The sequence below is a fragment of the Carex rostrata genome, chromosome 8 (genome assembly GCF_964058835.1).
Source record: "Carex rostrata chromosome 8, lpCarRost1.2, whole genome shotgun sequence".
In the NCBI taxonomy this organism is placed as follows: Eukaryota; Viridiplantae; Streptophyta; class Magnoliopsida; order Poales; family Cyperaceae; genus Carex; species Carex rostrata.
In genome coordinates this window covers 2,361,521-2,433,609 of record NC_135925.1, presented here as the reverse complement: position 1 = coordinate 2,433,609, position 72,089 = coordinate 2,361,521, and the positions used below count along the sequence as shown (strand labels likewise).

Genomic DNA, 72,089 nt, shown 5'->3' with positions numbered 1-72,089 from the left:
TTAATTCAAACCAAACTCAAACCTAGTCTGGTTCGATCGAAATGGGTTCACGAACTTTTATGGTTCGAATCTCATAATAACATCAGCTGTTCATTTACCTGATGAAATTAAAACTCAAGATAGAAAGTCATAATTTAACTTAGCCGACGCTCCCTCGCTCTCAAATCTCAATAATCTAGTTCTCTCTCCGCCTCTTTCTAACTCACTCTCTCTCTCGTTCTAAAACCTAGTCGACGCTCTCGGCGATTGGCTGTCTCTCCGACCGTCACTCCTCTCTCCGGCCTAGACGGCTGTCTCTTCTCTCTCTTCGGCCGTCTCTCCTTTGCCTTCTCTACCTTTCAGATTCTCACTTTATTAGATGGTCCGATCAAGGGTTTGATCGAGTGAGCACTCGAGGTACGATTACTTATTTTACTGCATATTTCAGTTCTTGTACTTAATCCTTTTTTTACGATTATTTGTTGTGATGTATTTTTTCATGAATAATTTTTCAACTTAAAAACACTCATTTCATACCGGTAAAAGGAAGCCATGTGAATTTTGTCCCGCAAGAAAAAATTAATGTATAAACTACCGATATAACTAGGGCTGGTAAAAAATAGTTTAGTTCGTAATTCGATTCAGGTTCGATTCGAAAAATGTGTAGTTCGCAATTAATTCGATTCGAAATGAGTTTGATTTGAAACGAATCAAACCAGGTTCGGTTCGAATCTTATTCAAACTAAACTCAAACTTAGGGTAAGTTTGATTCGGTTCGATTCGTTGCCTAGCAGATGAACGGAGTCAAAATATCTGATAGATGAGACAAAATTTTAAAGTAAGATATAATTTTATTATTATTTTGAATTTTAAGTATATTCTTTTGTAATTTATTTCATAGGGGAGTCAATGTTAATTTTTTTTTAAAATATATGAGATGGAAATTATAATATAGTAAATAGTAAATTACAAGCACAACTATTTGAGATATAAATAAAGTCAATTAACAGTATTTGTGGATCACATCAAAAGTTGCAATAGTCAATTAAAAGGTTTAACACCTTTGTATGTATATTCATGGTGGGACAAAATGTTGCGATAGTCAAAGCAACACACTATTTGTCGATCAGATCAGAAGTTATCATTTTTTATATTTAGATGTAAACCATAGCTATCATATATATATATATATATATATATTTTGCTGTATACAAATTATTTTTAGGACTGGATTTTTTTTTGTAGCTTGAGATTGATTTGAAAAAAGTTTAAATTCATTTGATTCTAATTTTTTTTTTCTTTTTCTAAAAATAAAAATAAAATTAAAATTTCCGACTCGTGATATATGCGTAACTCATAACACTTGAACTGCATCACTATAAACAAATATTAATTTTTTTTTTACCTAATTAAAATGATGTGCTTAGAGATTATCATAACACTTCAATTTTTTACTTAATTATGACTGTACAAGTGCAATACAAATTTCAATACTTCCCAATCAAATCAAAGTATTGATCACTCCGAAAGAGAAAATCATCAAGGAAAAATATCTAGATCTTTAGGAAGAATTAGGACATAGACTTTTATTTGAACCAATCCAAAAACATTATCTACATCTCGTTCTCACCAAGCTTATTATATAGGCTACTTGCGCTTATTAAGTATATGTGGAAGATTGGTTTATCGACAATTAACTAGGCTGAATGTGACCGTGTTTTTGAAGCATGCAACAGAAATAGTGCCTTTAATTGCACATAGAATTAACAACACATGCTCATTTTTTTTTATTTACATGAACAGCCATTTAGTTCCCCGATTTGTACTATCTGTCGGTTAGAATTCAATTATTGAGTTTCAAATTTAAAAAAAAAAAAAATCTTTACATTAGAGATTTGAATTGATCTGATCTGAATTTTGATCAAAGTTCAGATTTAGGTTGTGCTTCAGACGGATGGACACGGAAGAAAGGAAAGAGAAAATTATTATGCGAAGAAGATGCTCATCCTAGACTGGCTTTGCTCGACGATTTCTACTGCTTCAAAAAAGAAGAACCGGAGAGGAGGCGAAACTGAAAGAGCACTGTTCGGAGGGAAGAAAAACTTTCCATAATGTTAACTTTTAAAATTACTGAGTTTGAAATCAATCCATTTGTTATATATTGACACAAATTAAAAAAAAAAAAATCTTTACATTACAGATTTGAATTGATTTGATCTAGATTCTGATCAAAGTCCAGATTTAAACTCCTGGCGGCTAAAGATCTAGGTGCTCCATCCGTACAGTACAAAATTATTTTTTATTTTTTTGTTTATTCATTTTGTACTAAAATAAAATAACCACAACAGCAATAATGAGAGCAGGTAGGGAATATAATTATTCTAGAACTAAACCAATATTATTATTTAGAGACAACTGTAATACATGTATTATATTTGACCATCACATTATTTTACAAGCATTTAATATCAAGCTTATTATGTAGGGCCTTCAAAATTGGACCTAAACCATTAATTTGATTGGTGCCAAAATTCATATGTAAAATTTTAATTCACGAATCTGTTAAGTATTAAATACTTCGCACGAATTTCAATACAAATCAAACGATTTCAGTCCTAGTTTAAATAAAATTTGTGCAAAGCTCTTAAAACAAAACCTATGAAAATATCAAGCTTGAATCTTATAAAAGTATAACATGCGGTGCTATATGATCCACCTAGTTGCAAAATAGAGCTCCATCTCTAGTCGATTCATGATGGGTGACGATATTAACCATGATCCAAATTAATTGGTCCAGCCGATTGGGAGTCAGCTGTCTGATAACGACTGGACCCAAGTTGGGTGCTGGGTTCGTAAATGCCAAATTGGCATCACTGCATCATTTGGTCGCGACACTTCTCGGTTCCATCCAGTGAACACAGTCCGCCTTCTTATCTCCTTTCCTGCCAATGACAAAGATCGCCTTTTTTTTCTCTCTCTTTTGACATTTAAGTAGGTTCATGGTTAACACGTTTATATCCGTCGAAAAGTTATCCATCCATCCATCCATATAGACACACCAGGAGAGTTCCAATACCTCATATTTTACATCATTATATCTCATATTTTATATTTTCATTTTTTAAGTTTAAACTGTTAATCCGATCCGCTCAACATGATATTTATACTGGAATATGTTTGAGGATGAAATTTTATAATTGTTTTACCATTTTTTAAGTACAAAATCATTGTTTTTGGACCATTAAAAAACAGTGATTTTCTACCCATCTTAAAAAATAGTAAAAAAATTTAAAAAAATATAAAATTTCATCTCCAACCATATTTTAATATGGATATCATGTTGAACGGTTCGGACTGACAATTTGAAGTTTGAAAATAAAGATATAAAATATGAGGTATAATAAAGTATGAAAGGCATGAGGCATTGAAACCCTCCTCATATATCCTCTATATGAGGAGGGATCAAGTTACAACAATTTTTGAGTTACAACAAGTTACAACAACTGTTTTCTACATTTTCAAAGTCCAAATTGTCGATCCAAACCATTAGATGTGATCTCCACAATAAAATGTGCTTGGAGACCAAATTTTACATTTTTTGAAATTTTTTTTACTATTTATTAAGATGGGTACAAAATTCAATGGTCTAAATTTTACTAGTTTTTGTACCCATCTTAATAAATAGGTAAAAAATTCCAAAAAATGTAAAATTTGGTCTCCAAGCATATTTTATTGTAGAGATCACATCTAATAACTTGATCCCCCCCTCTCTCTCTCTCTCTCTCTCTCTATATATATATATATATATATGTGGGTATAATACGAATATAAATAATTTATAGGTTCTTACAAAGAAAAATATATCTGAATTTCATATCCTAATTGTTAAACTAGTAGTGTATATCTTAAATTGATTTCATTTTATTTTATTTTTGAAGTGAAATACTCTCATATATCATATTTTATATACTTGTTATTCATTATAATTTATAAATGCCAATATAATGTATGTAGATTTGTTATCAATTTTGTTACTTTCAGTTAAGTTATACTTTGCTATTATAGAATATTCACTTGTTTGTTTTTTGAGTAAAGTTTGAAGGTCAAGCCACTTAATTATTTAATATACATTAGAAGCTTTTTATTTGGATTTTTCACACAAATTACATTGCCTCTATCACCTTTGTCACTAGATCAAAATATGTTTACTTGTTTGTTATATTTGTATGTGTTGAAATTATCTGTTAATTATTCGTTTTAAATTTATATCAGAATACTTATTCATTATAATTATATACTACCTATATTAATTCAGCATTTTTAAATTTCTTTTTTGAAATATATTGACAAACCTTGTGTTTGACAATCAAAGTAAAAAAAAAAATTAAAACTACATAGATGATAAATCACTTAGTATGTTTAATAGCAGTAAAATATATGCATACAAAATAGTATTGACTGAAAGAATCAAATTCTCCTGGTATATTCCCTGCATTTTAAATCAGCATAAAACACTTCAATCATTAATCTTTATTTGTATAAAGAATTAGCTTTTGATTTAGTGACTAAAATTATGCTTCAGACGGAAGGACGCCGAGGAAAGAAAAGAGAGAATCACTGTGCGGGGGGTGAGTCTCACCCCATACTGTTTCTGCCCGACGGTTTCACTTGCTTCAGAAGAGAAAAACTGGAGAGGGGACGGAGATAGACGAGCACCGTTTAGAGGGAAGAAATCTTAGCGTTGTATTGATTTTTGACCATAATCGTTACTCTCAAATTACGGTGTAAAATCACTGTGCGGAAGTGAGCTTCATCTTTGATCTCTCCTCTCCCTGCCATTTAATGAGGGATTCCCCCCTTTCGTTCTGGAGCATAACCTAAAACAATTAATTTCTTTACTGAAAACAAAAATATGTACTTGTATAAAACAAACAAATGAATGAGCTGTTCATCTGTAGTTAATGTGTCAATGAGATATTGAAAATGATTTATTATTGTATAAGCAAATATTTAATTAGGCCCTCGAGTTGCAGAGTTATATTTTTCTCTTTCCAATCGTTGAAACAATAAAGGGGCCGTGACGCAAAAGTCTTTCAGCTAACCTTCACCCCTGTTACAAATAGCCTCAGTCATTCCATCCCTAGCTATAAATACAGCACACAGAAGCCATTCCCAAATTCATCAAAAGTTGAAAACCAATTCAACTCTACACCCAAAAAAAGCAACAATTAAGAGTTTAAGACCTCACTCATGGCTTTCACAACCAACCATGACAACCCACTTGCATTAATCCGAGAACATCTCCTTGGAGAATCCTCCATCAACCTCCCAAAAGTATACGTCAAACCCGACCCGACTGAACCGGCTGTCAACATAATAGAATTCGGCTGTGAATTATCCCTTGAGCACACAAACCGCTCTACTGTTGTTCCGCTTCCACCGGTAAAGAAATTCGAGGGGTGCTCACCTGCACAGAGTCCGAACCCGACTGACAAGGAAAAGTACCGTGGTGTCAGGAAGAGACCGTGGGGGAAATACGCGGCTGAGATACGTGACCCGAAGAAGCGTGGGTCCCGTGTTTGGCTCGGGACATATGACACAGCAATTGAGGCAGCTAAGGCATATGACTGTGCTGCTTTTCGCATGCGTGGACGCAAAGCAATTTTGAATTTTCCTAATGAGATAGGGAGCAACGGTATAATTGAAAATGTGGCACGCGAAAATCTTTGCCATACCGATGAGGTAAAAACCGAGAGTTCAGACTCTGCGGGTTTCATTGAAACTTCAATGTTTGCTCCATCCGGTGCATCGAGCTGTGGTGAATTTACAGAAAAGAATATGGTTTGTAGTAAGAAGAGGGAGAGAGAGATTGACGAAGAACCAGCGACAGAGGTAAAGAAGGAGAGGTTGATTGAGACGGATGCAGATATAGCGTTTGATCTGCCGATGATCGACAGTTGTGATTGGGAAGGATTTATGCAATTGCTGTCGCCTATTTCTTCACATTCACCTCTGGGGCTTATTGTCAATTAAGATAAAAGCAATAGTATAACCAATGAGTTCTTGGAGCTTCTCTGTAAATGGTTGCTTTCATTGTGAAGACTTTTAGATTTTGCTTTATCTATTTTGTTCTTTCATTAGAAATTAAGTGCTCTAGAGCAAATTATATTTTGGTTACTTTGAAAAACTAGCTGAGTAAATCAAGGGTTTGGCAAAACTTCTATTATAGTTTGTTACTATATATAGGCTACTCGAAGTTTTGTTAAGTTTACTGCATACAAATTTCAATTTAGAAAGAACAAACAAAAAATTCTCATCAATGTTTTGTACACCAGGAATCTTTTATCCAGATTTCAAACTTACTATTTCTCATATGAAGAATATTATCTTTTGTCATTATATTAAAGACCAGTTCTCTGCTCATTAAAGTTAATCTTTTGATTTTGTTCAGAAAGAAAGAAACTAAATCATGTGCAACCTTTATATCAAATTAATTTTAAAAAATTAGATGTAAGGAAGAATTGAATGTATGTCTTTGTCTTGAAAAAGTACAAAGGCGTTTATGTGGGCATGGGGTAGATAGATAACATCAATAAAGTGTTACTTTCAGTTCCATTCTACAATTTCCTTTTTCTTTTTTTGAGAAAAAAATTCTTCCTTAATCTTATCCTGACAGCTGGAGAGCTTTCTTAGTTATTTAAAATTATTTTTTATGTAAACAATATTTCCTTTGCTTATTTGGAGTTTCTTTTATATTGTGCTTCATTTCATCAATTGTGTTTAATAACCTTTTCATTTTTCTAAATTAATTTACTGATTTCGTTTCACATCTTATTTCATAATTAAATTATCATGTTTTACCCAATTTAGATAAATACCCAGAACTTTTATCCTATTTGCATTAATGGATCTATGTGGAAAAAATGGAGATTAACTGAACCCTGTTTTCTTTTGTTTTATTTATTTTATTTTATTGTTGTGACCCCGGAATCAGGCAATAATTGTTACATGATTTGTACTTGGACCATTTTCTAAAACAGTACCCAAGTTTGACTATACAAAATATGAGATGTATTCCAATACTAGCAACCGTATAATTAGGGATTCAAATAATTCACCCTCATATTATATTATTTTAGTACTGTGATGAGTTTGTAGACTTTCTCATGATTTTTATTTGCAAAATCTCCACCTCCTAACTAGAGCATTTAATGAACTTTGGTCCACCCTATCATCCACTCTCTTTCTTGTAAAGATTGCTTTTTTTTTTTTTTGAATTACAAGATGTATTAATTTAGAAAAAAAAGAGGTAATATCTTTCAAGTCTAATTTATGGAAATTCTCCAAATCGGTCCCCATACACTTTCAACTGTCTTTAACAGCAGCGGTTTTCTCACGCGGTCCTCCAATACCAATTCCCAAATATTTCTCAAATCAACTATCACCACTTGAAAAATATTTTTAAACTTCAATACTCAATTATGTAAATTCATTCAATAAATTCTGCAAAAGCTGGTGACTTTTTATTATAGCGTGGTCTCTAATAAACCCTCTAGTTTAATTGTTTTGACTAGAACCACTGAGATCGTTCTCTCACGTTTTTTCAAAACTAAAAACTAACCTGAGACCACTTTAAACCCTGTAAACTGTTTCTTTGAATCCTGAAAATATAACAAACATTAAGTTTATAGAGTTATGTAATAAGATTTACATAATTAGAAAAAAAATGAAAGAAACATCTAGATGCAGAATTAAAAAAAATTGAAAACTAAAATAAAATTTTGAAAATAAATTAAAATTTGATTTTTTTTACCGGTTTATAGTATTGAATGAAACTATCTACATAGTTATGTGATAAGGTCCACATAATTAAAAATAATTGAAAATAACATCTAGATGTAGATTTGAAAAAAAAATAGAAATTTATTTTATTTTTTTAAAAATTGAAATTTATTTGACCTGTTTCTATTTACATAATATTAAAGTAATCTCGATTAGTTACTAGTTTTGAAAAGTTGTTAGAGGTATTCTAGATATTTGAAAAGTTGTTAGAGATATTCTAGATATGATCCTAGTGATTCTGGTTAAAAGTCTACAAGTGGTCATGTTAAAAACAATTGCAGTTGTTAAATTGAAAATTATACTATCGAGGATCATACGGTAATGAAAAATTATTATGTTTACAAAATTTGTTGAATTAATTTTGAAGTTTACATAATTTCTGGAAAAAGTTTACAGACGCTTTTTCAAATTGAATCCGAAGATAATTCGAGAATTAATGTCCATGTGCTATTAGAAGCTTCCATTAATTTAAAAAGTTTACAGACGCTTTTTCAAATTGAATCCGAAGATAATTCGAGAATTAATGTCCATGTGCTATTAGAAGCTTCCATTAATTTATATTTCCTGTCTCTAAGTACCGAGTCCAAAGCATAGTTTCTACTTCCTAACTAAACCATTAACTGAGTTTCAAATTTCAATCTATGAAATTTGATTACTATTCATTTATTTTAATTTGGTCGGTCAAATATTGACAAATAGATGTTACATTCTTCAATCATGTTCACTTAAAATTACGTGATTGCCCTAGCTAGTTAGCAAGCTACAAATCAAATATATTATATAAATATTGACCGAGCCAGTTTAATTTCATACAACACATCAGTCACATATATATATATATATAGATATATATATAGAGGTTGGCTACTCTACTTATATAAGCATATGAGAGTATATGCTTATAAGTCATTTTTTCGTTTTCAAAATCCAAAAAGTCGATATGAACCGTTAGATGTGATATCTATATTGAAATGTGCTTGGAGACCAAATTTTATATTTTTCTGATTTTTTTTACTATTTATTAAGTCACTTTGAAAATCGCTAATTCAATGGTGGCTTAACAAAACAGTAAAATCAGAAGTCACTGTTGGATCAACGATTTTTAAAGTGGCTTAATAAATAATAAAAAAAATTCAGAAAAATGTAACATTTGGTCTCCAAGCACATTTCAATATAAAAGTCACATTTAACAGTTCAGATCGACTTTTTGGATTTTGAAAACAAAAAATGACTTATAAGCATATACCCTCGTATGCTTATGGAAGTAGAGTAGCTAGCCAACCTCTCTCTCTCTCTCTATATATATATATATAAAGAGAGAGAGAGACTAATGTGCATTCGAATGTATATGGTCAGAAATACACACGGTTCAAATTTGACTTTTCAAAATCCAAACAGTCGATCTGAACCGTTCATCTTGTTCTCTATATTAATATGTGCTTGGAGACCAAATTTTACATTTTTCTGATTTGTTTTACTATTTATTAAGTATTTTACAAAATTGTTGATTCAACGGTGGCTGCTGATTTTACAGTTTTGTTAAGCCACCGTTGGATCAACAATTTTGTAAAATACTTAATAAATAGTAAAAAAAAAAATCAGAAAAATGTAAAATTTGGTCTCCAAGCACATATTAATATAGAGAACAAGATGAACGGTTTGGATCGACCGTTTGGTTTTTGAAAAGTCAAATTTGAACCGTATGTATTTCTGACCATATACATTCGAATGCACATTAGTCTCTCTCTCTCTATATATATAGAGTGAGTCTATGGTACTATGCATATCACGGGTTGTTACTGTGCTACGGCTCTATATTCGAATTTTCAAATCCTAACGGTTGATCCGAACCGTTCATCTTGTTCTCCATATTAATATGTGTTTGGAGACCAAATTTTACATTTTTTGAAAATTTTTTACTATTATTTTAGATATTTAGAAAATCACTTGATCTGAAAATTCTGGACCATCCAAAAACAGTGATTTTTAATAAATCTAAAAAAATAGTAAAAAAAATTCAAAAAATGTAAAATTTGGTCTCCGAAAACATATTAATATGGAAAACAAGATAAACGGTTCGGATCGACCGTTGGAATTTGAAAACTCGAATATAGAGCCGTAGCACGGTGCCAAATCGTAATATGCATAGTATCATAGACTCACTATATATATATATATATATATATATATATATATATATATATATATATATATATTATTTTGTCTCAACTGCATAAAGTTAAATCAGCTCTCTGAATATCTTTACCCAAATATATTCCATCTGATTTTATGTACACATTTATTAATTCAGTTATTCACCGACAGCATAATGTTGAATAAAAAATCAGACAATTCTAAATAATATTAGATCAAATTTAATCTGATGTTCATCTGACCGCTCTCGATTCTATTACAATAACTTTCTTCAATTATGATAAACTAAAATTTAGTGGACAAATTATTCAGTTATTCAGCGGCAGCATGCCGTATAAATTAAAAACTGTTGATTAATAAGTATGGCCTTGCTCTTGACTTTTTCCCTTGTTTGACTTGGCATTACTCCCGCCGCAAAGCCTGGTGTTGCGCTCACAAAGGCAAAATCTGTTATCATCTATATATTCTTTCAAAATAATAATAATAAAAAAAAAATACCATGGCAATCCTTTCTGGGCCCGTTTGATTTGCCAGAAAATATAGGAATCCTGTAAAACCCAAAATATATAAAAATATAGGAGAATGAGGATCAACTTTCTGGGCCAGTTTGATTTGCCAGAAAATATAGGAATCCTGGATTAATTTTACAGTATCTATTATATTTTAGTCTAAATTATACATAAAATCATATATAAATCCGAAATTTTTTTCCTTACCATCATAATAAATCAGAATTAAATGAATACTAGCCATTAATTTCGAATTCATATCCCACACTAAAAAAAAAACCATTAAAAATTAAAAAAAAAAAATTAAAAAAATCAATTTCGGTACGCATATCCAGTCCGCGCACCGATTGGGATCCGTGCACGGACTGAGTCCAAGTTCATGGTGGAATCTGAATTCGGAATTAATGGGTAATATCAAAGGTTTAAATAGCGTTTATCGCGTCATAGCAGACTGGTTAAAAAAACAGCGCTATGCCCAAATAGCGTCATAGCTTTTATGGTCCTAAAACGCTATAGTATCGCTATAGTGCGCTATTTAGAACCTTGGGTAATATTAATTTAATTCTGATTTATTAGAGTGGTAAGGACAAAAAAAAGGTATATAAATACAATTCTTTTTAAAAAAAGAGGTGAATTGACCCTCATGCCTCCCACCTGCATCCGTCCCTGTCGTACATGTCTCATTATTGCATTTGGTAGGGTAACCTGTTACATTCTGGTCATGTTCATTTACGATGGAACTCTGGATCTCTCTTATAAACAGACTAGGTGGCACGATGCGTACAAAGACATATAAACAATCACATCCAACTGTGGAAGTTTAGGCAAATCATAACTGAGATACGGGGTGTACGAACATGGAAAATAACATGGGCAGCAGGGCTATGGACAATCTGGAAAGAGAGGAACAATAGAATCTTCAACGAAAAATCGAAGTCCATCCACATACTTTGTAACGAGGCGGCTATGGATATTCAACAGTGGGCGAGTCACTGCTGATTATATATACAATAGTGTGCATTTTCTATTAACTTATTTCTTAAATTCTGCACAGTAGAAGTATTAGAGAGATATGAAAATAATGTATATGTTCCTGTTACTATAAGTCCACTTAGACTTCTGTAAAAAACTTTCTTATTAATCAAAATGTAGGATGACAAGTTGCCACCCTACCCTAAAAAAAAACTTGTTACATCGACTCAAAAAAAAAAGTATCCTCTACAGTACCAGAATGCGTAGAATACTTCAGGCCGAGGCAAAATCACTTCCCATTTAACCGTGTATGATTACTAGCAAGATTTTTTTTTTCTTCCGAAAAATCTTGTGGAGCATTTATACATGATTGGTATAAAAAAATCATGTACAATTGTTGAAACTCATTTATTAGTTAATATTAGTACAGAAAACGCAACCATACACCACACATCATACACGGATGCAAAAAAATTCCACATTAAGGTCTTGTTTGGTTATCGAGTAAAGTTAATGATGACTAAATTGCTTACTCCACCTTACTCATATTTTACACCTCGTTTGGTAGTTTAACTCATGAATTAAATTAATCCACATGAAGAAGTAAGATGTTGGAAAATGAACCCATGTCTATGATAGTGGATTTTATTGAAGTATTGTCATAGGCATGGTGACAAATGAATTATTCGGGTTCGATTCGACAGGATCTAAAATTCGCATATAATTCAGTCCCACAAGGGAGCAAAAAAAAAAAAAAAATTTTTTTTTTTCCACGTTTTATTCGTGAATAATTTGGTAAAAATTCAATCAACCGAATAATTCACCGTTCGGTTTGGAAATTCAAAAAAAAAAATGTATTCGCAAATAAAATGCAAATATTGTAACTATGGTCACAAGTGATTTCAATTTATTAAAAAAAAATATAAAATTCCAATAAAGAACAAATATCGTATATAGTCTATGGCTGACAAAAAAAAGTCGTAGATCATAATTTGCTTAATATCGACTCAGAAAACACTAGTAATTAGCTCGTTCAGAATTGATTATTACTAGCACCCCTTTTGCTTGAATTTTCTGACTAGTTTAATTTACGATTCTTCCTTATGTAACGAGCTTGTAGTTGTGATTGATCTCGATCGGTTTTAAAGTTTAGAAGTCAAAACCTTTACAAATACCGATTGGCATGAATTTAAAAATGCATCGTACCAATGCCCTATTAATCTATTATCTATGTGATGCTGTTAATGTTGTTTTTGACATTGGTACTATAGACCTTCATGCTACTATATATTCTGACATTGGTACTACGTACTGGAAAAGACTTGTAAATATTTATCATATTTCCTTGTATTAGGGACTAAATTGTGAAATTGCTGGGCAGGGAACGAACTCTAAACAAGCTGCCACGGTACATAACTCAGAACTAAATTTGTTTCGTACTTCAACCGTACAAATTAAATTAAACTAGAAAAAAAATTGAACTGAATTGACAAATTAAACTGACCAATTCACATTTCTCAGATCTCATTCTACGCGTTCCGCTGCCGTATTGAACCTTAATTATGTTACATGAAGAATCGGTTCAAGTAAAGCTAGCTGATGGCTGTGCCAGAGATCAACAATTAAATCCCAACAGCATAATTGTACTTAATTACCATGTTAGTGAATGTGCGACTAATATTTATTTAATGAAGACCAATTCAAACATCAGTTCCAGTAAACTAAATTCTTAAAAAAATATAAATTAGGATTTGAGAAATTAAGAGGCATGCGCGCTGGAGCAGGGCCCCGGGCGAATTAAGGAGGTAGGAGACAATATATCTCTGCTGGAAATAGGAGACAATCTCAGCTGGTTACACAGTCGACAAGATTTAGAGGAAACATGAAGGGATATTTTCTGTTTTCTGGTGAAAAAGTTGAGAAAACAAAACGAAGGACACCTGCACGTACTAAAAAATGAATTCCGGAAAAGCTGACCATGAAATGTCACAGGAAATTTAGGAAACGCTATCCTCTGCGGAGTTTTTCTGTGCGGCGCTTTTAATCTGGTCTATTCATTTCGGATCGGACGGACTGGATTAAGGGTTCACCAAATTTTGAGTATTTTTAAAATTCGGGCAAGATCTGATCTGGTCCGTCCGATTCGAAACGAACGGATCAGATTAAAAGCGTCGCACAGCACCGCACGGAAAAACTCCGCAGAGGATACTTTTCCGAAAATTTAGGATGCGTTAAAATTTGACTTTTGATCAACATGTCATAGAGCCCAACCGTTGGATTGTTTTTCCCTTATTTTTGGAACCTCCTGCTGAACTACAATATTAATTTATTCCTTGTAGTTTGGTATCTAGAAAGAAATTTATGGTTTCTTAAAGAAACTGGTGGTAACAACTCACTTAATTTGTTTTTTTTTATAAAACAAATCTACTATTATTCGTCCTGACAATAAATCTATATATATAGGACCAATTTATTTTTTGTTTCCAATCAATACCTTTAATTTTTATATTTTGCTCAATTAATCATTCCTTCCATCAATTTAATCACCCTAATAATATCACTGTTAGAGAATCATAATTATAAAATCAGTCACTAGTCATCAATTTTGAATTTATTTATTTTGAGTAAAGGTAGGGGTTAAGCCACCAAACTATTTTTAAATATTCATTAGAAATTACTCATTCGGATTTCGAACCTGCAACTACTCAAACGGAGGAAGTTAATTAATTTTGTCACTAAATCAAATGCAAGTTCTTCAGTTTTGAGAATTAATTCAGTGGCCAACTGACTATGATGTCTATAAAAATAATTATATGCACTACTAATTCTTCTGTTTATTTGACTTACATGGCCATTACTGGAGTTGAGTCTACTGAATTGCATTTTCTGTTAAGCCATAATTTTTTTTTTAAAATTATAGTCTACTTGATTACATATTTAATTAATTGTTGTAATTTAAATAACCAAATGAGCTTAGTAGAGATAATGTAGTTCAAATCTCTTTTAATTTATTTTGCATCATGAAGTTCAGGGGTAAAAAAGTAGTTGTGAGATTTTTTTTTGTTTTGTTTTGTTTTCCAATTTCACTAGAAAACAGTAGTTCCAATTAAAATTCAATCATTTGAAAAAAAAATCAATTAAACTAAAGATACCACCATGTCAAAAAAAGATCAATTGAAGTTCATGGGTCCAATTAGGGATGGCAATGGGCCTAGCCCACGGGTATTTTGTCAAGCCCAGGCCTAGCCTGCCCGTAAAAAATTAATGGCCCGCCTGCCTGGCCCAGTCTGACGGGCTTGAAAATCTAGGCCCGGCCTGCCCAATGGGCTTTTCCTCCAGGCCCAGGCCTGCCCGTGCCTGCCTGCCTGTGTCCATGGGCTGCCTTACCCGGCCCGGCCCGGCCATGCCCAATTCAGTTTTTGAGGCCGAATTTCTCCAACTTTTTATTTTGTTTCCCAAAAACTATGGCCTGTTGCACTATACATTAATTCCAAATACAAGTATAAATGTCAAGACATTTTTTACGACGAGAAAATTAGAGACAACTAAGGCAGAAGCAATTACACAAAGAAATGCTGCTATCAAGTAAAAAAAAAGTCTAATTTAATAGCAAAATAACAACGAGATGTAATTTAACATAATAAAAAATATCATCCTCTTGATTAGTCGGTTCTTGCGGGGTTGCCATTTTGCCTACAATAAGAAGAGTATAGTATTAGACCAAATTGCATTCATTTAACACAAAAACTAGTAGTAAGATGGAAATATGAGCATATTTATTCCATCTATAAACTTTTTACTAAACAGAATAGTCTCTATTGCTACATTGAAAAAAAATTCAGCATAATTTCATCTATAAAATTCAGCACAATTCATCACTTAAAAAAAATTCAGCACAATTTCATTTCATCTACAAAATTCAGCACAATTCATCACTTTAAAAAAATTTCAGCACAATCAGCACAATTCAATTGATATTAGCCTATTTGAACAAGTACCTCCCTTTTTGTGCAAAAATCAGTAAATTTAACAAGTACTTAAATTTGAACAAGTACCTCCCTTTGTCTATTGCAAAAATCAGAAAATCAGTAAATTTGAACAAGTACCTCCCTTTGGATTTGGAAAATATAATTCTCAATGTTCTTTTGTCAGTAATTTAAATTGCCATGTTAATTGCTGAGAATTCTGATTTTAGATCAGAATGAAATCATTTCTCTTGTAATCATCATATATACTTTTCAATGAAAAAAAATTGTGAAGAATTAATCATACATACCTTGTTATGCCGCCTCCTTGCAATTTCAGCAAAATTCATTAACTTGAAAGTCCTGTTAACCCTATGCCATCTACAAAATATTCAAAGAAACAAAATGTTGAAATAGAATTGACAAATTGTTTATGACATTCAACAAAACCATGGAGTTAATTTTAGTACCATAAAATTCTGTTGATTTCTCTTCAAAAGCCTTTTGTCTCTCCCTTAGATGTCTAGTCAACTCATTCCCTGAAATATTTATACAGAAAAAATAAAAGATACAGAATTTTCAACAATATAATCCAAAGTTGGTTTTTCATGACAAGAAAAAAAAGCAAGTACCAGTTAGACTAGTGATTCGTTCTGGAATCCTTGAACTCCCTGATTCTACCTCAGACAAGAACACTAGATCAACTTTGGCTGGAATCTCAACTGAAATTAGCAAGGTTCTAAATAGCGTTTATCGCGTCATAGCGGGAAGCCGAAAAAAAAAGCTATAGCGAATAGCGTCGCTATAGCGAAAGCTATGCCACATAGTGTTTTTTTATTTTTATAAAAATTCTATCATATATTTGTACTAAATATCAACATTATCTAAGTCTCATAGAATAATAAATAACATCAAATTGATTAAAAAATTATAGTATTCATATTGAACCAATACAAAGTCCAAATTGCGACTCAAAATATCCATAGTATTACTAATATCATAAACTATCGATCTTTTTCTATTCAAAATATATTCAGCATCATGACATAATCTATCTTTTTTCTATTTAAATTTCAAAATAACCTAGACATCATGGCATAATTAATTATCTTAATCTATTCAAAATATTCAAACTATCATATAGTAAGTATCATTTTGTTACTTCAAGAAATTTCTTAATATATTTAATTTGAGCCTTTATTTAAAGCTCATATAAATTAAAAAAAGAAAAAAAAAAACAGCTCATGTTGCATAGCGCGCTGTAGCTTCCTTATTTGATCTCATTTAATAATTAATATTTTTTTTATCAAAATAATAATTAATAATTTAATATAAAGCTTAGTATGTCAATTATAAAAAAAAATCACGGTTAAAATCCAATCTGAGCCTTTATTTAAAGCCCATATAAATTGAAAAGAAAAAAAAAACAGCATGTTGCATAGCGAGCGCTATTTGCGCTACACGCTATGCGCTATAGCGGACCGCTATAGCGTCTGTAGCTCAAATAGCGTGTTTTAATTATATAGCTTAGCGTTTTGGGTCCAAAAACGCTATAGCGCCGCTATAGCGCGCTATTTAGAACACTGGAAATTAGATAATTTATAATAAATAAAATTGATCGATCACATCCAGAAGCAAATAACAGAAGAGAGAAAGAGAGAGATCAAGCTACATAATAATTAGCACTAGTAAGAAAGAAAGAAAAACCGAGTTAAAGAGATCAAACTACCGTGACTGGAGGAGTAGTGACACCGTGGCGGAGGAGTAGTGGCACCGGCGGCCTTGGCGGAGGACTGGTGGCGAAGAAGTGAAAGAGACGGAGAGAGAGCGATCGGGTGGCGGAGCAGTGAGATGGAGTGAAGGAGAGAGATCGCAACTATGGTGGCGGAGGCAGCGATCTGGTGGCGGAGTGAAGGAGAGAGATAGCGATAGAGAGAGGAGAGACCGAGAGAGACAGAGAGAGGCGAGAGCAAAAGAGAAATGAGACGCTGAGCGGCTGCTCTGGCTACAAAAGTAACAAAACCCTAGATTCAAATTGTTGTATTAAAATATAAGCCCAACGGGCTGCCTGTGGGCTTGGAGTTAAGCCCAGGCCTGCCCTGTCCCGTCCTTAGGCCCGGCCTTACCTGGCCCATCACAGCTCCGGGCCGACCGGGTAAAGGACGGGCCGGGCGGATATTAACGGCCCTCCGGGCCAATCGGGCTTTTTTGCCATCCCTAGGTCCAATTAATTCATGACCATACTACAATTCCTAGTTTCTTACTAAACATTGGGTGAAAAATTAAAGTAGCAGAAAAAAATATTTATACTATTGCAATTTGCAAGATGCGAAAATAATAAACCATATGATTGGATGATGGTCATGAATCATGATGGTGTCGTGTAAAAATGATTAGGCATTGTCAAACAATAAAAATTGATATTTCAACTGTTAGACCAATGATTGATGGGTCAAATCAGTTATATATATTGCAATTTAACGAAGCTTCGACCCTACCCTCATTTACATAGCGTTTATCTTGCATACATCCTTTTCAAAAGAGAAAAAAATTTATTCAACCCTATAAACGAAATTAATTCACGTAACTACGTACAGACCAGGCCAAGTCAAACTGGCTCATAATTAATTAAGTGGCCGTATTGACTATTGACTATTGACTATTAATAAGACCCTTTCTAATTTAAACAAAATATTATTTATTAATTGTTATTATTATTATTATTATTATTATTATTATTATTATTATTATTATTATTTTTGCAATTCGTATATGTTTTTCGCTTTATTTTCTGTTCAAAATATTTCAAGTTCGAGCTATACCAAGTTCATAATTCTACCTATTTTGTTGTCTGCTTAGTCAACATGCCAGGTAGCTTTCACAGGTTAAATTCTGATGTTCTTCCCTTATAAATACACCACATTTGCCCCCTCTATTTAACCAACATATACTTTTTTCTAAGAACAAAACTGTTTCTGTTGTTTGTTTCTCTAGTAATCTCCAACCTGTGAAGTTCATGGCTTCCAACGATGTCTATGGTAATTCACTCGACTTTATCAGATATCACCTCCTCGACGAAGCATATCTCGATATGGTGTTTAAATCTGAGCCAGCAGATCCAGCTGTGACTGTACTCCAATTTGGTGGTCAACCGTCTCCGATGCAAAACGAGCCATCGCTAACTGTATCTCTACCACAAGTAGAAACCTTTGATTGGACTGTGCAGCCAGTCCAAGAGGAGAAGATAAAATTCCGTGGCGTAAGGCGGAGACCGTGGGGCAAATATGCAGCTGAGATCCGAGACTCGAAAAAACGGGGCTCACGGATATGGCTTGGTACATATGACACAGCTATTGAGGCGGCTAGGGCATATGACCTGGCAGCTTTTCGAATGCGGGGGTCAAAGGCGATACTTAACTTCCCGAATGAGATTGGATGTAGCAGTGAACCAGTGATCTTGGCTGGAAAAAACACCAACTGTGTTGATAAATCTACTGATAATATCACAACCAAGAACACATCATCATCTGATGAATCACAGGATAGTTTTGACTGGGGTCAGAACTTGACAATCGATGATTATCAATTGGGTACATGGGCTGAATCAGTGTTTGACATTGATTCAGCACAAGTTCATGCCGAGCAACAAACCGAGCCATTAAAGAGGAAGAGACATGATGAAGCAGATTCAGAGGTGGAAATGGAAAAAAAGAAAGAGAGGTTGGTAGAGTTAGAGGTCGATAGAATGTATACACCGTCAAGCTGGACAGGTATCGATTGTTTCGACTGGGAGGAACTGCTTAACTTGCCACCATTGTCGCCTTTGTCTCCGTATCCATCGCTGGAATATCCTCAAGTTATAGGAAGCAGCTAACAGTTCCCGGCCCTCAGTCCTCCGAAAATCCCTGGACTTTTTACACTAATTCTATAAACATGTTCATTAGATCCTGTAATACTATGAAAACAATCCTATAAACAAGTTCAGATGTTCTGCAGATGAAACCGCGTGGTCCCAGATGAAAACGCGTGACAGCTGTTGGGACCACTTTCTGTGAAACATAGTATCCTGTGAACATACACATATTATCCTGTGAACATACACATATTATCCTGTGAACATATATATATTATTCTGTGAACATACATATTGTACTAGAAATTATGACAGTTGAAATTATGACAGTTGAAAGCGCGTCAGAATTAAGCTAAAAAGGGAATGTTTTTATATACGGGGATTTTCGGGAGACTGTAGTCCGGTGGACGTTACATTTTCTCCAAGTTATAGTCATCGGTTGAGAATATAGCAATTTGCATCAATCTATTATATTCGCTATATATAGAGTTTCCTTTGCATATTCTTTGATTATGTAATTTTATGACAAATTAGCACTCACTTTTTATTATGTGCATGAGTTTCCACTCTTTGTTGTGATTACTTCTTCAGATTTCTTTTCCATTTTCAAGACGAGATATTTGTCTTTCTTGGGATTAAGAACGACGTTTAATTAAATGCAATAAAAGACTAGAAAATGAATTTTTGATGATTTTTTCAGCATACCTCTTCTAATCCACGGCTTAAATTAAAAATAAATTTTTTATTTTACAGTCTTTTCACAACTTAAGTCTAATGGCATTGGGTTACAACAAAATCCTACATGATCTTTAAAATATTTCCGACTACGGTTGCGGTTCTTTTTATGTAATGAGCTTGCAGTTGTGATATCGATTGATCTCAGTTTTATGTTTAGAACTCAAAACCTTTACAAATACCGATTGGTATCAAAATCATACTATCAATTTAAAAATGCATCGTACTAATGACGTCCTATTATCTATATATGTCAAGTTGTAATTGTTGTTTTTGACATTGGTACAACAAACTTGCTATCTGACATTTGTACTAGTACTGGGAGGGCCTTGTAAATAATTAGCATATTTCTTGGTCTTAATAAGGACTAAATTGAAAATTAGCTGGGCTGAGAGCCAGGGAACGTACGAACTGTAAACAAGCTGGCACGGTACATAACTCAGTACTAAATTTGTTTCATATTTTTACCGTACAAATAGAACTCTATTGACATAACTCGGTACGATCTCTTCATTCGCACATTTGTCTCATTATTGCATTCCGAAGAGAAACCCACTACTAGCTTCCAAGCATCAGTTCAACTAGAACTGATACGGCTGTACCAGAGACTGATATTTAAGTCCCAGCATACCATGTTAGTGAATGTACAACCAATATTTATTCAATCTGCAAAACTACTAAATTAAGATTAACTAATTAATTAAGTACACTAAATTCTTAAAATGAGGAGATTTCAGCTGGAAGTACAGTCAACAAGAAAAATGAGGAAACATGATGAAGAGCACCAAGTGGAAGACAAGGAAACATGAAGGATATTTTCTGTTTTCAGATGGAGAAGCTGAGAAAATAATTAAAATGAAGAATAGGTGGGGGACACACGTACAGTCCACAAAAAAAATGAATTCCGAAATTAGCATTAAAAATAAATTTATCAAGCAACAGCCCAACTGTTGGTTTGTTTATTATTTAAAAATTAATTTATATGTATGACCGATTTTTTTATTAGCATTACAAATAATAATTCAAAGGTAGCAGCCAGTCTTTTTAAAATTTTCAAAACATAGCAGGTGATTGATCAGATCTATGCGCACCGCCACCTCATTTACTATATGCACAGACCAGATCTGCTTACTAAATTTGTTTTGAGATTTTTAAAAGAACCGGTTTTTTTTTTTAAATACTAATTAAAATATCGATATCTATGGAAGTTAGTTTGCAACTTCCTGATGAACAACTGTTAATTATTCGTCCAGATAATAAATCTATTTATGACCATTTCTTTTGTTGCCAATCTGTAACTTTAGTTTTTATAATTTTTGCTCAATTATTTATATTCCTTCAGTCAATTTAATCATCCTAATATATAGTAATAGCACTTTCAGATAATCATAATTATTAAATCATTCATTAGTCATTTGATTTGAGGACTAATTAAGTGTCTAACTGACTATGATGTTTGTAAAGTATATACTTATAGGCACTATTAATTCTTCTGTTTATTTGACTTAATTACATGACACAATACTGGAGTTGAATAAGTATACTGAATTGCATTTTCTGTTAAGCCAGAATTCCTTTTTTTTTTTTTTTAATATAGTCTACTAGTTCCAATTAAATTCAATCATTTGAAAAAAAAAAAAAAAAAACACCATTTTCCATGACCATACTACTTTTCCAAGTTCCTTGCTAAATACGGGGGTGACAAAGTATCACAAAAAATATTATATATATTATTGCAAGAAGAGAAAATGATAAAACATATATGATTGTATGATGGTTGTGATGGTGTCTCGTAAAAATGATTAAAAATTGTCAAACGGTCAATTTGATATTTCAACTTAGAATGAATGGATGGGTCAAATGAGCTATCGCAATTTAACGAAGCCTTGAACCAATCGTCTGTTTAAATGGCATTTAATTTCCATGCATCCTTACCAAAAGAGGGAACAAAAATTCAACACTACTATATTGTATAGGTCGTAATTGATTATGTCAAAACAGGTAAAAAATATTAACAAAACTGATTTTACTTCATACAGCACAACCCGCAACATAATCAATATGAAAACATATAACTGGTGTGTTGCATAAAGTCAAACTAGTTCTGTTAATATATTGACCCCTTCAAAACCTACCGTAATTAATAAGTTTGGATAAGTAGTTCCGGATAAGTCAATATCAGGATAAAAATATTGGTAGAGCTAATTTTACTTCATGCAGTGCATAGTTAAAGAGCAACTGAAACGACAAAAACAAAATATGACTGGTAGTCTAGTACTCTTCTATGTAAAGTCCAACCAGTTGTGTCAATATTTTTTCTTACCAGTTAATAACTGAATTAATATTGGCAATAATTGCAAATAACAAACTAGATTGAGACGTTGGGTTCATCCACACTTATACATGGAATTGACAAAACTATACAGACCAGGCCAGGTTAAACTGGGCTCATAATTAAGTCGTATTTACACGACCCTTTCTAATTTAAAAAAAATATATTATTAATTTTTTTTTTTTGCATTTTTTTTGTTTTTCGCTTTCTTTTTCTTTTCAAAATAGTTTTGTTGATCATTAATTGTCACGACTCTTATATTTTAACCCAGAACTATTTATTAATTTTTTTTCATTTTTTTTTTGCTTTGGATTCCTATTTTTATTTTTCGCTTATTTTCAGTTCAAATTTCTTTTGTTAATGACCATTAATACGACACTTTCTATTTTAAACAAAAAACCTATTTGTTTTCATTTGTTTTTCTTTTCAATATATTGAAATTAAAACAACCGATGAACACCTCTATTTGAGATTGCATAAAATCATTATGCATGTATTTGCCGAAATTTTTTAAATATATCATTAAAAAAATAAAAAATTAATAAAGCACGATTTATGTGGAATTTCAAAATCAGCATGGATGCAACGATAGGTAGTGACAAGGAATTGAGCAAGAAGCAAAGACAAGTTGTGGCCATTAAATAGTAGCCTCAACGGCAGGTTATGACCATGTATTTATCATAGGAGTATGGCTAATATAACATCAGTGTCATTTCAGTCTATATAACACAAACTCCAAAACCTATCAAATCGAGTTCAAATGGTGAATCCAAACCGTTCAAACCGATCTACTTCATTAGTTGTGCGTTTACATGTAAAATTTATAAGTTCTTGAGTTTATTTGATATCAAGTCAAGCGGTCAAATGCTTGAGTTTTTAAGTTAATTTTAATACATTCATTTTTCAATTTTTTTGCCGCTTGATTTGATACTAAAATAACTTGAAAATATAAAAAGTTTGCATGTAAATGCATCACTCATAAAGTAAATTGGGTTGAACGGTTTGGATTCACCATTTGAACTCGATTTGATAAGTTTTGGAGTTGGTGTTATATAGACTGAAATGACACTGATGTTATATTAGCCATACTCTTATCATAGTCTCAATGATAAGTTGCGGCCATGAGTTGTATATAAATAGAGATCACAAATTTCATTTTGCGCTAGATTTTTTGACTTCGGGTACAGGTTTAGGATTTACGGTAATAAGGTTTATTAGTACCAAAATTAATTATTATTAATTAGATTTATCAAAATTATATATTAATTCATTATATTTTGACCAAAATATTATCAAATTTTTTCCAAATGTTATAATTTTTATAATGGATACAATAATATATTTTATCATTTTCTCTTCTTGCAATAATATATATAATATTTTTTGTGATACTTTGTCATCCCGCTTCCCTACTAAATGCGGGGTGACAAAGTATCACAAAAAATATTATATATATTATTGCAAGAAGAGAAAATGATAAAATATATTTTTGTATGGTGGCTATGATGGTGCCTCGTAAAAATAATTAAAAATTGTCAAACGGTCAATTTAATATTTCAACTGTTAGAATGTAAGTTCGAAATTGAAGAATTTTTTATGAATATTAAATAATTAGGTATTTTAACTTCTATTTTTTTTACTAAATATTAGTCATAGGATGAGTCAATTCAGCTAGTATAGTTTTTCACTTTTTCTAGGGAAATTGTTTCATTCCTTCTCTCTTTCTTCTTCTTCTTCCTTTCTGAGTGGTGACTGTCATAATTCGGTTGATTCAGTTCTCGTTTCCGGTTTGATTCAGGCCCATCTCGGTTGACTGGTGACTGTTTTGATTCGGTTTGATTCAATGCCCTCTTCTTTCTCCTCTCTGAGTGGTGACTGTTCCGATCCGGTTTGATTCAGTGCCTCTTGGTTGTGAATCCCTCTAGGCAGCGTCGAATTCGAAAAGAAGAAGACGTTTCGGTCTCAAGGAAGGGTTCGATGCGGCGTAGTCCGCAAGTTATGCAACTCCAAAAAATTACTGTTGTGTTTACATTATCAGAGAAGAAAATCGAAAGGCCCATATACTTTTTATTCGGACGCGAATAGACCAATTCACATTATCTTACTTCATGTATCTTTTATTTTTAGACATAGCAAATTAGATGATTGTACAAATAACTCAATGTATAGATTTTAGTGCTTTTTAATTTAAACAAAATAATCATATGTAATAGCTTCTTTGTAAATCATCGGATCAATACATCGCCTACGGCCTTTCAACCAAAAAAAAAAAAAAAAAACCAAGCTATTGTAATTTAACGAAGCTTTGACCTTACCCTCCGTTTAAATGACATTTAATTTGCATATATCCTTGTCAAAAAAAGAAAAAAAGAAAAGAAAAAAAGAATTCAACACTACTACACTACTGTCGTAATTGATTATGTCAAAACAGGTAAAAAATATTAACAAAAATGATTTTACTTCATACAGCACACCAGTTCTGTTAATATATTGACCCCTTCAATACGTACCGTAAATCCGTCATTAATAAGCTAGGATAAGTCAATATCACGATAAAAATATTGATAGAGCTAATTTTACTTCATGCAGTGCATAATTATAGGGCAACTGAAACGACAAAAAAGAAATATGACTAGTACTCTTCTATGTTAAGTCCAACCAGTTCTGTTAATATTTTTTTCTAAGCATTTAATAACTGAATTAATATTGACAATAATTGGTAATAATAAACTAGAAAGAGACGTTGGGTTCATCCACTTATAAATGGAATTTACATAACTTTTTTCTCAAAAAAAAAAAATTACATAACTACAGACCAGGTCACGTCAAACTGGGCTCATAATTAAGTCGTAATGAGTAATGACCAATTGACAAGACCCTTTCTAATTTAAACAAAAAAATATTATTAATTATTTTCTGCATTTCCGTTTTTGTTTTTCGCTTTTTTTTTCTTTTCAAAATATTTTTGTTAATGACCATTGATACGACACTTTCTATTTTAAACAGAAACCTATTTGTTTTCATTTGTTTTTTCTTTTCAATATATTGAAATTAAAACAACCGATGAACACCTCTATTTGAGATCGCATAAAATCATTATGCATGTATTTGCCGAAATTTTTAAATATATCATTCAAAAAAATAAAACCAATAAAGCATGAATTATGTGGAATATCAAAATTAGCAGAAGCAATGATAAGTTGTGGCTATTATATGGTAGCCTTAACGATAGGTTACAGCCATGTATTATCATAGTCTCAACAATAATTTGCGGCTATGAGTTGTATATAAATCTGACGGAAGAGAGAGATCACAAATTTCATTTCGCGCTAGATCTTTCGACTTCGGGTACAGGTTTAGCATTTAGGTACATGTTTAGGATTTACGGTACAAGGTTTAATTGTACCAAAATTAATTATTATTAATTAGATTTTGATCAAAATATTATCAAAATTGTTCCAAATGGTATAAAATAGTATCAAATTAATACCAAATTTACGTTTAGGATTAGGATTTATGGTATAATATTTACTATCCAAATTAATTATTAATTAATTAAATTTACCAAAAATAATAATTAATTAATTAGATTTTGCTCAAAATATTACCAAAATTGTTCCAAATGGCACTAAAATAGTACCAAATTAATACAAAATATAACAAGAATTTCTACCCTATTTGACCATTGTTTTTAAACTGTTCTAGTGATAGAGAGAGAGAGAGAGATCAGTCGTCATTTCGCGTCCCATCCGATAGCTTTCGGGTAATGTTTTTTGTTCTTTTCTTATTTCAATTTTTATTTTAGAAGTAGTTTTAGATTGGTTTAGGATTAGGATTTATTGTTTAAGGTTTATTAGTATCAAAATATAAGATTAATTAGTTAAATTTTGACCATTTGAGGTACGTGACCGCAATCTATCATTGAGGTCACTATTTAATGGCCGTAACTTGTTGTTGGGTCTGCTCAATTTTTTGCTGTCATCTGTCGTTGTATCCGTACTAATTTTAAAATTCTATTGGGTTATCTTTTTTTTTTTTAAATGGTATATTTAAAAATTTCGGATGTATTATGCTTCATTTTTGCCGAAATCAAATTCGTTTCTATGTCATCATCATTGAGTGTCAAAAAAATATTAATGATATCATAAAATATAAATTGAGATAGAAGAATAACTATATAACTAATGAAAAAAAAAAATTAAAACTACGTACATCATTATTTTCTTTTAACATGACATGACAGTCAAAGTATTCAACTTAACTCTTCTATTGAATGAATTTTAAACATACAACATTGTACAAAGAACAACATCATTTGCAAAAGTTCATAAAATAAAAAAAAATTAACTTAATAAATAGTTTCTTATTAAATGCATGTACACAAGTTTTTAAGATCCACATCAGTAAATATTTTCTAAGTTGGAGCTATACTAAGTTCATAATGTTTCAAGTATCATGTACCTCAAATATCACCACTTAATTAACTATTTGAGCATTTGCCATTACCTAATAAGTAAAATTAATACAAGGGTGCATTTATTATTAATTAATTTGTGGTACTAGAAGTTGGAACTGAACAACATTGTCATTATCAACTTACTACTACTATATATTTTTTTATTGTGCTCTGCTTAATCAGTCAGCATTGCTCAGATTTCAAAGGTCAAATTATGACGTTCCTCCCTTATAAGTACACCGCATATGCCCCCTCTATATTACCAACAAAATCATTTTCTAAGAACAAAGCTAACTAACAGAGAACAAAACTGTTTGTGCTGTTTGCTAATCATGGCTTACATCCGTGAATATGGTAATTCACTTGACTTCATCAGAAACCATCTCCTCGACGAAGCATATCTCAATCTGATTGTTAAATCTGAACCAACTGATCCGTCTGTGACCATCCTGAGATTCGGCAGTCAACCTTCGCTAACTGTATCTCCAGTCAAAGAGGAAGGGATAAAATACCGTGGCATAAGGCGGAGACCATGGGGGAAGTATGCAGCTGAGATCCGAGACTCGAAAAAACGGGGTTCACGGATTTGGCTAGGTACATATGACACAGTTATTGAGGCGGCTAGGGCATATGACCTGGCAGCTTTTCGAATGCGGGGGACAAAGGCGATACTTAACTTCCCGAATGAGATCGGTTGTAGCAGTGAATCAGTGATCTTGGCTGTAAAAAATACCAACTGTGTTGGTAAATCTAGTGATAATATAACAACCAAGAACACATCATCATCTGATGAATCACAGGATAGTTTTGACTGGGGTCAGAACTTGACAATCGAAGATGATCAGTTGGGTACACAGGCTGAATCATTGTTTGACAATATTGATTCAGCACAATTTCACGCTGAGCAGCAAACCGAGCCTTTGAAGAGGAAGAGACATGATGAGGCAGATTCCAAGGTGGCAAGGGAACAAAAGAAAGAGAGGTTGGCAGAGCTAGAGGTCGATAGAATGTATACACCGTTGAGTTGGACCGGTATTGATTGTTTCGACTGGGAGGAACTGCTTAACTTGCCATTATTGTCGCCTTTGTCTCCACATCCATCACTGGAATATCCTCAAGTTAGAGTCATTGGTTGAGACTATAGAAATTTGCATCAAGCTAGCTATTATATATTCGCTATAGTTTCCTTTGCATGTTGTTTGTTTATGTAATTGCATCACGCATTAGCAATCAGTTTTTACTATGTGAAGAGTTTCTACGAGAGGAGAGGTTATATCAACACTTTTGTATTTTTATTAGTATTTTTAAAAAATGTTCAAGCTAAAAATTTAAATAATGTACACTGTCTTCCATCAAACATTTTTAAAGTCTTTAACAATTGAATTTGAATGACTTGTTAATGGAGGACTAATCAAATTTTAAATTTATATAAATGTTATTCACGTCTTATATATATATCTGATGAAGATTACATATTTATAGTTATTATATCTAACGCTGTTTGAGGATTATTCAATGATACAAAATGTCATAAACTCACTTTTTAATTTATATGTCAGCATTTAAAACTCAAATTTAGAATACCAATAGTGTTTTTTTTTTTTTTTGAGGAAAATGACTGGCAGAGACTGCTAGTTTGTTTGATTGAAATAAAGTTACCCCGATAGGGTTACATCACGGCCTTTGAGGCCCATAAAGTAAACATGCGTGAATTAAACATAATTACAATATCAGCCCATTGCATGGTACTGTATGCTTCTATCAACAATTAGCTAACCACATGCGAACTTCATCCATTATCTGTTGCACCAAACGAGCACATTCTATCCAAGTGGACCATGTTCTCTTGTTGATGATCCCCAGCTCTCTTGCCTGATCCCATGCACTATCCCAAAATTCTGAAACCGTTTCACCCCTGATGAGAGAGGGACGAATAGGTGGATCGCGGTCTCAGTGTCACCTGTGTTGCACACCTCGCATGGTAGTTCACACCATATGCCTCTTCTTTCTAATACCTCTCGAGTTAGTATCCTGTCTTTGAGCAACATAAATGTAAAGATTTTAACCGTTGCCGGCGACCTGCATTAATTGCTGAGTTAGAATACCAATAGTTGAACTTGGTTTTTTTTATTTTTTTTTATTTTATGAAAGACGCATTAATATAAAATTTTATAAGTTTAGAGTTGATCTTTTATATTAGATCAGAATGTCATTAAATAAAACAATGATAATTAGTTGCATGGATTCGTTCATTTATTGGACTACATACTTAATTTATACTATCAATGAGAGTAAAAAGTGACTATTGTTAACAAAAATTATTATTTCTGAGGGTACGTATCGTTATTACCAACGAGAGTATCGGTGATGATACCGATAGTAAAAACTATTTTTAACCTCGTGGATAATGACAGATTTTTATAGTTAATTAATTATATAAAAATAAATAAATTTCAACTGTTTGGATTGAATATAACATTTGGATTCAAATTTTACAATAATATTAAAAAGTGAGTTTGTGCTAATTAAAATGTGGCTTTAGAAGAAAAACCGTAGTAATTAATTGAAATAAATAGTGACAAGACAAGAGCCTTAATTCATATTGCTGTTTGAGTTTGAATCCGGCCCGCTCATTAAATATTGGCACAAATCTCAATGCACCTTGTGAAGTTCCAAATAGATCCGAATTAACTCTTTTTAGATCGTCTATATGTTCCCCTAAATATACTGTTTATATTATTTAAGAGGTTATATGCACCTCAGGAGCCTGGATTTTCAGGATGACAGTTGCTGTTGAATTATAGAGAGGATTGACAAAAACCCACCATTGCCCGACATTTTTATTTATATTCAGTATTTAATATATTTTATCAGAAATAACCAACTCCTCAAACTTTTATTTAAAACATCCAAACCGTAGAAAATTCCTGTGGTTTGGAATAAATTTCCAACTCGCAGGAAATCCTTGTAGGTTGGGTATTTTTTTTTTATATATAAAAAAAACCACCATTTTCCATGACAATACTACTTTTCCTAGTTCCCAACTAAATACGGGGTTGACAAAGTGTTAAAGTATCACAAAAAATATTATATACATGAAGTTGAATTGGGTGAGCCATGGCTCACCAAGCGATTGTACTCTACGCCGTATTTTTATTTTGAAAGTCCAAACGACCGATCCGAACCGTTAGATGTGATATCCATATTGAAATGTGCTGGGAGACCAAATTTTACATTTTTTTTTAAATTTGTTTACTATTTATTAAGCATTTTTGAAAATTACTGTTTTGTTGTGAACAGTAAAAACAGTAAAATTTTATGGACCATCGGATCAGCAATTTTAAAAAATACTTAATAAATAGTAAACAAATTTCAAAAAAATGTAAAATTTGGTCTCCAAGCACATTTCAATATGGAGAACAAGATGAACGTTTCGAATCAGTTGTTTGAATTTTCAAAATAGCTAAAATGAGCTATGACTCATCAACGCGCTATGAGCCAATGGCTCATTTTAGCCCAACTCTTATATATATTGTTGCAAGAAGAGAAAATGATAAAACATATATGATTGTATGATGGTTATAATGGTGTCCCGTAAAAATGATTAAAAATTGTCAAACAGTCAATTTGATATTTCAACTGTTAATTAGTCTTAGAATGCAGGATGGGTCAAATGAGCTATCGCAATTTAACGAAGCTTTGACCCTATCCTCGGTTTAAATGGCATTTAATTTGCATGCATCCTTATCAAAAGAGGAAATTTTTTTTAACACTACTATATTTTATATCAGGGGCTGATCAAGAATTTTTGCCAAGGAGTAGCAGAAATTGAATTCAAATATCTTATTGGGTTCAAACCCATTAACTTATCGGGTCGATTCAATGTCTTAAAATCTAAATTTTTGAAATTCACAAAAATGAGATTTGGATTTATTGAATATAAAATCCATAATAATGTTCTACGCATTAAACCAAGAATTTCGATATGAAGAACGCAAAAAACCTCCAAATAGTTGATTTTATATGGATTTTACAAGATTTAACGCACATTTAGGTGCAATTTGAGTGTGTTAGATGACAATCCGACCAGTGGGGCCCACTGTCATAGAGCACCATTTGAATTAATTTGAACTTTTCATTTAATGCGAGTCCTTCATTTTGGGTACACCCACACCACATGAAAAATATGAAAAAGCAATGGGCTCACCATAAATCAAGCATATCCAAAAATTAAAATATAACAAGAAGCATTCTATTGGTTCAATGACATGTGGGATCCCTTTGAAATATTTTTCTCCCTCCTTTGTTACCTGAAAATTGGTCTAAAGAAGATGATTTTTAGAACTATAAAATTTAAGAGAAACAGTGACTTATTATCACCAGCAATTAAGAGAAAGAACTTGACCCGTTTTTATCCAGAGAGGAGCAACCTAATTTTCAGAGGGTAAAACCAAAATCAACTTATATTTTTCACTACTTTCGAAAATTCAGATTGGGCAGCTGCCCCCTGGATTACACTGGGTCCGCCCCTGTTTTTTATGTTGTAATTGATTATGTCAAAATAGGTAAAAATATTAACAGAAGTGATTTTACTTCATACAGCACACCCAGCAACATAATCAATATGAAAACATATAACTAGTGTGTTGCATAAAGTCAAATCAGGTCTGTTAATATAATGTTCCGGATAAGTCAATATCATGATAAAAATATTGATAAAGCTAATTTTACTTCATGCAGTGCATAATTATAGGGAAACTTAAACGACATAAGAGAAATATGACTTTGTACTCTTCTATGTAAAGTCCAACCAGTTCTGGCAATAATTGCTAATTACAAACTAGATTGAGACGTTGGGTTCATCCACTTGTAAACGGAATTTACATAACTACAGACCAGGCCAGGTCAAACTGGGCTCATAATTAAGTAGTAATGACCAATTGACACGACCCTTTCTAATTTAAACAAAAAAAATATTATTAATTATTAATTATTTTTTGCATTTCCGTTTTTGTTTTTCGCTTTCTTTTTCTTTTCAAAATATTTTTGTTGATCATTGCCACGACTCTTCTATTTTAACCCAGAACTATTTGTTATTTATTTTTTGCTTTGGATTTCTGCTTTTGTTTTTTTTTGCTTATTTTCAGTTCAAAATATTTTTGTAAATGACCATTGATACGACACTTTATATTTTAAACAAAAGCCTATTTGTTTTCATTTGTTTTTATTTTGAATATATTGAAATTAAAACAACCGATGAACACCTCTTTTTGAGACTGCATAAAATTTATTAGCCGAAATTTTTAAATATATCATTCAAAAAAATAAAACCAATAAAGCAAGAATTATGTGGAATTTCAAAATTAGCACGGATGCAACGATAACTAGCGACAAGGAATTGAGTAGAAGCAACCACAAGTTGTGGCCATTAAATGGTAGCCTCCACGACATGTTGCGGCCACATATTTATCATATATAGTCTCAATGATAAGTTGTAGCCATGAGTAATATACAAATCTGGCAGGAGAGAGATCACAAATTTTATTTCGCATTAGATCTTTCGACTTCGGGTACATGTTTAGGATTTACGGTATCAAGTTTATTAGTACCAAAATTAATTATTAATAATTAGATTTTGACAAAAATATTATCAAAATTGTTCCAAATGGTATTAAAATAGTATCAAATTAATAGCAATTTTAAGTTTAGGTCTAGATTTAAGATTTCTGGTATAAGGTTTACTACTAAAATGAATTATTAATTAATTAGATTTACCAAAACTAATAATTAATTAATTAGATTTTGCCATAAATATTACCAAAATTGTTCCAAATGGTACTAAAATAGTACCAAATTAATACAAAATATAACAAGAATTTCTACCCTATTTGACCATTTTTTTAAACTGTTCCAGTGATAGAGAGAGATGAGTCCTCATTTTGCGTCCCATTTGATAGCTTTTCGGATAACTTTTTTTGTTCTCTTCTTATTTCAATTTTTATTTTAGAAGTAGTTTTAGATTGGTTTAGGATTAAGATTTATTGTTTAAGTTTTATTAGTACCAAAACATAAGATTAATTAGTTAGATTTTGACCATTTGAGGTACGTCATGATAAATACGTGGCTGCAACTTATCATTGAGGCCACTATTTAGTAGCCACAACTTGCCGTTACGTCTGCTCAATTTATGACCGTCGCTTGACATTGTTGTGTCTGTGTTAATTTTGAAACTCTAAATAATTCGTGGTTTATTGGATTTTTTTAAAATGATATATTTAAAAATTTCGGATGAATTATGCTTCTTCTTTTTTTACCGAAATCAAATTCGTTTCTATGTCATCATCATTGAGTGTAAAGATATATTAATGATATCATAAAATATAAATTGAGATAGAAGAACTATATATAAGTAATGAAAAAAAAAAAATTAAAACTACGTACATCATTATTTTCTTTTAACATGAGATGACAGTCAAAGTATTGAACTTATCTCATGATTTTTAAACATACAACATTGTACAAAGAACAACATCATTTGCAACAGTTCATAAAATAAAAAAAAAAAATTAACTTAAAAAATAGTTTCTTATTAAATGCATGCACACAAGTTTTTAAGATCCACATCAGTAAATTTTGAGCTATACTAAGTTCATAATGTTTCAAGTATCATGCTAGTACCTCAAATATATCACAACTTAATTAACTATTTGAGCATTTGCCATTACCTAATAAGTAAAATTAATACAAGGGTGCATTTATTATTAATTAATTTGTGGTACTAGAAGTTGGAACTGAACAACATTGTCATTATCAGCTTACTACTACTATATATTTTTTTATTATGATCTGCTTAATCAGTCAAATTATGACGTTCCTCCCTTATAAATACACCGCATATGCCCCTTCTATATTACCAAAAAAATCATTTTCTAAGAACAAATTAAGCTAACTAACAGAAAAACAAAACTGCTTGTGTTGTTTCCTAATCATGGCTTACATCGGCGAATATGGTAATTCACTTGACTTCATCAGAAACCACCTCCTCGACAAAACATATCTCGATCTGATTGTTAAATCTGAACCAACTGATCCAGCTGTGATCCTGAGATTCGGCAGTCAACCTTCGCTAACTGTATCTCCAGTCAAAGAGGAAGGGATAAAGTACCGTGGCGTGAGGCGGAGACCATGGGGGAAGTATGCGGCTGAGATCCGAGACTCGAAAAAACGGGGTTCACGGATTTGGCTTGGTACATATGACACAGCTATCGAGGCGGCTAGGGCATATGACCTGGCAGCTTTTCGAATGCGGGGGTCAAAGGCGATACTTAACTTCCCGAATGAGATCGGTTGTAGCAGTGAGTCAGTGATCTTGGCTGTAAAAAATACCAACTGTACTGGTAAATCTAGTGATAATATAACAAGCAAGAAAACATCATCATCTAATGAATCACAGGATAGTTTTGACTGGGGTCAGAACTTGTCAATCGAAGATGATCAGTTGGGTCGTACACAGGCTGAATCAGTGTTTGACAATATTGATTCAGCACAATTTCCCACCGAGCTGCAAATTAACCGAGCCTTTGAAGAGGAAGAGACATGATGAGGCAGATTCCAAGGTGGCAAGGGAACAAAAGAAAGAGAGGTTGGCAGAGCTAGAGGTCGATAGAATGTATACACCGTTGAGTTGGACCGGTATTGATTGTTTCGACTGGGAGGAACTGCTTAACTTGCCATTATTGTCGCCTTTGTCTCCACATCCATCACTGGAATATCCTCAAGTTAGAGTCATTGGTTGAGAATATAGAAATTTGCATCAAGCTAGCTATTATATATTCGCTATAGTTTCCTTTGCATGTTGTTTGTTTATGTAATTGCATCACGCATTAGCAATCAGTTTTTACTATGTGGAAGAGTTTCTACGAGAGGAGAGGTTATATCAACACTTTTGTATTTTTATTAGTAATTTTAAAAAATTGTTCAAGCTAAAAATTTAAATAATGTACATGGGGACATAGTTAGTGTTGGATCAAATTTAAATCAATTTGGACATCATTCTGTCTGCTTCCATCAAACATTTTAAAAGTCTTTAACAATTGAATTTTAATGGCTTGTTAATGAAGGACTAATCGAATTTTAAATTTATATAAATGTGATTCACGTCTTATATATATCAAGTGATCGATGAAGATTACATATTTATAGTTATTATATCTAACGTTGTTTGAGGGTTATTCAATGCTATAAAATGTCACAAACTCACTATTTAATTTATATTTCAGAATTTAAATGCTCAAGGGTTAATTTTTCATATACCCCTCAACTTGTCTTGGTTTTTTTTTTTTTTTGAATACTTGATTGATGCAGTCGAGAAATAACATTAATGCAATAAGAAACGGTTACATCAGTTATAGAAAATTACTAGCCATATAAATTGCTTTCTAATCTCCCTAAGCCTAAGCCTTCTTTTACCAGTATGAGCTCTTCTTGTGCCTACTAAGTACTAACCATATTTTTCCCACAGTGCGCTTTCCTCTTTAATTCTGCATGCTACAATTGCCGGCAATATATGCTCTCCTCTAAATATAACTGCATTCCTGTGCTTCCATATTTGCCAGCATGCACATACAAACATTGTTGACCATCTAACCTCCATCAGTTTATATCTACTCTTTGCTTGTGTAGCTGAGGCTTCCCAAATTTTCGTTACTGATATATCCTGTTTCAAGATCTCATATCCCAATATATGTTTAAGGTTTCTCCATACCTGTAGTGCAAAATTGCATCGAAACAGTAGATGGTGCAGTGTTTCTAAGGCACATGTAATACAGGTCCTACAACGAGCCTCACACTGCACCCTTCTACGTATCAGCACTTCATGTGTTAAAATCTTTCCTCTTAACATTAGATAGGCAAACACCTTGGCCTGCATGGGGGCTTTGCACTTCCACGCCACTCTGTATCGCCACGCCAGCTTTCCTCCGCTAATCATAGAGTTATAAACTGAATTTGCTGAATAGACACCTGTTTCTGTCCATCTCCAGCACAATTCATCTTCAGATTGATCAACCCAGCAAATTTTGCGGTACCTGCAAATGAGGTGTTAGGCTTTGTATCAGGGGGATAGCATCCCTTAGTGAAATATTTGGTCTTCGAATCCTCTGTCCCTCGGGTAGGTTATCTGCTAGAGTAGTTTGATTCCATGTGTCAAACCAAAAAGAAATTGAGACCCCATTTCCCATATTCCACTGGCAACTCCATATGAATATACCCCTTATCCTTGCCAATTGCCCCCAGAATGTCTTGGTTTTCTTATTTACCCCTTTAGAGTTTAATGTATTCTATATATACCCTTCAACTCTTCTACATATTTCTTATTTCTCCTTGAATGTAAAAAGAAAATTAATCCTAATAAAATGATATTAAAAAAATATAAATCCTATTTGTTTAAAAAAATGGACAATAATGCCCCTAAAATTGAAGAACGCTTCTTTCCTTTGCTTCTCTGTTAATCATGGCAAACTTCCCCATCCCTCCACTTCCTTTAATTCTCCTCCTACTCATTCTCCTAATTGAATCTCAACCATTCAATACTGAATCTACAGTAAAAAATCAAAGACAAAACCAACAACTATGCACTTCCAATTCAAACTTTCCCGTACTCTATTCCACCGCCGCCTCGATCCATCTGTAAGACATTGATGGACAGAGAGAAGAGAAAGAAGCGTTTCCAATTTTAGGGGCATTATCGTCTATTTTTTTTAAAAAAAATAGGAATTATATTTTTTTTAATATCATTTGATTAGGATTAATTTTCCTTTTACACTCAAGGAGAAACAAGAAACATGTAGAAGAGTTGGAGAGCCAATTTTTATTATTTATATCCAAAAAAATAATCAAAGTTGGGCGGGAATTCAAAATCTACATTTTTTTTCTTCTGGTAATTCAATCTAAAACCGGAAATTTTTTTTCCGGTTTTAGAATTCCAAAACCAACCCCTAAAAAAGAACAAGAAGAAACCGTAAATTTTTTTTCCGGTTTCAATATTTTTTTTCTTTTTCAGATTTTTTTTATTTAAATAGAAATATTTATAATTTATTTATTTTTGTATTGAAATATTAGAAATATTTAATATATTTCTTTGAAAATAGATGAAATACTATATAATTTGATTTATTAGAAAGACTGCTACAAATAATCCGGATCAACATTTTCCATGCCGGATTTTTTGCGGCTGTAAGAAAAATTAATATATTTATTTATGTGTTATTGGAAAAAAAAATGTTTGGATTCTCAGTTATTGATCCCAGTTTAAAAGTCACTTCTTAGTAAATACATAAAATATTGTCATCTTTCTAGTACATTTAATTTCTAAAAAGTGGTATCTATTTTTGAAAAAAAAACAAAAATTTTAAGTTTTTTAATGATTGTTATTAAAAACAATTCTCAAAATACAACTTTTTATAAATTAAATGTACTAGAATGATCACAATATTTTCTGTATTACCTAGAAGTGACTTTTAAACTGGGATCAATAACTCAGAATCCAAATATTTTTATTTTTTTCAATAACTCATAAAGAAATATATTAATTTTTCTTACAGCCGCAAAAAATCCTGCATGAAAAATGTTGATCCGGGTTATTTGTAGCAGTCTTTCTAATAAATCAAATTATACAGTATTCCATCTATTTTCAAAGAAATATATTAGATATTTCTAATATTTCAATACAAAAAATAAATAAATTATACATATTTCTATTTAAATAAAAAAAATCTGAAAAAGAAAAAAAATATTGAAACCGGAATTTTCCGGGTTTTTTTTTAGGAGTTGGTTTTGGAATTCTAAAACTGGAATTTTTTTTTCCGATTTTAGACTGAATTACCCGAAATTTTTTTTTCCGGTTTGGGTAGATTTCGAAATCCTATCCAATTATTTTTTGAATATAAATAAAAAAATCGGGTTGGAGAGTATATAGAATATATTAAACTCTAGAGGGAGAAAATCAAGATAAGTTGAGGGTCATATGAAAAATTAACCCAAAGCTCAAATTTAGAATACTAATAGTTGAACTTGGTTATTTTTATGAAAGATGCATTAAAATAAAATTTTATAAATTCAGAATGTATCTTTTATATTTGATCAAGATGTATGCTTTAATTTGGTTGTCTTTTATAAATTAATTCAGTTGTGGGCGGTGGTTGATTCTATCTAATTCGGCTTTTTGCGTTAAGTAATTACATGGAGAGAGCTTTTTGCTTCATTTCATTTCTAGTCTTCAAAACCTGCCGCATAAATGAAACTTGGAAATAAAGTGCCGTTGACAATTTCATAGGCATTAAATGCGGCCACACTATAAGATTCTTTTCTCATCCCGTTAATAAATCTAGTTTTCTTGACATAGCTTATAAAGAGGAAAGTGAAAATTTGTGAAAACATAGCTTATATCTCTTTAACTATATTGTCTATAGCCCATCTAATTAACTCAACTATCAACCTATTTTTTAATGAAATAGAAGCATCTGTTAGTTTTATTTAATTATGTGCTCTATATTATTATTGTGCACCAATTTTATTTACATAAATTAATGAAAAGACATAAATAATTTTTGATCGAAAAATTCATATTGTTATTTATAAAGTATACCAGTCCCAAAAAGTTACATCATAGTTATTAAATACTTATTCTCTTATTTTGATGCATCCTATTCTGAAAATTTTGTCCATGAAAAATAAACAGAGAAGTAAAATAAAAACGTCTAAGATCTCTATTATCATGTTTGAGCAAAACTATTGATGATCAGTATTTACGTTTCCACTTAACAATGTCGTCATTCTAAAACTGTAAGATTTAAATTACATTTGTTATTTTATTTTGGATTTACAGATTATGAATTGTTTGTATTCTAATTGAAAACACGTTACGATTTTATTATTTTTATCAGCATCAATTAACCATAGCTCCCCAAGGAAGTTGAATTGGAAGCCAAAATTATTATGTAAGGCAATTTGGTTAATATACGTCAACCTTCCTCTGTGTAATTATATTTGTGAAATTTGAAGTATTTAACCTTTAATATAACAAAAATAAATTGAAAGGGTTGAAAATCAAACTATATATTCAACTATTTAATATCTACAAGTATTTTCTCCATTCAAATTTGAAACATACCTATCACACAGAAGACAATATTGATTTTGTTATATATAAAGTTCTTCAAATTAATTTTATTATAATATTAACACAATATATATTGGTAAGTAAATAAATATAACCTAGATGGACAAAATTTTAATTATTTTACACATTAATTAGTTAAACAAAAACACGAAAATAACTATAAAGAAGTGGTGATAATTGAGCTCATGTCGGGTGCTGGTAGCGTTGAAGTTCAAATTAGCTAGAGCTCGATAGCTCGACTCAGTTGGACTTATAAGTAAATCAAGTTTAAATTAGAATAAGCTTGATCGACTGGTTTTTTTGTTTTGTTTTGTTAAAGTTAGTGTTATAAATGCCAACTAACAAATACATTGATAAAAAACGTATTTACAATGAGTCAAATAACTCTAATTTCTAAATTTAAACTCCTTTATTCTTATTAATTTATTTAAATTACTCTCACCATCCAATACTACTTATTTACGCTCTTAAACACCCTAATACATCAGTCTCTAACCCTTTTCACGATTGGATTTATTTTCATCCGATAGTCGCCGCACTCTGACGGTCTTATCTACTTACTGCCGTGCTTTGACACTCACCGCTGCACTCTGAAAGTCCGATCTACTCATGCAGCGCTCCAATGACGGATCTACTCACTGCGGCGCTCCAACAGCCAGATGAACTCACCGCCTGGGGCTAGGTCACTGATCTCTTTTTTTTTTTTTTTAACTCTCTTCAAGGTACCTGGATAGCTTGTTGCAAAACAATTCAACAAGGTCTATCGACTGGTCACTGGTTTTCAATCCTATTCCCTTCGTCAAAAGGAGCTCTAAAAGATGCGGATGAGATCGGATTTAACAAGGTTGAGCATGTTTGAGAAATATATTCAATTTCTATATGACTTATACCATAAAATTATGATTGGTAAGAATTTAATTGAAGGCGCCTAATAAGTAATAACCAGCTGAAAAGAGATTGATGTTACCATATAACGTATCGATTCTTGCTCTTAGAATTCCAAACGAACCCACGGCAGCCTCTGCCTGTTTTTCAAAAACATAGAATTCCAAACGAACTTGTTTCACCTAATAGGTAAAGAAGTGCTTTAGGTGAAACAAGTTCGTTTGGAACAGATTCAAACCAAAGAGGTAAACGGACGTCTAAGAAAACAAAATAATGTAAATCAAGAATATATTCAGCACCTAAAAAAACCGTTGCTTTAAATTTATCAATACACTAGGCTACAAATTAATTAGTTCTATATATATGTATGTGTTATTAAAGTTAAATAAACAGAGAATTTCTGTTAAGCCATTATTTTTTAATTTGACTTACATGATTTAATACTGGAGTTGAATAAGTCTACTGAATTGAATTTTCTGTTAATCCATAATTGTTTTTCTAATTAATTACTGTCTACTGGATTACATATTTAATTAGAATAATTATAACAAACCCCCCACTCCCATCCCCCCATTTTCCCCGCACTCTCTCTCTTCCTTAACTGTCATATATCCTCCCACTAATTTCTCTAAAAGTTTCATTTTATCCCCCCAATAATTATAAGAAACCCCCCACTCCGATCCCCGCATTAATTATGCATTCCTCTAATAACAATTTTCGCATTAATTATTGCTTTAAAAACAATCTGCGCATTAATTATACTGTTATCTAATAACAATCACCGTTAATAAATGCTTATCCGTTAATTGATGTTCAAAAAAGTATTTATCATTATTTCTGAGAAGTATTTACCCTTGTAACATAGAGTATTTATCCATGTAACATAGAGTATTTATCATTATGTCTGAAAGTATTTATCATTGATGTTTTACTGTAAGTTGCAATTATGTCTGAGAAGTATTTATCTATGTAATACAAAGTATTTATCCATGTAACATAAAGTATTTATCATTATGCATGAGAGTATTTATCATTGATGTCTTACTGAAAGTTGCAAGTACGCCTGAGAAGTATTTATCCATGTAACATAAAGTATTTACCCATGTAACATAAAATATTTATCATTATGTCTCAGAGTATTTATCATTGGGTGAGAGGATTGTTTATTTAATGGTCTCCAGTTGTGCGGGGACGATTCAAAAAAAAAGAAATTTTGTGCGGGGACAATTAATGGATTGATTTATTCTTTCATAAATAGAGATCATTGCATAGGGTATAATACCTGACAAATTCAAGGTAAATAATTTAATGCTTCAAGTTAAATACCTGCAGTTTTTTAAACGGTTATTAATGATTGAGCGGTCCCTCCATGTTTTTTTTGGCAGTATCTGCGGGGATAAACCTTCGGGAATTGTTATCACTGTCCATTTAATTAATGGTTGTAATTTAAATAACCAATGAGCTGAATTAATAGAGCTAAAGTAGTTCCATTTAGTGTTCCAATTTATGGGGCATCATGAAGTTAAAAATTCAATCATTTGAAAAAATGATCAATTAAACTTAAGAAATGACCATACTACGAGGTACCACAAAAAATATTATATAATTGCAAGAAGCCAAAATGATAAAATATATAATTTTATAACGGTGTCACATAAAATGGATTAGAAATTGTCAAACGGTCAATTTAATATTTCAACGGTACTTAGACCCAGGGTGGGTCCAAACTAGCTGTTGCAATTTAACGAAGCTTTGACCCCAGCCTTGTTTATATAGCGTTTATTTTGTATACATGCTTGTCAAAAGAGAAAAAAAAAAAAAAATTCAACTATATAGTATACATCGTACGTAACAGATTTTTTCGAAACAATATGAAATCTTCAAACCTACCGTAATTAATAAGGTAGGAAAATTAGCTCCAGATAAGTCAGTATGATCAGATGAAAATATTGACAGAGCTATATTTATATCATATACATAGCTCACAATTAATGGTGAAAATAATGTATGACTAGTATTTGTGAGGGTAAAAAATGACTATATACGAGGGTATACTTGTAGAAAGGTGTTTTTTCTATTAGCGACGGTAGTATCCGCAAGGATATACCGACAATATCGATCGGTCGTGGATACTGTCCCAATATAATATATGACTAGTATACTGTGTGAAGTCAACCCAACTCTGTTAGTATCTTTTCTAAGCGGCTAGTTAGTAACTGAATTAATGTTAGGGCAATAATTGCTGGAAAGAAAATAGATAGAGATATTGTTGAGTTTTTAAGTTGGAGCTATATATACCAAGTTCATAATCTTTCAAGTATCATGCTAGTACCTCAAATATCACCACTTAATTAACTACTTCAGCATTTGCCATTACCTACAACTAATAAAATAAATACAAGGGTGCATTTTTATTAATTAATTTCATGTACTAGAAGCATGGTAGATTGGTGGATTGATGGAACTGAACAACATTGTCATTGTCAAAGGTCAAAATGTCAAATTATGATATTCCTCCCTTATAAATAATACACCACATATGCCCCCTCTATATACCAACAAAATCATTTTCTAAGAACAAAGGTAACTAACAGAGAACAAAACTGTTTGTATTGTTTCCTAATCATGGCCCACATCGGTGAATATGGTAATTCACTTGACTTCATCAGAAACCACCTCCTCGACGAAGAATATCTCGATCGGATTGTTAAATCTGAACCAACTGATCCGACTGTGACCCTCCTGAGATTCGGCAGTCAACCGTCTCCGACGCAAAACAAACCTTCGCTAACTGTATCTTCACCACAAGTAAAAAGCTTCGATTGGATCATGCAGCCAGTGAAAGAGGAAAGGATAAAGTACCGTGGCGTGAGGCGGAGACCATGGGGGAAGTATGCGGCTGAAATCCGAGACTCAAAAAAACGGGGTTCACGGATTTGGCTTGGTACATATGACACAGCTATTGAGGCGGCTAGGGCATATGACCTGGCAGCTTTTCGAATGCGGGGGTCAAAGGCGATACTTAACTTCCCCAATGAAATCGGCTGTAGCGGTGAACCAGGGATCTTGGCTGGAAAAAATACCAACTGTGTTGGTAAATCTAGTGATAATATAACAACCAAGAACACATCATCATTTGATGAATCACAGGATAGTTTTCACTGGGGTCAGAACTTGACAATCGAAGATGATCAATTGGGTACATGGGCTGAATCAGTGTTTGACAATATTGATTCAGCACAATTTCACGCCGAGCAGCAAACCGAGCCTTTGAAGAGGAAGAGACATGATGAGGCAGATTCTGAGGTGGCAAGGGAACAAAAGAAAGAGAGGTTGGCAGAGCTAGAGGTCGATAGAATGTATACACCGTTGAGCTGGACAGGTATTGATTGTTTCGACTGGGAGGAACCGCTAAACTTGCCACCATTGTCGCCTTTGTCTCCACATCCATCACTGGAATATCCTCAAGTTAGAGTCATTGGTTGAGAATATAGCAATTTGCATCAAGCTAGCTATTATATATTCGCTATATATAGTTTCCTTTGCATGTTCTTTGTTTATGTAATTTCATCACGCATTAGCAATCAATTTTTACTATGTGGAAGAGTTTCCACGAGGAGAGCAGGGTATGTCAACACTTTTGTATTTTTAATAGTATTTTTAAAATAATGTTCAAGCTAAAAATTTAAATAATGTCCATAGTCCATAGGGAAATTGTTAGTGTTGGATCAAATTTAAATCAATTTGGACATCATTATGTTTTCCATCAAACATTTTAAAGTCTTTAACAGTTGAATTTGCATGGCTTATTGTTAATGGAGGACTAATCAAATTTTAAATTTATATAAATGTGATTCACGTCTTATATATCTCAAGTGATCGATGAAGATTACATATTTATAGTTATTATATCTAACGTTGTTTGAGGATTATTCAATGCTACAAAATGTCACAAATTCACTTTGTAATTTATATTTCAAAATTTAAAACTCAAATTTAGAATACCAATAGTTGAACCAGGTTTTTTTTTTTATGAAAGATGCATTATCATAAAAGTTAGAAATTTAGAGTTTATCTTATATATTAGATCAAGATGTCATTAAATAAAACAATCATAATTAGTTGCATGGATTTGTTCATTTATTGACATACTTAATTTACAATATGTGAGGATAAAAAATGACTATTGTCGAAAGAAATTGTTATTCCTAAGGGTATCGTTATTACCGGCGAGAATATCTGTAACGATACCGATAGTAAAAAATTATTTTATCCTCGTGGATAATGACATATTTTTGTAGTTAATTATATAAAAATAAATAAAGATCAACGGTTTAGATTGAATATAACATTTGAATTCAAATTTTAAAATAATATTAAAAAGTGAGGTTGTGCTAATTAAAATGTGGCTTTAGAAGAAAAACCCTAGCTAATTGAATTGGAGAGATCATGTGTTGTAAAACAAGCTCATTTAGGCTGATTAATTGGTCGATTAGTCGTTTGCGATGATTAAACCATCGTTTATTTTTTCAATTAATCAACTGATTATTTCTAATTATAGTATATTATTTCCAATTATTTCTGATTAATCGTTTGGCGGTACCCTGTCCGTCTGATGAGCACATACCGTTATTTATAAAACTAGGACATATAGTGACAAGACAAGAGCCTTAATTCATAGGGAAAATTTCCGGTGTACCCATGAAAACATTTGAAATATCCAATTTACCCATTAAAATATGAAAATATTCAATTTACCCATTCAAACTGAACTTCTTTTCTTTTATCCCCATCTCATCATAAATATATTATTAGTCTTTTATTAAAAATCAAGTTGACTAATTTACCCCTGTCTTCTTCTCTCATCTAATTAATTCAACTATTTTAATCGGAGAGAACTCGTGAAGATGAGAGAAGAAAACAATTAATCTCACTTTAAATTTGCCAAAAAGAAACTCAATAGAAGAAACAAAACAAAGAGTAGACAACCTTTTTTCTTGTCTACCATCCTTTCTTTGCCAAAAAAGAGTATTGGGGGGGGGGGGGGGGGGGGGGGGGGGTTGTTTTGGTTGAAGAAAAATCAAAGAAATTGCATAGTGCTACTTCGTTTGGTATAATTTCAGAAGCTTCTTCCTTCGTTAATGATCAATGGGCAAAATGACAAAAGAAAGTTAATCTTCAAGTAGCCTTTGATTCCAAGCACACTCTATGACCTTCTTCGTTGAATACAAAGATCAACTAGAGACTAGACTTGAGCGGTTCCCTTCCAGAAGCAAGGTTCTATCTCATTTCAGAATATCATTGTGATCTCAATCATTTAGTTAAAATTCTATTTGATAGTCTTACCCAATTCACTTCAAACAAGCAGCCAAAACACTATAAAAGATCAGAGAGGAATATAGCCATAACGCTCACCCAGGGCCGGTCCTGAAGATTTTGGGACCCGGGGCGGAAGAAAATTTGGAACCCTTTATATATACAAAAATTTTATGAGACCGGCCAATACACTTCGATAAGTACTTCAACACTATATGCTTTAAGCCATTTTTGTATTTTTAAAATCCAAATAGTCGATCCGAACCATTCAATATGATATCCATATATAAAACGTGCTTGGAGACCAAAATTTACATTTTTTTGGTATCTTTTTTATTTTTTTAAGATAGGTAGAAAATTTATTAATTTAGAAGATTCTAAATCATAAAAAAAATTCTACTTACCTTAAAAAATAATAAAAAAAAAAAAAATGCAAAATTAGGTCTCCAAGCACGTTTTAATATGGATATTAGGTTGAATGGTTTGGATCAACTATTTGGACTTTTAAAACGCAAAAACTACTTATAAACATATGGTGCTGAAGTACTTATGGAAGCAATTAGGGGTGTTCATCGGTTCGGTTCGGTTTCAATTGAACCGAACTAGGCAAACCAAAGTTATAATTTGGTTTTAAAAATAGAACCGAACTGAACCGAACCGAACTAAAGTTTTATTTCGGTTTCTTCAGTTTCTTCGGTTCAAATCGAAAGATATTAATTTTTTTATTTAAAGCATTTGATTTATAATAAACCGAAGTATATTAAGAAATAAACCAGGGTATTAAGAAATAAACCAAAGTATTTAGAGCAATTGATTAAGAAATAAACGAGGTATTAAGAAATAAATTGGGGGTAGTCCGGACCAAATTCATAATATATAAAAATTCGACCGGTTCGATTTTTTCGATTTTGAAAATTTCCAAACCGAACCGAACCGAAGTTATAAATTCGGTTTTAAAAAGCAAACTGAACCAAACCATTAAACCGAATAAATAAAACTGTTTAGTCCAAACTAATTTGATTTGGTTCAAAACCGACTAAACCGGACCCAATAAACACCCCTAGAAGCAATTAGCCGGTCAGATTTTTTATTGATATGCCAATAAGTCATATTTATTTATAGAAAAATTTGAACCATTTATATATACAAAATTTGAGCTCTAATAGTTTATTTATTTTTAATATATACAATTTTTTATATATATATACGAACTAATTTTTCTTTTTTGAGGCCCCTAGAATTTTGGGGCCCGGGGCGGTCGCCCTGGCTGCACAGCCCTAGGGCCGGGCCTGCGCTCACCCCAGGATCATTGCAATAATATCCATCGCCATTATGTATGCCGACAGGTTGGTTATAGGCTAAACAATTAGCAAGACTGCTCTCCGATTGAAATAGTCAAATCAATTAGCACATGAAAGATATCAGAGAAGAAGACGGGAGTAAATTAGTCAACTTGGTTTTTAATAGAAGACAAATAATATATTTATGAAGAGATGGGGATAAAAGAAAATAAGTTCAGTTTGAATGGGCAAATAAGATATTTTTATGTTTTGATGGATAAATTGGCTATTTCAAAAGTTTTAATGGGTACACTGAAAATTTTTTCTTCATAAGAAAAATTTCCGGTGTACCCATGAAAACATTTAAGATATTTTACTCATTGAGTTTGAATCCGGTCCGCTCATTAAATATTGGCACAAATCTCAATCTTGTGAATTTCCAAATAGATCCGAATTAACTCTTTTTAGATCGTATCCGATTCTAAATTTTCTGTTTATATTATTTAAGAGGTTATGCACCTCAGGAGCCAGGATTTTCAGGATGACAGTTTGCTGTTGAATTATGACAAAAATTTGTACGAAAAAAAATAAATATATATATATATATATTGAAACGGCACTCTATTTATCATAAGATCCAAGTATTGAGTTGGAAGGCCATTCCGCTCGCAATTCCATATATGGTTGCCAATGTGTTCTTCCAGTACGGCTAAAAGGGCGAGTTCAGATCCAGTGAAGTAACTTAAAGATTAGGTTTTAAATCGGAACAGTTTGATTTGAATTTGAGATATCTGAAGTGGAGCACACACATCTCGAGAGATGAATTCGAATCGAAAAACAATTTCAAGCGACAGATTCAAATCCGACAGTTCCGATCCAAAATTTAAAGATTTAGTTACTTTGGAAAATCCGGACCCTAAAAGGGCAGGGACAAAGTGCAATAATTAGACTTTCATTAATTATTCCTTATTTAGTTGCCAATATGTTGGCAGTGGGAAATTTTTTTTATAAACTATAATTAATTAAATTAATTTTAGCAAAGCTGTATGATTAATTTTTTTTTTTTATAAAAATCATAAGAACCGAATTTCCAATTCGGTCTCCACAATTTACTTTTTAGAAAGATCGAATTAGGAATTCGATCTCCACATTTTTCTCTGTTTCAACCCCTGTTTTGGCTTTTCTTGAACACCCTGTATATTTCTGTTATTATGTTTTGGCCCTGTTTCTGCCAGAGACAGTCCATGTTTCTTCCAGGAACAAGTTGTTTCTGCCAAGAACAACCCTTTTTTCAAAATAAAGGGAGACTGAATCCCCAATTCAGTCAAAAAAAAAAAGTAAAATGTGAAGACCGAATTGGGGATTCGGTTCTTCTGATTTTTGTACAAAAATAGTAATTATGCTGCTTTGCTAAAATTAATTTAATTAATTATGGTTTATAAAAAAAATTCGCTAGTGAGAGATTCATCATTCACGTGGAGACTTGAATAGGTTTCTCTCGTCTTCTGATATGACTTTGAAGATAAAATTAAGATTTTGTATTGATTTTTAATTTAAAGTCTTCTCGCAGATTTTTTATTCTATTAATTTTCAAGATAATGAAAGATATGAATGCACTGCACCGGGACACTGTGCAGTCTGTCACAGTCACAGCTAATCATCCAAATGACTCGTCGTCCCATTGTGACAGTTGACATCACCTTGCCTATGCTATTTTTCTGAAAAGAACCATTCACAATTATACCCTGAAAATTTATATGGGTAAAAAGTCTTCTTTTTGGATATTAATTTTTAAAAGATAAAAAAAAAAAATTAGGTTTGAACAAATATATAGGCAATGGAAAATTTACTTTTTTATGGTTAAGATAGATGGATATAGGTAATTGTGCTATAAAATATCTGTCTCTTTCATATTATTACTAAATTTGATCTTTTAATTGTTGATGTTTTTCAGCATAATAGGATCCATGTTTCTCTTATAGCATTTCAATCGTTTATATTTATTATTCTTAATTAATTATACAGTAGAATGTTGAGATATTTTTATACATTTTTAGGAATAAAAAAACATAGAGGATATATGATTATGAAGGATTCAGAATGAGAATCAATCTTTGATATAGTGGCAAAGGCAATATTAACAGTGTGAGAGATTGCAAATTTAAAATCTAAATGAGAAATTCTTTGTAAATATTAAAACGGTTGGATGACTGGCCCAAAACTTTACTAAAAAAGGATTAAGAAGATGCTTCTACTTAAGAGTTGTAATAAATCCTAATTCAAGAGTTGTTGTTCCATATAAAAAAAAGAAGTAAAATTAAGACTAAAGAATAAAAAGAGAATTTTATTCACAATAAAAAAAACAGTATTTCCATAAAATTAAGATATTAATTAACAAAAGTAAAAACGATATAAAGTAATTTAACCTTACCTTACCGAACAGTCCACAGATTAGAAATTGACAAATATATGATTCATTTAATATTTCAACCGTTGGACTTGGTATATATGGAGTCAAATCGTCTCTCCACTAATATAATATATCTAACGAACTTTGACCACAACAACAAAAACAAGCAAATTAAATTAATTAGTATGATGTGCGAGAGATGTTGGTGAGTACATCTTCAAGAGACTATCGGATTGACTTCGAACTACAAATTTAAATTGTTCAAATTCACATAATTCGTAAGTGATGCATGTACGTGCCAAAATTTTAAAGTTTTGAATTCATTTAATACATGATTAAGTAGTCAAAAAATAATGAAAAATGAATACATAAAACAATTTAAAAATAACTTATAAATTAAATTTTTTTTTTACTGCTTGATCATGTACTAAATGAATTCAACACTTTAGAATTTTTGAATGTACATGCATCACTCACGAAGTACATAGATTTCAACAGTTTAGATTCGTAGTTCAAAATTAATCTGATAGCCTTTTGAAAATGTGCTCATCAATCATTATTAGTGAGCACATCACACCTAATTTTACTCAACACAAACCTCTTCTATTAACATTCGTCTTATTACATTCTGGTCAGGTTGTGGGCGGTGGTTGATTCTATCTAATTCGGTTTGATATCCGATACGAACTTTTTAATCCTTATTAAGATACGTGTACTTGATCCGCATACATTTTTTTTTTTGAGACAGAAACGAGGGTCTAGCCCTCATTTGATTAAAGGAACAAGATTACAAGAGTTTTGATACTTGTTCTGAGAAAATAAAAAGCAGTTGGCTCAGACACTTGAGCCCTGAAAAGAAATAGAAATGAAAAGAAATAGAAATGCAGTAATCGAACTAAGTAAAGCAGAAACTAAAAATTGAAAGCCAAAAAGTAGTAAGCAAAATTTTATTCCTCTCTTTTTTTGTGCTTGTGCTTGTTTCTTATGTGCGCGCGGCGCGCCTGCTGTTTGATTAACCTTGCTGTCAGTCGTGCTGCTTTGTGTTCTTCTTTTATTTCTTCTGCCAATTCGTGCGGTTGTTTTTCATTTTGAAACTGTTCATGTAAATTTTAATTAATTAATGTTGATTAAACAATTCTGATCGGATATCCACATCTCATTCCCCCCCCCCCCTTGTAAGAAGAGTAAAAATAAACCTACTACATATTGCTTTAATTAATTACATGGGGATAACTTTTAACTTCATTTCATTTCTAGTCTTCAAAACCTGCCGTATAAATAGAACTTGGGAATAAAGTGCCTTTGACAATTTCACATGCATTAAATGCGGCCGCATGCACTAAGATTCTTTTCTCATCCCGTTGATAAATCTGATTTTCTTGACATGAGTAGAACTGGATATTCTTAAGCTCACCGATGTGTTTGGTGAGCTTAATTCTAAAATCAAATAAATTAGTTTCAAAAAATAAATTCAAACTGTTAAAATTGATTTATTTCACAAGTAATGAATTTACATATAAAATTTTTAAAATTTTGAATTAACTTTGTATAAAATTAAGTGGTAAAAAATATTCAAAAAGTAAATGCACTAAAATTAATTTATAAACCTTCTAAAATAATTTGAAAATTTAAAATATTTGCATGTAATTCATCACTTGAAAAATAGATGAATTTCAACAGTTTGAATTTATCGTTTGAATCAAATATAATATATTTTAGAATTAAGCTCACCAAATACTTTGGTGAACTTAAGAACACCCTAGTTTTACTCTTCTTGACATAGCTTATATAGAGGAAAGTGAAAATTTGTGAAAACATAATTTATTTCTTTCTAACTGTATTAATTGTTCATACCATCAATCTATTTTTTAATGAAATAGAAGCATCAATTAATCATAGCTCCCCAAAAAAGTTGAATTGAAAAGCAAAATTAACATGTGAGGCAATCCAAATCTATATATAGCCGGTTAATATAAGGTAACCCTACTCCATGTAATTATATTTATGAAATTTGAACTATTTAACTGTTAATATAACAAAAAATTATTAGTTTTCTTAGCTATATATTTAAAGTTGTTTTTTTTTTTTGCTAAAGGTTGAAAATAAAATTATCCAACTATATAATATCCAAAAGAGATTTCTTCATTCATATTTCGAACATGCAACCTCTCACACAAAAGATATTGATTTCGTTATATATATAAAGTTCTTCAAATTAACTTTATTATAAAATTAACAAAATATATATTCGTAAGTAAATATATACAACTAGAATGGACTGGATTTTAATTATTTTACACATTAATTAGTTAAACAAAATATGAAAATAACTATAATGAAGTATATTGATAATTGAGCTCATGTGGTGTGTTGGTATGGTTCGAGTTCAAATTAGCTAGAGCTCGATAGCTCGACTCCATTCGACTTATAAGTAAATCAAGTTTAAATAACAATAAGCTCAATCGACTGGTTTACAATTCTATTCCCTTCGTCAAAAGGAACTCTCTAAAAGATGCGGATGAGATTTTTTTTTTTAGGAAAAAGAGAAATCTAGTTCATATTTGATTGATAATTTTGGTTACAAAAGTATTGTAATTGTAACTTAAAGTAAAAAAACACAAGTTACTCAAAATACTTAAGCTAAAACAAAAAATAAAATAAGGAAGTAAAGAAAAGTAAAATACCAGTAGAAAAATCTACAGTTGTAAAATTTTTTCTCTTAAGAAAATTTTTGATTCACCGGTCAATCTTCTCGCGCTTGTGGGGCGGAGCCATGCAATAGGTAGTCCACTTCATCTATCAATTCCGGTATTGTTTTGTCCGATTCTCTGAAAATTCGTGCGCATCTCTCCCTCTAGATGACAAACATTGTAACTAGTAAGGTTCCTCTCGCATTCTTGTTGTTGTTAATGTCGAGTGCGGCTTCAATCAGCTGTTGTTGGTCTTGGGAGCCCTCGACTTATCCGTTTGACTGGATTTGCAAAACATACATAATTGCATTTTACAGTTTTCCTTCTTGAGCATTTGTGCATGTTCATGACAAGTGAAGAATCAGTAATTATACATCAATGATGAATTAATAAACTGCAATAGAACATCAAGAATGTAGTCATGAAGCACAAAACACTGGATAGCAAAAGTATTAACTCAAGATTAATGATAACATATATGTAAGATTGGTAAAATAAGCTTGAAATTGACATAAGTGAGGCTTACTGTTATAACGGTCCAGTGACTGTTACAATAGAATAAATAAATCATGTACAAATCCCGTGATGCATAAAATAGGTTTTAGCGTCACCGAATGCTAACCCTTCCAGAGGATTTCCGTGGAGGGTACCGCGGTCACGGTCAATGACCGTTATCAACAGTGGTCACCGTTATACTCCAAACCGCTCAGATTAACTTACCGTTGTAACGGTCCCCTGTACCGTTGCAACGGTTAGCACCACTTACTTTCTTTTTATCAACTCTCTATAAATAGAAGATATACCAATGTTTGGAGTATCACTCGAGCTACCTCCAACCTCAATATTTCGTATTTACAGATCTAGAGAAAGCTGTTGTTGCTTGTGCACTCCAACTTCAATATACACAATCAATCTCAAGCTTATTCAATTAATTAACCAACTCCTAGAGTGATCCTACATGAACAAATCATTTACTACTTCGAGCCTTGTGCTCATCTAGCAATCCTTGAGTCCTCGCAAATCAGATTGTCTTGTTAGGGCTGTGTGACTTTCTAGAAGAATTATAAGGGCTCACCGGTTCCACCTTGTACTCTTTTCTCATTGGGTAAAGAAATGTGCGCCATCTAGAAGGTTGCGAGCCCTGGAGATGTAGGCAGTAGGCGTTAGTGCTGAACTCCGTAAACAACTCTCGTGTCAAATGTCTCTAAACTCTACTATTTACTTTACATTTAGTTTAGGACAAAGTTATTCTAGTTTCTGCCAAAAATAACTTATAGACACGCTAGAACATTATTAAATAGACAAAAATATAAAAAGACCTATTTCCCCCCCCCCCCCCCCCCCCCCCCCCTCCCTCTAGGTGCCTTTGAGACAAAACAAGTGATATTAGAGCAAAAAAATCAAATTAAGATACACTTAATTTGATTATTGTATTAGATCCTTGAAAATGTCATGTTTGCGAAATATTCAATTTCTACGACTAATTGGACCATAAAATTATGATTGGTAAGTATTTAATTGAAGGCTGTTAACCTGAAAGAGATTGATGTTACAATATAACGTATTTATATCAATTTTTGCTCCTTTTAGAATTCTAAACGAAACGTGTTTCACCTATAACAGGTAAAGAAGTGCTTTAGGCGAACATGAATTGTCAATTAGATGCCTCCAAGGCTCCAAAGTTTAATTTCTCATCCATTAATTGTTACCGGATTTGGTTATCCAGATATCCATAGAAGTCGCAGGGATTGGTAATAGAGATGATCAGTACGTACAACAGTTGTTTAGCATGATTAATTGGTTGATTAGTCGGTGGTGATGAAGAAACCATTCCAAATAAATTTGTCAGAAGGCTATTTGCTGGCGATACTGATTAATTGGCCGATTTATCCGATTAATTATCTGTTTTTTTTGTTTAAACGACCTGATTAATCATTCATTTTTCTGTTTAATTATAAGGCCTATTTGTTGGGTTTATTATTATTATTTTTTATATTTATTCGTTATATATATTGTATTTTATCTTGTCTTATATATGTGGACTTTTGTAAATGATAATTTCAACAAACTTTATTAATTAATAAGAAAATTAAGTTAAAATAAGTTTACTTTTTATTTGCTCATGTGTTAAATTAATCATTTGTAATAATAATAAATTATGAGTATATGAATGCAATATTAATGAAAATGTAAAATTGTCTGCGAAATTCTGATTAATCGTCCTCATACTAATTAATCACTTAGCGTTATTCCGTCCATCCAATGAGCGCATACCGTTATTTACAACACTCAATATGATTGGTATTTTTTTTTTTTTTTTGTGGCGGTTTCAACAGATTCAAACCAAAGCACCTAAAAAAAACTGTTAATTTAAATTCATGAATACAGTAGGCTACAAATTAGTTCTATTTGTTATAAAAATTCAAAAAACAGAGAAATTTTCTTGTTAGTGTGATATATGTATAGATATTTTTGTCTGTAAGTTTAAAACTATGACCCTAAACATACTACAAATTAGTCATAGCGCTGTCAGAGAAGTGATGCTTCTATGGACATAAGGACCTATTTGTAAAATGAAAATATTTTTATTTTCAAAGTTCAAACAGTCGATCCGAACCGTTCATCTTGTTCTCCATGTTAATATGTGCTTGGAGACCAAATTTTACATTTTTCTGAATTTGTTTACTATTTATTAAGATGGGTACAAAAAATATCAAATTCAGACCATTGAATTTTGTACCCATCTTAATAAATAGTAAAACAATTCAGAAAAATGTAAAATTTGGTCTCCAAGCACATATTAATGTGGAGAAAAAGATGAACGGTTTGAATCGACTGTTTGAACTTTGAAAATAAAAATATGTTCATTTTACAAATAGGTCCTTATGTCCATAGAAGCCTTTGCCTTAAAATAATCATAGGCACAATTAATTCTGCTTTTTGTTTGACTTACATGATTTAATACTGGAGTTGAATAAGTCTACTGAATTGAAGCCTTCCTAGTGAGGCAGTGCATTACAAATGCATTGAGCAACACAAAACTTGGATTGTTGCTAGTGTTATGGGTTGTGCACAGACCCGTATGCCTGTGTCTTACTTAGGCATGCCTCTCTCTATTAAAGCTCCATGTAGACCAGATTTTTTACCCCTGATAGAGAAGATAGAGAGCAGAGTTGAAGGTTGGCAAGGGAAGCTGCTTTCTAAGGGTGGCCGGTTACAGTTAATTAATTCGGTACTGTGTAGCATACCTATCTACCTAATGACATGCTTCTCATTGCCTAAATGGGTGATAAAAAGGATTGAAAGTGTTTGTAGAAATTTTCTTTGGGGCAAATCACAAGGTGATGGAAGAGGGGTGCCTCTGATTAATTGGGGTATTATTTGCACACCAAAAAAATTTGGTGGTATGGGGGTTCCTAATTTGCATATACGTAATGAGTCTCTACTCCTTCGATGGTGGTGGAAGACAAATCAGTCGGGTTCCTTATGGTGCTCGATCATTACCACTATAAGAACACACAGGCCAAACAGAAAAGGACCTAAGATTTGGCTTGTCAATGGGTCATTTTTTTGGAAGCAGCTCATCAAAATACAGAAACGATTTCAGTGGTGTACAAGATGGGAGGTAGGCAATGGTAAGTCTATTTCCTATTGGTATGATCATTGGGGGTCTGACCCTATCAGATCAATTAGAGACAGACAAAGAAGACCGCAATTGCAACTCATCTCTCTCCATGATGCGGTTTCTGATGATTCTCCGGTTCTTTCATTCTATTCTGGAGCAATTCCGGTTCTGACAGAATATGATGATATGCTAATTTGGCGATGGTCTGCAAGTGGAGAGTACACAGCCTCTTCATTCTATAACTTGATTTCATCAGCAGGGAAGATAATTTGGCCATACAAAGAGGTGTGGGCTGCGGTAGCTCCGTCAAAAGTGAAGATTTTCAGCTATTTGCTGCTACAAGATCGTATTCTGACACACGAAGTGATGCAAAGAAGGGACATGAATTGCGAGATGCGATGTGTCATGTGTGATGAGTGTCCGTTAGAAACCGCTCAACATCTGTTCTTTGATTGCATTAATGCACGGCAGGTTTGGGGGCAGCTGCAAGTACTGGTACAATATAGACACTCGGTGGAATCAACATGGGTGGCATCGAGACAACGGTATTGTCAGCAAACTGGGCAGCCCAAGCATATTTGGACTACTCAATTTATGGCAGTGCTTTGGTCTATATGGAGGCAAAGAAACGAGGTCATTTTTCGGGGGAGAAAGCTACCAACTTGGATTGTGGCAAATCGTGGTATGGAAGATGCCTCACTTTGGGGTCAGTTTTGTGGGAAAAAAAGATTTTTGTTTAGGGGAGTTCGGGCACAGTAAGGAAGAGGAGTATGAATAGTGTAATAATGTAGGAATATGTTGCTGTAATTGCATCTAATTTTAATATTGGTAGCCACTACCAATTTTTTTCAAAAAAAAAAAACACAAGTCTACTGAATTGAATTTTCTGTTAAGCCATAATTGTTTTTCTAATTACACAGTCTACTGGATTACATATTTATTTAATTGTTGTAATTCAAATAACCAATGTGCTTAATAGAGCTAAAGTGTTCCAATTTATCGGGCATTATGAAGTTAAAATTCAATCATTTGAAAAAAATAATCAATTAAACTTAAGAAACCACCATTTTCAATGACCATACTACTTATCCAAGTTTGCTACTAAACAGGGGAGAGTGACGAAGTATCACAAAAAAATATTATATTATTAATTGCAAGAAGTGAAAATGATAAAATATATAATTGTATAACGGTGTCACATAAAAGTGATTAGAAATTGTCAAACGGTTAATTTAATATTTCAACTGTTAGACCCAGCATGGGTCAAACTTGCAGTTGCAATTTAACGAAGCTTTGACCCCAGCCTCGTTAATATAGCGTTTATCTTGTGTACATCCTTGTCAAAAGAGAACAAAAAAATTCAACCCTACTATATATATATACACATGAATTGTATAGATCGTAACAGCTTATTTTGAAACAATATGAATTCTTCAAACCTACCGTAATTAGTAAGTACGAAAATTAGCTCAAGATAAGTCAGTATGATCAGGTGAAAATATTTACCGATCGAGCTTTTTTTAAATTATATAGCCCACAATTAATGGTGAAAATAATGTATGACTAGTATACTGTGTAAGTCAATCCAACTCTGTTAATATCTTTCCTAAGCAGCTAGTTAGTAACTGAATTAATGTTACGTTAATAATTGCTGAAAAGAAACTAGATAGAGACGTTGTTGAGTTATCCGCTTAGAAACGGAATGCACACAACCACAGACCGGGCCAGGTCAAACTGGGCTCATAAATAGTATGACTCTTTCTATTTTGGGGGAATTTCATGTATACCTCTCAAAAACTTCAAAATTACGTATATTTCCTTTAAATTTTAAAATTACATATTTACGTCTCTAAACTTCAAAAACTCACATTTTTATCTATTTTATTGTCTTTTATATTAAAACACATTCTAAATTTATAAAATACCTATTTACCCTTTTATTAAAAAGCATAAAACGTCCATCTGGTTCCAATTTGAATCTAAAGGTTCCTCTACCGTATGAATTGCTTTAAGATCTGTGCGCACTAGTTCAGCACGAATTTTGAAGCAAACATACACAAATATATCAACATGCACAGATCTTAATGCGATGCAGGCATATCAAAATTGCTTTGAGATCCATGCATGCTAGATTAGCACGAATCTTAAAGCAAACACGCAATAATCTTATTGCAATGCACGGATTAGACGGTAGAGGAACTCTTCAGATTCAAATTTGAGTTCGATGGAGCGTTTTATATTTTTAAGGGTAAAATAGATATTTTACAAATTCAAAATGAATTTTAATATAAATAGAAATTTAGATATATATCCATCATAACTTCAAAATTAGTTATTTCCCCGTCTAAATATAACTATATTGTATAAATATACCCATTACACAATTAAATTGATTAAGATTATTGATTTATAGTAATAAACACGATAAAAAGACAATTTTACCCATTATTCAATTAAAGATACTGATTGAGAAATAAAGGTCTTCTTCCAGCTCCATTGGCAACGCGAGAGAGACAAAAAGTGAGAGGCATACACTCTTACCCCTGCGCATGCACACACTAAGTCAGATGGAGAACGGAGGCATCTACAAGGAATCGTTTAAGCAAGAAAAGGTTATCATCGATAGAGATCCAAGGACTGCTAATTATTTTTTTTCTTTTTATTTTCTTCTTACACATTTCTGGTCGTTGTGAAAAATTCAGCTTCTAGTGCTTTGAATAGTGCTCAATTTGACTCTCTCTGTTGTAGTTAAGAAAGTTTGATTGTGCTTACCTCACTCCCTTGCCATGGCCTGTGGCCCACCTTAAAAATATAATAATCTCAAATCAATGTTAAGATTATATTCTTCGCCGGTTGGGATTTTCAATAGCTTTCGAAATTATTTTTTCTTTTTAACAATTTCACATCTAAGTACAGGCTCAAAGTTCTTGCATGAATGGTAGAAATTGTACTAAAGAAGTAATTGAACTTAAGCAAAAGAAAAAAAGAAATAATGGGGGTGAATCTATTGGTTGGAGCTAGCTTTCTTCAATTTGCCAGATCTTTGAATTGAATGAAATGCGTCAGGGAAAGTAAAATTATGAATAATAACGTAAATAGTTGTTTTAATCAATGTAAAACAATGGCGAGAAGATATGATATTATGCCTCTCACCCAAGAGAGGACCTTTGGTTGGCGTGATTCTACCACCGAGACAGTATCAGTGTTTTTAATTGAAGAAAGGGCATAACTGTCTTTTTATCTTGTTTATTACTACTAATCAGTATTTTTAATTGATTTAAATGAGTAATGGGTATATTTATAATATAGTTATATTTAGATGGGAAAATAAATAATTTTGAAGTTTTGATGGAAAAATATCTAATTGAAGAAGTTATGATGTGTATGTATCTAAATTTCTCTAATATAAAAGACAATAAAATGAATAATGATGTGAGTTTTTTGAAGTTTAGAGGGGAAAATATGTAATTTCAAAATTTAGAAGAAAAATACGTAATTTTGAAGTTTTTGAGGGTTATACGTCAAATTCCCCCTTCTATTTTATACAAATACTAATTATTATTTATTTTATTTGTTTTTTTTTATTCCTGTTTTTGTTCAAAATAGTTTTGTTAATGACTTGATACGACTCTTTCTATTTTAAACAAGTAATTATTTATTTTATTTGTTTTTCTTTTATTTTTCTTGGCTTGGATTCCTGTTTTTGTTTTTTCGCTTTATTTTCAATTTAAAATACAAGGGTGCATATATTTATTATTAAATAATTGTTTGTGCTAGAAACGTGGAACATAACAACATTGTCATTAGGGGTGTCAATGGTACCTTTTTAGCCGTTTACCCGACTCGTATCGTATTCGATAAGTCGGGTATGGGTAAGATTTTTTTTTCGTTAGTTTATTGGGTATGGGTAAAAAAAAAATTTCGTTAAATAAATAGTAAGGGTATGGGTAATGACTATTTCGTACCGTTACCCTATAGGGTAATTATAAAATCCAAATATATATTTAATTCAATTTCCAACCCACTTAAATGTATATTCGTGTTTTTGAATTTTTATTCTTTATAAAAATTAATTTAGTAGGAATTGATTGCACATTTATTTTATTTTTTTTATTAGAAATGCACTTATATATGTGTTAAAATGAATGAGTTTTTGATGTTTAATTTGTAAAATATAATAAAACTAATTATTATACTAGTATTATCCGTTATTCACCCGCTACCGTTTCGTTACCCGATAATATTAACGGGTAAGGGTAGGGTAGGGTAAGATCAATTTTTAATGGATATGGGTAGGATATGAGTAAGATCAATTTTAATGAGTATGGGTGTGAAAATGTCTCCACCCGACCCGTACCGTACCCATTGACACCCCTAATTGTCATCTTCGACTTATCAGCATGGTAGCTTTCAAAGGTCAAATTGTGATGTTCTTTGCTTATAAATACAGCACCTATGCCCCCTTCTCCTTTACCAACAAATACATTTTTCTAAAAACAAACTAACTAACAGAGAAGAAAGTTGTTTGTGTTGTTTGTTTCAAGTTTCCTTCTCATGGCTTACAACAGTGACAATGGTAACTCACTTGAATTTATCAGAAATCACCTCCTCGACGAAGCATATCTCGACCTGGTATTTAAATCTGAGCCAACTGATCCGGCTGTAACCGTACTCCGATTCGGCAATCAACCATCTCCAACGCAAAACAAACCATCACTGACTGTATCTCTACCACAATCAACCGTGCAGCCAGTCCAAGAGGAGAAGATAAAATACCGTGGCGTAAGGCGGAGACCATGGGGAAAGTATGCGGCTGAGATCCGGGACTCGAAAAAACGGGGTTCACGGATTTGGCTTGGTACGTATGACAGAGCGATTGAGGCGGCTAAGGCATATGATCTGGCAGCTTTTAAAATGCGGGGGTCAAAGGCGATACTTAACTTCCCGAATGAGATCGGCTGTGATGGTGAATCAGTGCTCCTCTTGGCTGGAAAAAATACCAACTTAAGTAAATCTAGTAATAATATCACAACGAAGAACACATCATCATCTGATGAATCACAAGATAGTTCTGAGTGGGGTCAGAACTTGACACATGAAGATGATCAGTTGGGTACATGGGCTGAATCAGTGATTGACATTGATACAGCGCAAGAAGATTCTGAGGAGCAAACCGAGCTGTTGAAAAGGAAGAGACATGATGAAGCAGATTCAGAGGTGGTAAGGGAACAAAAGAAAGAGAGGTTGGCAGAGTTAGAGGTCGATAGAATCTATACACCGTTGAGCTGGACAGGTATCGATTGTTTCGACTGGGAGGAACTGCTTAACTTGCCACTATTGTCGCCTTTGTATAGTTAGATTCATCAGTTGAGAATATAGCAATTTGCATCAAGCTATTATATATCCGCTAGCTATATAAAGTTTCCTTTGCATTTTCTTTGTTTATGTATTTTTTATCATTTTATGAGAAATTATATAGCAATTAGCTACTGTTTAATTTTTACTATGAGTTTCCGCGAGAAGAGGATCAGGGACACAGGGTATATATATCAACTCTTTGCTGTGATTTTTCCCATTTCTTTTCCTTTTCCAAGTCGAGATACTTGTCTCTTCTTGGAATTAGAACGTTAAATTAAATGACAAAAATAAAAAATAAAAAGATTAAATTGTACTATACAGAAAGTGTGAAATGAATTTGCGGGAGATGTATGAAAAAAACAAAATTCTGACAGAGGTGTGGTAACGGTCATAGCTAAATTAAAATATATAAGAACTGAGTCACCATGGTAAAAAAAAATTGACGAAAGAGAATAGACCACAATTTTAATATTGAATGATTGCAATTGATAGTTGGTTTTTTTGTTTGTTTTTTTTAAATCTTTGACAGTGGCTACCAATTAATGTTACAATTGATAGTTGATATAGGAGTATTTATTGACTTTTGAAAGTATTTAATAATTTTATCGTGTATTTAACTTAATTTTTAGATATATTTACAAGGAGATTAAACAATGCCATTATTTTTTTTGCCTTCATCATAATTCTATTTCTTCAACTACAATTACTTAAATTTTAAATCTTAAATATCAAAACAAAAATGTTAGATATGATCTATATATATCAATTTTGTTTTGATTAGTAAAATTAAGAACTTATAAAAATACATTAATGTAGATAAATTCTGAACGTTAATGTGAAATATTAATTCATAGTACCAACCATTATGTGCTATGCATGGTATCGTACATATTATAATGATAAAAAGATGTTGGAAAAATTCCCACGACATCAAGGTGTGGGAGGAAATTCAATCTACCAGAAATGGTCAAATATATGATCTCGTCTGATTGTTTGTCAAACGTACGGGATCTGTTATGAATAAATATAAGAATAAAATACAATTCATGCTAAGAGCGTGATATATATTGAATTACATGATGAATTAAGAAGATATATATATATGCTTCTTAAGAAGACGTCTAAGCATGTATAAATCCTCTAATTCAACAGTCTTCCATAGAATTAATTAAGATACTAACAAGACTAATAATGATTTGAGGTATATTTTTAACCTTACCCCAGAAATTGACAAATGGTCCATTTAATATTTCAACTGTTGGACTTGGTATGGAGTCAAACCAGCTCTCAACTAATATCAGTTAACGAATTACTTTGATTGAATGTCTCTTACGGCAGGGTCGGAATCAGAAAATAAATTGAGATGACAGCATTAGAAATTTACACATCTAATTAATTAATGCGGATCAAGCAACTCAAACCACTGCTGACTTTCCTTGTAAGAAAAGAGTAAAAATACAACCTAGCTACTAGTCTACAGTCACCTACATGTCGGTATGTTGCGTTAATTAATTACGTGGAGCGCACTTTGAATTGATAGTCTTCAAAACCTGCTGTACTATGTAATGGACTAATTCTTTCTGGTAAATAATGCCAAGGCCTACGGTCAGCTAAAGCCCGAAAGAAAATAGTTTAAACATGCCATGTTTTATTAATATCCCTTTCATTAACCACAATTAATGAAGTTTTCCTATATTAAGCGCACCTTTTGCAATTTTAAGAGCTGAGAGAATATTTTTTATTTGAATATTTAATTTACCCTTACTCTTTAATACTCACCTCCTTTTATTTCTATATGTACCTAGATTCATTAATACTGGTACATTCTATATAAATAGAAACAATTCAATTCAATTATATCTTGAAAAATAATGATGAAAGTTGAATGGGATTGTCTATTATGTATTTTAGTTAAGCACATGTCATAATAAAAAAATATGAGAGGGCTCAAATTTTATAAGCGTTGAAATTTATTTTTGTAAGAATGTTCACAGTCACTGATGGCGAGGATTGTGAGTGAGTGCAACGATGAAGTTTTGTTAATTTATCTCAATTCATTTTTTTTATGTTGTGGTGAACACAGTATCATGATTGAGTAGGGTACTGTTTTGAATTTAGTTGTAATACACACTATCCTACGTTTGTGCACTATACAAATGCAATAATACTAACAGTTTCTATCATGGAAATTAAAAAAAATAAAATAATAAGAATGTTCACAATCACATTCACGAGATCATAGTATAAGAAGTAGATCAATATTTCTAAAATTATATATGCAGTCACTAATTAATTAATGAGACAACATTATTACGGTAAAAACATATATGTTTTAATCATTGTTTCTAATATATTATTCGAGTAGAACTAGAGTGTTCTTAAGTTTACTAAGTTCTTTGGTAAACTCAAGTTTAAAACCCATCAAATTGGCTTTAAATGATGAATCTGAACCGTTGAAATCCGCCTATTTTACGAGTGATGTGTCTACATGATGAAGGAGATTTAGAGGTGGCAAGGGAACAAAAGAAAGAGAGGTTGGCAGAGTTAGAGGTCGATAGAATGTATACACCGTTGAGCTGGACAGGTATCGATTGTTTCGACTGGGAGGAACTGCTTAACTTGCCACTATTGTCGCCTTTGTATAGTTAGATTCATCAGTTGAGAATATAGCAATTTGCATCAAGCTATTATATATCCGCTATATAAAGTTTCCTTTGCATTTTCTTTGTTTATGTAATTTTTTTTATCATTTTATGACAAATTAGCTACCGCTTAATTTTTACTATGTGAGTTTCCGCGAGAAGAGGATCAGGGACTTAGGGTATATCCATATGCTTAATTTTTTTTAGCATATGCGTATGCGGTCGGCAGCCGTGTTTAGAATATTCATACGGTTTTGACCATGCGGCCACATATGTGGTCCGAATATGCGGTCATGCGGAATAAAAAAGCGCATATGCGGATTAAAAATGCGGTCATGCAGTCCGAATATGCAGCCATGTGGACTGAAATATGCATCCATACAGTCCTCCCATGCGGTTTTGATAATTTGATTGTATTTTAATTAAAATTTATGTGAAAAAAGTCAAAAAACTATTGTTAGTTATGTCATTATGTGAAAATAAATTCAAATATATAAATATGAATATATATATATATATATATATATATATATATATATATATAGAGTTAGGCTGGGGTGCTATGGATAGCATAGTGGCATCTATGCTATGGCTCAATATTCGAGTTTTCAAAATCCAAACGGTCGATCCGAACCGTTCATCTTATTCTCCATATTAATATCTGCTTGGAGACCAAATTTTATAATTTTCTGAATTTTTTTACTATTTATTAAGCCACTTTGAAAATCGCTAATCCAACGGTTTTACTGTTTTGTGCAGCCACCGTTGGATCAACAATTTTGTAAAATACTTAATAAATAGTAAAAAAATTCAGAAAAATGTAAAATTTGGTCTCCAAGCAGATATTAATATGGAGAATAAGATGAACGGTTCGGATCGACCGTTTGGATCTTGAAAACTCGAATATTGAGCCGTAGCATAGAGGCCACTATGCTATCCATAGCACCCCAGCCTAACTCTATATATATATGAGCTAGGCTACGGTGAGTTGCGAAGTAAAGTGACTATTTTTCGGATCGGTAATTTGGACTTTCAAAATAAAAATACAGCGTGAAGTAGAAACGCGTTTTACTTCGCAACTCACCGTAGACTACCTATATATATATATATATAGAGAGAGAGAGAGAGATGGGCTATGGTGCATTGCAATGCATAGGCCATGGTGTGCATTGGACCATAAATCACCGATTCAAAGTCCAAATGACCGATCCAAACCGTTCATCTTGTTCTCCATATTAATATGTGCTTGGAGACCAAATTTTATATTTTTTGGAATTTTTTTACTATTTATTAAGCCACTTTGAAAATCGCTGATCCAACGGTGACTGTTTGGAACAGTAAAATCAGAAGCCACCGTTGGATCAACGATTTTCAAAGTGGCTTAATAAATAGTAAAAAAATTCCAAAAAATATAAAATTTGGTCTCCAAGCACATATTAATATGGAGAACAAGATGAACGGTTTGGATCGGTCATTTGGACTTTAAATCGGTGATTTATGGTCCAATGCACACCATGGCCTATGCATTGCAATGCACCATAGCCCATCTCTCTCTCTATATATATATATATATATATATATAGAGAGAGAGAGAGAGAGAGAGAGAGAGAGAGATGGGCTATGGTGCATTGCAATGCATGAACCCCCTTATGCATTGCACTATAATCACAGATTTAAAGTCCAAACGACCGATCCGAACCGTTAGATGTTTAATCCATATTGAAATGTGCTTGGAGACCAAATTTTACATTTTTTGGAATTTTTTTACTATTTATTAAGCATTTTTGAAAATTGCTGTTTTGCTGTGAACAGTAAAAAACAGTAAAATTTTCTGGACCATCAGATCAGCGACTTTCAAAATTGCTTAATAAATAGTAAAAAAATTTCAAAAAATGTAAAATTTGGTCCCCAAGCACATATTAATATGAAGAACAAGATGAACGGTTCAGATTAGTCGTTTGGACTTTAAATCCATGATTTATAGTGCAATGCATAAGAGGGTTCATGCATTGCAATGCACCATAGCCCATCTATATATATATATGAGTTAGGCTGGGGTGCTATGGATAGCATAGTGGCCTCTATGCTACGGCTCAATATTCGAGTTTTCAAAATCCAAACGGTCGATCCGAACCGTTCATCTTATTCTATATATTAATATCTGCTTGGAGACCAAATTTTACATTTTTCTGAAATTTTTTACTATTTATTAAGTATTTTAAAAAATTGTTGATCCAACGGTGGCTGCACAAAACAGTAAAACCGTTGGATTAGCGATTTTCAAAGTGGCTTAATAAATAGTAAAAAAATTCAGAAAATTATAAAATTTGGTCTCCAAGCAGATATTAATATGGAGAATAAGATGAACGGTTCGGATCGACCGTTTGGATTTTGAAAACTCGAATATTGAGCCGTAGCATAGAGGCCACTATGCTATCCATAGCACCCCAGCCTAACTCTATATATATATATATATATATATATACGTAAATTTTTATTTTAAAATCCACTTGAAAATCCGCATATGCGTCCGCATACCGCATATGTGGTATGCAGTGACCTTCCGCATACATGAACAAAACCGCATTTTAAAACACTGGGTGTATATATCAATTCTTTGCTGTGATTTTTGCCATTTCTTTCCTTTTTCAAGTCGAGATACTTGTCTTGGAATTTCTCTTCTTGGAATTAGAACGTTAAATTAAATGACAAAAACAAATAAAAGATTAAATTGTGCTATACAGAAAGTGTGAAATGAAATTTGCGAGAGATGTACGAAAAAAAAAATTCTGACAGAGGTGGTAATGGTCATAGCTAAATTAAAATATACAAGAACTGCGTCACCATGGTACAAAAAATTGACGAAAGAGAATAGACCACAATTTTAATAATATGAATGATTGCAATTGATAGTTGATTTTTTTGTTTTTTTAAAAATCATTGGTAGTCGCTACCAATGTTATAATTGATAGTTGATATAGGAGTAAGAGGGTTCAAATGCACTCTATCTTTCAAATTATTTTTCTCCGTTTTCATAGTCCGAATAGTCAATCCGAACTGTTAGATGCGATCTATATATTAAGATGTGCTTGGAGATAAATTTTAGATGCGATCTATATATCAATTTTTCTATGCACACATAATATATCATGGCATTCAATTTTGTTTTCATTTGTAATATTAAGAACTTGCAAAAATACATTAATGTAGATAAATTCTGAACGTTAATATTTTAATTTATTGATTCATATAAAATCAAAATAAAAAATGATAATTTTTTATGTGCTTGTAGAGAAAATAATATGTCTCATCTAATTGTTTTATTTTGACAAATAAAATTTAAAGCTTTTGTTATTTGAAAATTCAAAAGTGGAGGCATGATAGAAGAGCAAAAAATGAATGTATTTTAATTAACCCTCCTTTATATTTATATATAGTATTCTCAAATAAAGTGTTCATGCAAGCACAAAAAAAATTAAAATTTTAGATGAAGTGATTTTCTAACTATCTAAAAAATAGTAAAATATTTTAAAAATATATATAATACTTGATATACAAGTATGTTTTTATATAGATATTATGTTGAACAGTTTAAATCAAAGTATTTAATCTTTAAATTTAAAAATATTGATTCATAGTACGAACTATGCATGCATGATATCGAAGATTTAGTACCCAAAACTATTTACAATGTTAAAAAGAATCCCACAACATCAATGTGTGGAAGGAAGGAAATTCAATCCACCAGAAATGGTCAAATATATGATCTCGTCTGATTGTTTGTCAAACAGGATCTGTTATGAAGAAATATAAGAATAAAATATAATTCATGCTAAGAGCGTGGTATTGAATTACATGATGAATTAAGAAGATATATATATATATATATATATAGAGAGAGAGAGAGGTGGGCTACGGTGAGTTGCGAAGTAAAACGCGTTCCTACTTCACGCCGTATTTTTATTTTGAAAGTCCAAACGACCGATCCGAACCGTTAGATGTTTAATCCATATTGAAATGTGCTTGGAGACCAAATTTTACATTTTTTGGAATTTTTTTACTATTTATTAAGCATTTTTTAAAATTGTTGTTTTGCTGTGAACAGTAAAAAACAGTAAAATTTTCTGGACCATCAGATCAGCGACATTCAAAATTGCTTAATAAATAGTAAAAAAATTCCAAAAAATGTAAAATTTGGTCTCCAAGCAGATTTCAATATGGAGAACAAGATGAACGGTTCAGATCGACGTTTTGAACTTAAAAATCGCAAAATATGAGCGTGAAGTAAAATAGTCGCTTTACTTCGCAACTCACCGTAGCCCATCTCTCTCTCTCTCTATATATATATATAGAGAGAGTGGCTAAGCTCAAATCGTTTGTTCCTGGGCTCAGGAACAAACGATTGGGTTCTCCAATTTCCGAAGTTCAAACGGCCGATCCAAACCGTTAGATGTTTAATCTATATTAAAATGTGATTGGAGACAAAATTTTATATTTTTTGGAATTTTTTTACTATTTATTAAGAGGGTTTGAAAGTCGCTGTTTTTTTATGGTGCACAATTTTAATAAAAACAGCAACTTTCAAACCCTCTTAATAAATAGTGAAAAAATTCCAAAAAATATGAAATTTTGTGTCCAAGCACATTTTAATATAGATTAAACATCTAACGGTTTGGATTGGCCGTTTGAACTTCGGAAATTGGAGAACCCAATCGTTTGTTCCTGAGCCCAGGAACAAACGATTTGAGCTTAGCCATTCTCTCTCTCTCTCTCTATATATATATATATGACTTGGCTACGGTGCTATGGGTAGCTAAGAGGCCTCTCATGCTACGGCTCAATATTCGACTTTTCAAATTCCTAACGGTCGATCCGAACCGTTCATCTTGTTCTCCATATTAATATGTGCTTGGAGACCAAATTTTACATTTTTTGGAAATTTTTTACTATTTTTTTAGATTTATTGAAAATCGTTGTTTTTCAGACAAATCTGGACCATAAAAAACAGCGATATTCAATAAATCTAAAAAAATAGTAAAAAATTTTCAAAAAATGTAAAATTTGGTCTCCAAACACATATTAATATGGATAACAAGATGAACGGTTCGGATCGACAGTTAGGATTTTGAAAAATCGAATATTGAGCCGTAGCACGGGAGGCCTCTTAGCTACCCATAACATATTAGCCAAATCCTATATATATATATGCTTCTTAAGAAGACTAAGCATGTAATAAATCCTAATTCAACAGTCTTCCATAGAGTTAATGAAGATACTAACAAGACTAATAATGATTTGAGGTATTTTAACCTTACCTCAGAAATTGACAAATGGTCCATTTAATATTCAACTGTTGATTTGGTATCAAGTCAAACCAGCTCTCAACTAATATCATTTAAGGAACTTTGACCAGAACAGCATAGAATTCTCATCCTCTGAGATATCTCGTATTTTGCGTGACTTTTTGGAAAATGTCAACCGTTACAATACGTTCTGCGCAAATTCAAAGCTCAAATAATACTGGTCCCCCTACGTCACCCCCGAATAGGCACTGGACAAGTCGATCACGCAAAATATGAGATATCTCAGAGGACACGAACTCAACAGCGTACCCTCTTCTTATGTGCATCGATCCCTGTCAGGAAGCGAGGCGGGTCAAATTGGGTTGAATGTCTCTTACGGCAGGGTCGGAATCAGAATTAGAAATTTACACGAATGTATAGTTTTTAATCTGCACACATCTAATTAATGCGGATCAAGCAACTCAAACCACCCCTAAAAAAGAGTAAAAATACAACCTAGCTACTAGTCTACTACATGTTGCGTTAATTAATTACGTGGAGCGCCCTTTGAATTGCTAGTGTTCAAAACCTGCGGTACTATGTAATGGACTAATACTTAGTTTCTGGTAAATTTCGGATAATGCTAAGGCCTACGGTCATCTAAAGCCCCCCAAAAAAAATAGTTTAAACATGCCATCTTTTATTAATATCCCCTTCATTAACCACAATTAATGAAGTTTCCCTACTTAATTGTTTCATTCATTAGGAGAAATTTCATATATACTTTCAAAAACTTAAACTGCCACTTTTTCTTCTTTATGTTATCATATATACCTTTCTAAAATTCAAAAACTAACAATTTACCTAATTTGTTATCTTTTCTATCTTTATAAAATTGTCATTTTATCTTTTATTAAAAAATTAAAAAAATATGTCTTCTAATTAATTGATTTATAAGTACAAATAATTTATTTATCTTCTCATTACGCACACACAATGTCATGTAAACATAAAATTATGTGTGTGTGACAAGTAAGAAAATGAAGTATTTGCTCTCACAAGTTGTCAATTTAGAAGAATATATTTTTCCTTACATGAAGTACATTTTTTTTAAATATTTAATAAAATATAAAATGAGAATTTAATAAATTTTAAGGAAGCGTCTAATTGTCCACAGATTTTTGTCCACCATTTGTCCACAGCTTTGACTTATGCAAATACTGTAACACTACTTACATGCTGTATAATTATACAATATATCACATAAAATATATCAGTTAATTACAAAACATCCAGCAACTATTTGAAGTGGTCCCATGATAGTTAAAAACAGATTGCAACTAGCACTACATGACAAAAAAATTGTACTTTCAACTGTACTTTGGAATATTGTAGTTATAGGAAATTATTGGCAGTTAATGTTAGTTATTAGCAGTTATTTTGACAAAAAAAATGATAAAATAACAAAATTAAATTTTCTGATTTTTTTTTCTCAATTTATTGAACACACTAATAAATCATCAAAATAATGAATACTGTAAAATTGACCACTTTACCTATAAAAATAAAATATACAAACTGTAAAATTACAAATATGCAAAATTCACAGATGAAAACGATAAAATATAATGTTAAAAAATATCAATTTTCAATACTATAAAAATATCAATTTTCAAACTGTAAAAATAACAAGTTAAACTGTAAAAAACAACATGTAAAAACTATCAATTTTTAACAATGTAAAATTAGCAGATGAAAATAATTAAATAAAATTTAAAAAGTATCAATTTTCAATACTATAAAATTGTCAACATAAATTGTGAAAACAAAACGTAAAAACTATAAAATTTCAATAATGTAAAATAAGTAGATGAAAACGATAAAACAAAATGTAAAAAAATATAAAATTTCAATACGATAAAATTGTCAACTTAAACTATAAAAACAAAACATACAACATACAAAAACCAATAATGTAAAATTGTTATATCTAAACTATAAATCAATTGCATGTATACAACATCTAGAACATTCAAAATAAAAAAGTCAAAAAAATAAAAAACAACAATAGCTCAATACTGTAAAATGACACATCTTAACTACAAATATAACAATTTCAAACTGTAATACACAATTGCTCAACAAAACACATCAGTTCAACACATCTATAATATTCACCACACAATACCAAACATAAGTATATCATTCAATATCTAAAATAGCATCAAACAAACTATGGAAAAATAAAACTTCTATATTAACAACCTACTGTGAACATTGTTGGGATGAGTAAGAACCCTCATCACAAGAATCACATGTTCTTTCGAGATATTATCCTGCATACAAATAAAATAAATAATGTAACAAATTGGATTTATTACATATAGGTACTGTAAAACTGTGAACTATATCCTATAAAACACTCTATGTATCATCTAAAACAGTGAACTATATCATGTAAAATTGTGAACTATATACTGTAAACCTATAAACATCAATAATAATAGATACTATAAAATAGTGCATATATCATATAAAAATGTAAACTATATCCTGTAAAACTACTCTACATATTTCACCAGATCTGAAGTGGTATATGTTAATTGACTACTTCAGAGACGACAAAATTCCGTCGTTTTCTTCTTTCGAAGGTGAAATCGAATACTGTAAAACAAAATATAGAATCATGTAATTTTGTATATCAAACAATTCAAAACAACGACATAAAGAAAACGAACTATGCATTTCAAATCAGACCATTAGATAATGCGAGATTCGTTATTGAACAGTAAATGATACAATTAAAATTCAAATCAATGTTCATTTAATGCATACATGCATGAGACTACATTAATTCAAATGAAACTTCAATAGAAGCAAGGAAATTATGATTATCAATTCAAATCAATAGAAGGAACAAAACTTAAATAGATTAGTAAATAAACAAGTTGTTTTAAATAATGTAAAACCACAAGATGCATATTGTAAAACTACAAAGTGAATATTGTAAAATAACCCGATTATGCTCTAGATCGCCTCGTTCTTATCTCTCTTCTCCAAATCGCCTCGCTCTCATCTCTCTCCACCAAATCACTTCTCCAGATCGACTCTCTTAGATCGTCTCTCTTCATTAGAATCTAAGAGAGATGCCAGAGAATTCCGTCAGAGAGAAGAAAGCGCCGACGAGTAATGACGCCGGCGAGCGGCAAGCGGCGAGTAGTGGTGTTACCGTTGAAAAATGAACTGTAGGAGAGAAGGTCATTTAGATTTGCACGATCAAGAACCCATCGAAGATGAGACCGTCAAAGGAGAGGTCGTCGGAGGAAAGGGGTTGAGGAGAGGAGAATTGTCAAAGAAGAGGGAAGAGAGGAGAACCGTCAAACTTTTGTTTCTGTGAAGAGAGAAAGAGAGAAATAAGTTTTGCTTCTGTGAAGAGAGAGAGAGAGAGAGAGAGTGAAAAGAGAGATTAGTAATTATTTTCAAAAACAAAAAGTGCTAATCGAGAAACTTTTATAATAGGAAGGTTGAATATAGTTGACAGTTTGTTAGATTAGAGTTGTGGACAGATGGTGGACAAAACAGTATGGACGAGAATCTTTTCTATTCTTTTATAGGTGTCGTTTTTT

The 72,089-nt window shown here is 32.0% G+C and overlaps 6 protein-coding genes across 6 annotated transcripts; 5 read left to right on the top strand and 1 right to left on the bottom strand.

Annotated features, from left to right (window-relative positions):
• The first annotated feature begins 5,103 nt into the window (after positions 1–5,103).
• Positions 5,104–6,220, top strand: LOC144558409 (ethylene-responsive transcription factor 5-like). Its single transcript, XM_078307260.1, has one exon. The coding sequence runs from the start codon at positions 5,230–5,232 to the stop codon at positions 6,010–6,012; it is 783 nt and encodes a 260-aa protein (XP_078163386.1). The 5' UTR covers positions 5,104–5,229; the 3' UTR covers positions 6,013–6,220.
• Positions 6,221–14,868: 8,648 nt separating this feature from the next.
• On the bottom strand, positions 14,869–17,556 carry LOC144557991 (uncharacterized). Its single transcript, XM_078306678.1, has 7 exons — positions 17,548–17,556; positions 17,151–17,445; positions 16,054–16,143; positions 15,846–15,960; positions 15,733–15,802; positions 15,512–15,521; positions 14,869–14,933 (listed from the first exon to the last, which is right to left on the bottom strand). The coding sequence occupies exons 1-7, from the start codon at positions 17,554–17,556 to the stop codon at positions 14,869–14,871; spliced, it is 654 nt and encodes a 217-aa protein (XP_078162804.1).
• An 836-nt stretch (positions 17,557–18,392) lies between these two features.
• Positions 18,393–19,295, top strand: LOC144558433 (ethylene-responsive transcription factor 6-like). Its single transcript, XM_078307282.1, has one exon. It carries the CDS (start codon positions 18,438–18,440, stop codon positions 19,293–19,295), a length of 858 nt encoding a protein of 285 aa, XP_078163408.1. The 5' UTR covers positions 18,393–18,437.
• Positions 19,296–27,129: 7,834 nt separating this feature from the next.
• On the top strand, positions 27,130–28,011 carry LOC144557990 (ethylene-responsive transcription factor 6-like). The gene has a single exon (XM_078306676.1). The coding sequence runs from the start codon at positions 27,130–27,132 to the stop codon at positions 27,931–27,933; it is 804 nt and encodes a 267-aa protein (XP_078162802.1). The 3' UTR covers positions 27,934–28,011.
• A 14,421-nt stretch (positions 28,012–42,432) lies between these two features.
• On the top strand, positions 42,433–43,476 carry LOC144558385 (uncharacterized). Its single transcript, XM_078307227.1, has one exon. The coding sequence runs from the start codon at positions 42,486–42,488 to the stop codon at positions 43,344–43,346; it is 861 nt and encodes a 286-aa protein (XP_078163353.1). The 5' UTR covers positions 42,433–42,485; the 3' UTR covers positions 43,347–43,476.
• Positions 43,477–59,659: 16,183 nt separating this feature from the next.
• Positions 59,660–60,649, top strand: LOC144558351 (uncharacterized). Its single transcript, XM_078307180.1, has one exon. The coding sequence runs from the start codon at positions 59,736–59,738 to the stop codon at positions 60,537–60,539; it is 804 nt and encodes a 267-aa protein (XP_078163306.1). The 5' UTR covers positions 59,660–59,735; the 3' UTR covers positions 60,540–60,649.
• Positions 60,650–72,089: the final 11,440 nt, after the last annotated feature.

What these genes read in the sequence shown, in the direction of transcription:
- LOC144558433 (XM_078307282.1), top strand. Translation starts at nt 18,438, where the DNA reads ATGGCTTCCAACGATGTCTATGGTAATTCACTCGACTTTATCAGATAT.
- LOC144558351 (XM_078307180.1), top strand. Translation starts at nt 59,736, where the DNA reads ATGGCTTACAACAGTGACAATGGTAACTCACTTGAATTTATCAGAAAT.
- LOC144557991 (XM_078306678.1), bottom strand. An exon ending in TCACTACTCCTCCAGTCACG is followed by an intron (nt 16,144 to 17,150) that starts GTAGTTTGATCT and finishes TGCTAATTTCAG; the next exon opens with TTGAGATTCCAGCCAAAGTT. An exon ending in TTGAATGTCATAAACAATTT is followed by an intron (nt 15,803 to 15,845) that starts GTCAATTCTATT and finishes AATATTTTGTAG; the next exon opens with ATGGCATAGGGTTAACAGGA.
- LOC144558409 (XM_078307260.1), top strand. Translation starts at nt 5,230, where the DNA reads ATGGCTTTCACAACCAACCATGACAACCCACTTGCATTAATCCGAGAA.
- LOC144557990 (XM_078306676.1), top strand. Translation starts at nt 27,130, where the DNA reads ATGGCTTACATCCGTGAATATGGTAATTCACTTGACTTCATCAGAAAC.
- LOC144558385 (XM_078307227.1), top strand. Translation starts at nt 42,486, where the DNA reads ATGGCCCACATCGGTGAATATGGTAATTCACTTGACTTCATCAGAAAC.